A 72,089-nucleotide genomic window follows, 5' to 3' on the forward strand; every position below is an offset into this window, starting at 1 on the left:
AAACGACCGTATTCTTCCGAGTGGTAGCCAGGGTAAATTTTTGGTCGAGCGACTTGACTTGCCGCTCGAGCTCGGCCAGATGGTGAGCCTGGTCGACTGTTTTCTTCTGCTCGGCCGCCAACATATCTTGAGCCTTCTTAAGCTCCTTTTGCAGCTCGGAGTAAGACGGGCCTTGAGAGCCGGACAGACCGCACGCCGCCTTCAGTTGCCTTAACTCCTCATCCACCATGGCTAGGCGGTTGGAGACCGCAATCTCCTCCACCCATCTCTGAGGCAAAAGGAAAAATTGTTAAGGGCCGATCGGAAAAAATGCATGAAATACTTCAGAGAAAGCGAACTTACCCCCGTGGCCTCCTGCATGTGGCTATTGGCCAAGTTTCGGAGGGGGATCAACGCGATGCGCGCCCGAGCATCAGGCCACATCTCAGCTAGGGGCCCTTTCAAGGTAATGGTGTGCTCGGGTGCGGTCGGTCGGTCGGCCTCTGGCAGCAGCTCTTCAGTCGGGAGATGAAGAGTGACCCGGATCGTGCGGCCATGACCAGGGGTAGTCCGACCGGTAGTCGGAAGGGGATCGGAAGCCGGCGCAGAAATCTGCGAATGAATGGTCGAGCGGTGGACTGGGTGACGAGCAGGCGGAAGGGTGCTAACCAGAATTGCCTCAATTGGCGTAGCTGGCTCGTCCCATTCAGAAGGTGTCCGGTCGGACGAAATGGCTTCGACCTCTGGCGCCTTGCCTCGAGCGGTGGCAGTGGCTCGCTCGGACGGTTGGACCGCTGATGTAGCCGAGCGCAAGGGAGTCTCCACTCGGCGCCTCTTTTGTGGAGGCTGCTCCTCCTCCCGGGCGGAACCTTCCTCGGGGGTAGTTGGTTCTCGGGGGGGGGGGGGGGGGGGCTCCGCTGGCCATGTTTTGTTGAGAAGCTTGAGCGGTCGACTCAGCCTGAGTCCCGCTCTCTCCTTCATGGGATCCGACCGGCTGGATACCCAGCGCTTCCATCTCTCTGGCCGTCGTGGCTTCTAACGCTGCCGCCTTTCTCTTCAAAACGCCGGCCATGACCGAATCCATGACGATGTCTGCTGCAAAGGAAAGAAAAGAAATCAGTTAGCAATCAAAGCAAATGCCCAAGTAAAGTTCTTACCAAAGCCGGTCGGAAGAGGAGTCCGTATAGGACTCAGGCCGAAGATGTACATCACTCCTTCGTGAAGAAGCTTATTGATGTCAAGTCGCAGACCGGCTAGCATATTTGCAGCATGGAGGTAGTCCGGTCGGGTCTTGAATTTCTTCAGCTCGGGAGTGGGTGGCAAGTTGACCTGCCACTTGGTCAGGAAGTTGGCCTGATCGGGCATACGGATGTAGAAAAAATAATCCTTCCAATGTTTATTGGAAGTAGGAAGTTTGTTGAAGAAGACTAATCCGGGCCGAGCTTGGAACATGAAGGTGCCCGGCTCGGCTTGCTTGGGGTAATAGAAATAAAAGAAGACCTCCGGTCGGAGGGGGATGTTGTGAATCTTGAACAAAACTACAACACCGCAGAGGAGACGAAAGGTGTTGGGTACTAGACTGCCGAGCGGCACACCGAAAAAATTACAAACATCTATGATGAAAGGATGTACGGGGAAACGTAGACCGACGGTAAACTGGTCGCGGAAAACACAGAACGCTCCGCGCGGCGGCCTGTGCGGCCGAGCAGAAGGACCGGCTAAAAGAAGTTCAAAATCTTCAGGGATTTCGAAATTGTCGGTCAGAATATCAAAATCGCGCTGATCGAATCGGGATTGCATGGTGGTGTACCAAGGGCCGAGGGACTGTTCTTCGGGATGGGAAGAGCTAGCCATGGGTCGATCGGAAGGAGTCAAAAAGGAAAAAAGGCAGGAGAAAAACAGCGGCAAACGAAAAGAGGTTTCAAGGATTGGAACTAGGGAAAGAAATGCGGATGAGACACCGGAAATGAGGAAGAAAAGTTATAAAGCCTTACAGAGAGGAAAGGGATCAAGGAAGAGGCGCCGGAGAGCGTCGGAGAGCAGAAACGGTATCGCCGGAGCTCCAAAGAGCTGGGGGCAGGGGTTGAAATCGCGGAGGCAAATGAGAGAGAGAAGGAAACGAAGGATTTATAGGGTGGAGGCCGGGCGGCCTCCACCGTTGGATCCAGGTCACGGGAATCAAAGCGTGCACCGCGCCGTCCATTTCGAATCGCTTCGATCACATCACAGCACCATGCCACCGCCACTGTACGATGATGGCAGTGCGCCACGTGGCATTCGACCATTCGAAGCATTTAATGAACGCATGCTCAGCCTTAATGTCGAAGATTGGCGCAGAACGCGAGGGGATCCGGCGAATGCCATGGTTGATTCACTTTTAAGGCCATCTCTGCGGTAGGCCGATCGGAGGATACTAGCACGGAGGAGCCGCCCGGCTAGATTCGCAGTCCAGTCAGTCGGACAAATCGCCTCCTTCGACTAGACTTGAAGGGGAGGCAAGTGATCCGGTTGTAAGAACAGGGGACCCCCGTCCGGTGGGGTCAACGCCACGCGGAAGTCAAAGCGGCAGGTGTCCGGCCGGAGAGGGGTGGGTCCGACCGGCCGGCCGGTCGCCCGGTGTCTGGTGGATGGTTAAAGGCGCCCTGTCGAAAGCCAGGGTTCCGGCGCTCAGTGGACAAGATCGCAGGGCCGAACGGACTGCACGCTTGGCCGAAGCCATAAGGTAGCATACTGCTAATAGTCTCCACAAATCGCGTGATTGAGAATCTCCCCGAGTAAACCACCGTATGCGTCCGGCCGGATGTCGCGGAAGCTGGCCGGCCGGACTCCAGATCGGGAGCAAAGGGGAAAAGGACAAAGGATAAAGGACATCTTTTCCTGACAGCGGGTATGTTCCACATGTAGGCCATACTCCGAATCTTATGACAGGGGGTTCCGCTGTCCCATCGAGGACATGCTTGGACTGTAGCAGTATGGGTCAGGTAAGCTCACTGACAAGCCCTTACTGGGTATGGGCCATGGACACGTGTACACCTCGGTATGTGTACACTCGCTTCTCCGCTGCCCTATATAAAGGCCCTCATCCTTTGCCGGAGGTACGCGTTGAACACCTTTGGAGCCACTTTTTTCACTGCTTGCTTGCCTGACTTGAGCGTCGGAGGGTCGCCGCCGGGAACCCCTTCCCGGCCCGGCTTCTGTGCAGGTTCGCCGGAGGTTCGTGCAACCAGTCGAAGATCCACGTCAGCAGCCGGGGAGCGCCACGTGCCCAGCGTCCGTTGATTCAGCATTCGGACAGGATCAGATGCATTGGATGAAGAGTGAACAATTTGAATTGCTCATGCATTGGATTCATTGGATGAAGACAAATATTAATATCAATTAAGGCAATTGATATTAAGGCATAAGACAATTCATGAATCTTTAAAAGGGGGGGGGGGGTTTGGATTCATTTTGATGATGAGTTTTTGGTGTTCTTGCTCTTCTTCCTCATCCTCTTTTCACTTGGCCGAAACTTCCAAGAAGGGTTGCTAGCACAACCTTTGGTTGTTTCATTCTCCACTTTGTGAGTTTGTGAGACAAATGATGCTTGTTCGTGTGGATACCATAGAGGCACGACCACTTGATCGCGTTAAGATTTGTATCTAAAGAAACGTTGCTGTCGGGATTGCGAAAGGCACACACCAAAGGTATAACTTCATTTTATGAGAAACTTAGCATATAGTTTCTTTTCGCATGGATCTTCTGGAAAGGAACTAGATGTTTTACGCTGCACTTAAGCGTGTTTAGTGCCCTAGTTCCTTATAGTTTTAAAATTTGTTAGGAGTGAGCAATCAGTTTTAAATTAATCAAGTTTTGTCACACACAAAAGCACAAAAAAAAGCAGAAATCGAGCAATGTATACGAAATTGTTAAGAATACAATATGCAACTTTTGTTATACGAAATTCATTGGCAATGAAGTAGAATAACAAGATGATGAAAAACTACCCTAGTCAATTCCTCATATTTAACCTAACTCATTGTCAGCAAGCTGATGGAATTCATTAGCAATGAAGAACAATAACAAGTTGATAAAGAATCAACATGGTGGTATAGTACAGGGAATGAAAATTTACTGATAAATGTGCTTATGAAAAACATATTTAATCTAAATCCATAAAAAAATTGATCAAGAAAATCACATACACATGCATACACAAACATAATATATTCGCGGATTAGTGGTAAAGGTTAATCATTCATATGATTTGCTATTCGTGGAAACAAAGAATTTGTGATCCAAAATATAGTCATTGGTCAACAGATCTACACATAATGAGTAAATACAATGCTCAATTAAAAAAAAAAAAGGAAAAGGTTGGAAAATTAAAGTTAGATCAGATAAATCAAACATTTGGCTTTCTAGTTGAAATTCGAGAACAGACTTGGTAGAGACGATGAATACTTCAACAAATACTTCAACAAATACTTCACATAAATCGAGGAGTATATACAAGATCAGGTTAGAGTAAAGATACAAAGTGAAAATAAATAAGAATGAAGAGAAGTCACTATAAAGATGATTTTCATGTTGGGTTAGGTCGATTGGTTTAATTGTTTAAAGGCTAAAGCCTAATACAAGACTTTGATGCCCTAATTAGAAAATTAGGTAATTTATAAGAGAATTTGTTTGGTATATACCGAATATCGAAAAATATTAAATCTCATACTGATACCAAAAAGTTTGGTGCAATATAATATGTATCAAAATTTTTGGTATATCGTTAATATTGGTATGTTCGATATATGTCAATATGATATATGTAGTATACCAATTTTTTTTATATTTTCTCCACCCTTAACCTGATATTTTATAGGTTAAATGCCACAATACAATTTTTTTCCCCTAAATTTATAAATCAAGATAAATATATTTCTCTCTTGGAAAAATGTGAATAAAAACATGATTTGTGAGTTTTAGTCCCACATCAGAAGAGCGACATTAAGGCTGATATATAGTATAGGAGACAGTGTGAATTTAGGACCCGGATTGCACTAACCCAAAGGGTTCTTGTGTGAACGCTATTGCATGCAGCTGACTGGTCGGGGCACAATGTGTCCACGTGGATCAACTAGTATTTGCGACCATTTTCTTTCACATACTCCAGCACACATGGCATTGCCACATGCTTGGCTTGTTGGTCAAGTCAAGCTTGGCTTGTTGCATGTGCTTTGGCTTATTGCACAAGCCACACGCTCACATGCTTTGGCTTGTTACTCAAGCTTGGTGTGCAAGCCACTTGGATTGCTCATTGCTCAAGCTATCCTTTGCTTGCTCTGCAAGAATGACACTCCTATAAGAGGAGTTCATGATCAAGAAAAAAAGAAGAAATCTTTGCAAAAAAAAATGTTCGAGCAAAAGAGAAGAGAGATCCTTCCCCTCATTTCTTCCTCTTTCTTACTGCCATGTAATTCTTTACTTGATAGATACCAATGATAGCGTTCAAGAATATGCTCAGTTTTCCATAACAACCTATGCTAGGTTGTATTCATGATTTTGCCATTTTATCTTGGGAAACAAACATTTAACATGACCTCTTAGCACCGCTGGAGGGAACAGATCTATTTTAAGGAGACTGTCTCACTGTAGGACTCAACATATTTGTTCCTCAGGGGATGCAACTCATGAATCCCACTCTAGTTTTGGTCTTGAGCACTTGGCTTCTGACCTAAGCCTTCGACATCGGCTCCACTAACTTGGCTCTTGGAGAACCTGATGACTCGATTCTCAGAGCATTTGATGACTCGACAATTGACTCTACGAGCACTTGACGACTAGGTAATCGGCTGCCTTGGGCACTCAAAAAATTCACCAACTCATCATCAGCGTTTTTGATTCAACATCAACTTGGCTCGTGCAACCACCAGCGACATCCCGAAAGAGCTCAGATAAAGTTGGCAATCAACTTGCTAGGTTGACAGTTTGAGATTATCAACTCAAGTAATCTTGATCAATAAGTAATTACTATCCCTCTAGTAGATTGAGGATAGAAATCCAACAATCTTAAAACAGATTCTGTCACGCCCCAGAGGAGTCCCTGTTCGAAGAAATTTCGGCAGCATCTCCACTGTATGGGTGACAAACTGAAGCATTACTACATACAAAATATACCTCAGCCACACTCGGCTGAAATATATAAATACAACCACGCAGTTTAATAAGCCTACACGGCTGAACGTAAACACACAGCAGCGGAAGACATAAAACGATACGAACGTAAAACTAACAACGACACTAACAAAAATACCTGTCATCACATACTTGACCTAAAATTCACATCGACTTATTGAAAAACAAAATACACAAAATCAATATACCACCCCAAACGATAACAAAACCAAAACGAAAACTATCCTCGAGTGTGACGTAGGACCCAGGACTGGCAGCCGGCATCTCTCTACCTGTTACCTGGCGAAAGAAAACCATTTTGTGGGGTGGTGAGTATTGGAACTCAGCGGGTAAGGAAAGAGATAGTGCATGAACATAACATGTAAGTAGATAGTGTCAACAATATACAACCTCATAAGAAGAATAGCAGATACTATAATAGAACCAAAATAAATGCTCATACTTGAAACCATATCCTAGGCTAGGTATAGTAGGTCAGAACTGGTACTAATCTGCTACAGTACAGCTCATACTACAGAGGTAATAAGCAAGGTATATACAAATTTCTAATAACTAAACATCTATAATGAGAATATATCTCAACACAAGTAAACATATCAGCATATGTGAACAACAACAGTAAGCAAGCAATAACAGCATATATAAACAACAGCAGCCCAAGCAAAAATAATAACAGCGTATGCACGGATGGCCACTCCCGCCCACCTTTCCGCACCATGACCCCTGTATGGTCGAGAGGCCGGGTCAGTGACAGACTGTATACCACTCCAGCTACCACTCACACGAGTGGCCGAGGGGACAGTTGCATAGTAGCTAACTAGCTACATCTGCGACGGGGTCCCTGCTGCTCGTACTCCAGCTACCACTCACACGAGTGGCCGAGTGCGGCACGACAGGACAAGCGGCATCAACTCCAGCTACCACTCTCTCGAATGGCCGAGAGTGCGGCATGCATACAATGACATGATGCGAACAATGCAACAGTCATCATATATATATATAGACACAGAAACAGGTATGCTACATGAAGCCAGCATGCTCAATATCATACATAAATAAACAACAGTCAAAGCATACAAATATAGTATCTAGTATCTGCTACTAATCATGGACAACAACAAGAGACTGTATAGATATGGGAATGAATATCTCAAAGATCACGTAGAAGTATCAAGCGCAGGAAAAATAAGAGTGGAGTCAAGGTAAACAGTCCTTATCCAAAATAATTCATGCACTAAGGTCAAAGTACTAAAAGAAAACAAAGCAAGAAGTACCCGCCTTTATATGTAGATCGTGTCAAGCAGTCTCACGTCGAGGCGTTCGTCCCGAATCAACGTCCTGTAAATCACGTGGTGTACAATTTAGTTAATTTCATAAATAACAACTAGCTAAACCCAAACCCAACCTAATTAGGGAAAAACCCTAATCAAACTATGAACCTCGATTCATCCAAATCCCTCCAGATATCTTAGACTAGCATGCCAAAATAGAACCAACATTGAAATCATCTCACAATCTTCCAAATCTGTCCAGAATTCAAGGCTATCTTGAAGAACCAACACAACATAAAAATCAGGACTCAACTTACCCAATTCTATCAAAAAAAAAATACAAGATGATCAAAGAACACCAGAGCTCTTCACATTCCACCCAACAACACCATCACGTTTTCAAAGATAAAAATCAAATCTACAACTCCAGATCCGATTTGGTGTTCCAATAGCACCATGGGTATCAACACAACTACAGAAATCAAACCAACATCCCATAACAATTCAATGAACAAAACCACCTCGATTAAAACCAAAGACAGAAGCATCAATGAAGATAAATCAAAAATCTAACCCGCCTACCATTCCAAGCTCAAAAATATAATCAATCCTTTCAATCGCAATAACAACTCTCCAAACAAATCAGCACAGAACCTCACGGAATAAAACATAAACAACACTGAAAACCCAAATCCGTCAATAATCTAGAGGGCTCAAGGAAGAATAGAAATGGTCAAACCCAACTAAAACCCCAAATCTGTAGGAAATCCGAAATGAAAACAAGCAGTATCATAAGGAAGGGAAACACCATTCTTCCAAATCCAATGTTAGAACAATCAGTACACCAATCTGGCAGTTCAAGGAGAAAGTAAAAATCATCTCGGATCGGACCTCATTCTACCCACATCTTATCCCAAAATAACCGGAAATAGCAAGAAGAACATTCATCATTTTCTATACCTAAAATCACTAACATCTTCTATCCCGAAACACAATTCATCAAGGAGAATAGAACTATACCAAATCCAATCGTGAGCGCCCCAAATCCCACCGAAAAACTCCGAAAACAACACAAGGGAAAGTAGAATAACACAAAGAACTCGAATTAAAACTCATCTAGATGGTTTCACATCTTAGACAAGTATTTTAACTACCCTAGCTACAAAATCCTTTACCTCACAAATCTCCTACCGCATATAAGGAAGTACTTACCGGATTCATTGGGGCACATCGCGGAGAGAAGAGGCAACAAAGGCGACGATCCAGCAGTGGCAGCCAAACTAGGGCACGGTTCAAAGAGAACTGGGAGAAGAGAAGAGGGTAATGGTCGGTTTCCGCAATCTATGGTGCGGCGTGGCTTGTGAGAGGGAGGAGAGTCGCGGCTGGATGAGAAAGCTTGTCCGCTGGCGCCGGCTGTGGCAAAAGTGAGAGATCGCCGGCTGGTGCTCGCGTGAGAGGGCCGGTTATGTGGTGCTCTCTCGAGAGCCGACGGCTGCTTGGCGCTCGCAGAAAAGTGGAGATAGCCGGCTGTGTAGCTCGCGTGAGGGAAGAAGAGGTCGGCGGCCGCGTGGTGCTCGTGCGCGGGACAAGGAAGAGGCCGACTGAGCTCGGTGAAGGAGGTGAGTCGCGAGAGGGAGAGAGCTAGGGAAGAGGATCGGCGTTGCAAGAAGCTAGGGCACGGGGCAAATTTGAATTTATAACTTAGGGGCTTTCCAATTAAACCCTAGATCAGTTTCTCAATTAACTCCCACCTCCGGGTATTCCAAACATGCTTTAACTAACTTAACCGATCCACCCTCTTAAACTCGTCATATGGGCTCCGATTAAATCCAGAAAAATTTCTAAAAAATCCTAAAAATTCTGTTAAGATTATTTCTCAAATAATCTTATTTTTAATCATTATTTTGTTGTCGTATTTTACATTCTCCCCCACTAATAAAAATTTGGTCTCCAAATTAACTACTAACTCAGGAATCCTTATCTAAGGATAACAACCAAATAACACACCCATATACTAGTCCATCATAGTGTCATGACCAAATCCTTAACCGAAAAGGATGCTTCTGTGGGTTATGGACTCATCTTACTTCCACTGCGCCACTCTGATATTCTGCCTTCACTTGTTGACACACAGAGAATCAGACTTCAAAGTTCACAATATCATCCTCTGCATTTTCCCTTTCCGTAATTGCTATATATACAGGATGACTTAGTTCTATGAAAGAGTAATTCGGTCTCCTACTGATCAAGCTAATAAGAGTAAATTAGTCCTCCACTAACCAAACCAACGCGAGTACATCGACACTCTATACATCGGGTCCATAAAAATATCTAGGGCACTGTAAACCTAAATAGCAATATCAAGAGCTCCTCATGTCCGTACAACAAACATACCCAAACATAAGAACACTGGCATAAATTCTGTATTCTAACCTTCAACTAAAATTATCAACTCCATAAATATCAAGGCATTATACTCTTTAAGTTACTATCAACATCAAAGGCTAAATAATAGACCTTCAAGTCTAATATCCATAAATAGATCATCAAAAGACAACAGATCACCATATCCGATCTAACCAATAATTGACACCACAAATCATACATGGTATAAACACATGGTATAAACAACTAACCAAGTACTAATAAATATGTATGATAACAATTTACAAACATACCTCATATAGCTTGGAGATTCCTGTCGCTGCCTGGTCCCACAACTCGAGAGTCAAATCGAGGGATCAACTTATAAAGGGAAAACAAAACAATCGGGACACCGAAAATCATAAATCGAAACAAGATCAAAATTTCAGAATACAAAACACAGCATTTGACTCGAACCATGCTCTGATACCACTAAATTGGTATCAGATTAACTCGAAAAGTCATAAATCACAACAAGATCGAAATTCCAAAATCACACAACCCAACATCAAAAATCCAGATCACGAAACGACTACTATTATTGTCCCAGGAGGTCCTTCGAAATTAGAATTCTCCAGATATGTGTGTGTGACCCTGTCAACCCTCATACACCTACGCTACATATCAATTAAATACAACTATAGCCATGGTTTAATACAGCGTCTACAGTGGATACACACGTGGAAGCACAAAGTGGAAGACGTAAAACGACCATAACGACACTAACAAAAAATAACCATCATCACACAACCTAAAATTCACATCGACTTATTGAAAAACAAAATACACAAAATCAATATACCACCCCAAATGATAACAAAACCAAAACAAAAACTATCCTCGAGTGTGACATAGGACCCAGGACTGGCAGCCGACATCTCTCCAAGCATCCATGACTCATCTACCTGTTACCTGGCGAAAGAAAATCATTTTGTGGGGTGGTGAGTATTGGAACTCAACGGGTAAGGAAAGAGATAGTGCATGAACATAACATGTAAGTAGATAGTGTCAACAGTATACAACCTCATAAGAAGAATAGCAGATACTATAATAGAACCAAAATAAATGCTCATACCTGAAACCATATCCTAGGCTAGGTATAGTAGGTCAGAACTGGTACTAATCTGCTACAGTACTGCTCATACTACATAGGTAATATGCAAGGTATATACAAATTTCCAATGACTAAACATCTACAATGAGAATATATCTCAACACAAGTAAGCATATCAGCATATGTGAACAACAGCAGTAAGTAAGCAATAACAGCATTTATAAACAACAACAGCTAAAAAAAATATACATATGCTATCTTATAGAATTGTTGATGTCCAATCTCATCAATTCATCGACTACATAATATTTTAATATATACATAACTATACATGGAGAGATACCCACTAATTATAATCCAATCATAATCTCTCTCATGATATGTAGGGCATGATGGACTTGATTAATTGAGATAAGGTCAATATCATATATATATATATATATATATATATATATATATATATATATATATATATATATATATATATATATATATATATATATATATATATATATATATATATATATATAAGCAATAACAGAGTCTATATATAGTCACTATTCTCAGAATTGATCAGATAAAAACAATCAATGGAGTTAGGAAACAGATGGTCTCTTCAGGAGAAACAGCTGATCACGTAGAAGTATCAAGCGCAGGAAAAATAAGAGTGGAGTCAAGGTAAACAGTCCTTATCCAAAATAATTCATGCACTAAGGTCAAAGTACTAAAAGAAAACAAAGCAAGATGTACCCACATTTATATGTAGATCGTGTCAAGCAGTCTCACGTCGAGGCGTTCGTCCCGAATCAACGTCCTGTAAATCGCGTGGTGTACAATTTAGCTAATTTCATAAATAACAACTAGCTAAACCCAAACCCAACCTAATTAGGGAAAAATCCTAATCAAACTATGAACCTCGATTCATCCAAATCCCTCCAGATATCTTAGACTAGCATGCCAAAATAGAACCAACATTGAAATCATCTCACAATCTTCCAAATCTATCCAGAATTCAAGGCTATCTTGAAGAACCAACACAACATAAAAAAAGGACTCAACTTACCCAATTCTATCAAAAAAAAAAATACAAGATGATCAAAGAACACCAGAGCTCTTCACATTCCACCCAACAACACCATCACGTTTTCAAAGATAAAAATCAAATCTACAACTCCAGATCCGGTTTGGTGTTCCAATAGCACCATGGGTGTCAATACAACTACAGAAATCAAACCAACATCCCATAACAATTCAATGAACAGAACCACCTCGATTAAAACCAAAGACAGAAGCTTCAATGAAGATAAAATCAAAAATCTAACCCGCCTACCATTCCAAGCTCAAAAATATAATCAATCCTTTCAATCGTAATAACAACTCTCTGAACAAATCAACACAGAACCTCACGGAATAAAACATAAACAACACTGAAAACCCAAATCCGTCAATAATCTAGAGGGCTCAAGGAAGAATAGAAATAGTCAAACCCAACTAAAACCCCAAATCTGCAGGAAATCCGAAATGAAAACAAGCAGTATCATAAGGAAGGGAAACACCATTCTTCCAAATCCAATGTTAGAACAATCTGTACACCAATCTGGCAGTTCAAGGAGAAAGTAAAAATCATCTCGGATCGGACCTCATTCTACCCACATCTTGTCCCAAAACAACCGGAAATAGCAAGAAGAACATTCATCATTTTCTATACCTAAAATAACTAACATCTTCTATCCCGGAACACAATTCATCAAGGAGAACAGAACTATACCAAATCCAATCGTGAGCGCCCCAAATCCCACTGAAAAACTCCAGAAACAACACAAGGGAAAGCAGAATAACACAAAGAACTCGAATTAAAACTCATCCAGATGGTTTCACATCTTAGACAAGCATTTTAACTACCCTAGCTACAAAATCCTTTACCTCACAAATCTCCTACCGCATATAAGGAAGTACTTACCGGATTCGTTGGGGCACATCGCGGAGAGAAGAGGCAACAAAGGCGACGATCCGGCAGTGGCAGCCAAACTAGGGCACGGTTCAAAGAGAACTGGGAGAAGAGAAGAGGGTAATGGTCGGTTTCCGCAATCTATGGTGAGGCGCAGCTTGTGCGAGGGAGGAGAGTCGCGGCTGGATGAGAAAGCTTGTCCGCTGGCGTCGGCTGTGGCAAAAGTGAGAGATCGCCGGCTGGTGCTCGCGTGAGAGGGCCGGTTGTGTGGTGCTCTCTCAAGAGCCGACGGCTGCTAGGCGCTAGCAGAAAAGTGGAGATTGCCGGCCGTGTGGCTCGCGTGAGGGAAGAAGAGGTCGGCGGCCGCGTGGTGCTCGTGCGCGGGACAAGGAAGAGGCCGGCTGAGCTCGGTGAAGGAGGTGAGTCGTGAGAGGGAGAGGGCTAGGGAAGAGGATCGGCGTTGCAAGAAGCTAGGGCACGGGGCAAATTTGAATTTATAACTTAGGGGCTTTCCAATTAAACCCTAGATCAGTTTCTCAATTAACTCCCACCTCCGAGTATTCCAAACAGGCTTTAACTAACTTAACCAATCCACCCCTCTTAAATTCGTCATATGGGCTCCGATTAAATCCAGAAAATTTTCCAAAATTTTCTAAAAATTCCGTTAAGATTATTTCTCAAATAATCTTATTTTTAATCATTATTTTATTGTCGTATTTTACAGATTCATTCTATTGAGATGACGACAAACGATGTTAATATGCAATAGGCACAACATGTGCCGACCTCCTCTACCCTGATTGAAAATGTTCTATTCAATCATGGAGAAAAACCAAAGAAGTTCACTAAGTTAAACTTCAAGTGGTGGCAGCAGAAGATGATCTTCTAACTGACCATGCTAAACCAAGCATGGATCTTGACTGAGGAATCTGCCAAGTATGATGATAGCATAAATGATCTGAAAACCATCATTACAGTGGACACATGGAATTAGTTTGAGTTTCTATATCGAAACTACATCTTCAACAACCTTGCTGACTTATTGTACATTGTTTACAGTGCAAAGAAAATGACAAAGGAGGTGTGGGAGTCCATGGACAAGAAATATAAATTGGAGGATGTTGGGGCCAAACTTGTTGTTAGACTTCAAATTGAGAAAGACAACAAGAGTTTAGAGAGAAAATTGTTCTCTCAGGCTACTGTGAAAGCCAACATAGTCTAGTATAGTCAAAGCTGAAAATAGAAGAATTTCAAGTCTTACAAGATGACACCCAGAGGAGGCAGTTGTAATAAATAATTCTCTAGGAAGTGATACAACTGTGACTGAGACAATCACAAAGCTTCAGATTGCAAGAAGCTAAAGAAGAAAACACACGAGGCCAACATAAATGAGGAACTAGACATAGACCTCCGTGTCATGGTTTGTGAAGTGAACCTGATATGTTTAAATCTGCGTTAATGATGAATCAATACATGTGCCACCAGACATATCTGCTGTAACAAAGAGTTACTCCACAATGTTGAAAAAAAACAAATATGGAGACAAGCTGTTCATGGGGAATTATGCAACTCCCGACATAATGGTCCAAGAAAAAGTGATGCTGAAGATGACCTCAGGTAAGGAGCTCACTTTGAACTATGTGTTGTATGTTTCGGATATTCAAAAGAATCTAGTATTCGGATCGCTTTTGAGCAATCATAATTTCTGAATTATTTTTGAGTCAGACAGGGTTGTGCTGTCAAAATATGGAATGTTTCTAGGAATAACCTATGTACATGATGGGTTCTTTAAACTCAATATAAAGCTGAAAACTCTTCATGTATATGCTTGAGTCTTCTAGCGTACACAACAACAATAACAACCAAACCTTTTCCCACTAGGTGGGGTCGGCTGTTTGAATCCTTTTACGCCATTGAGCTCTATCTCCTATTATATCATCATCTATATTTTTTATCTTATTTTATTGTTGCTAACCAAGTCTTTTTTGGTCTTCCTCTTCCTCATTTGATATGCATGTTTATCATAGTTTCATATCGTTTAACCGGAGTATTTATTGGTCGTCTAAGTACATGTCCGTACCATCTTAAACGTGTCTCTCAGAGTTTATCCTCAATAGATGCAACTCCGACTTTCTCTCTAATACTCTCATTTCTTATTTTGTCCATCTTCGTATGCCCACACATCGACCTTAACATCCTCATCTCTGCAACTCTCATCTTCTGCTCATGTGCTCAAGTCATAGCCCAACATTCAGCTCCATATAACATAACAGATCTAACTGTGGTTTTATAGAATTTACCTTTAAGTTTAAGAGGTACTTTACGGTCACATAAAACACCCGACGCTCCCCTCCATTTCACCCATCCTGCTTGTATTCTATGTAAGACATCTCTCTCAATCCCTCCATCATTTTGTAAAAATGATCCTAAATATTTAAATCTCTCGGTTCCGGGCAACTCGTCTTCTCCTATCTTAACAATTGTTTAATTACTTCTAATATTGCTAAACTTAAATTCCATATATTCTGTCTTTAATCTACTAAGCTTAAAACCTTTCCCTTTTAGTGTTTCCCTCCAAGATTCTAGCTTAGCATTTACTCCTTCACGTGTCTCATCTACCCAAATAATATCATCTGCAAACAACATGCACGACGGTACTATGTCTTGAATGTGCGCAGTGAGTTCGTCCATAATTAGTGTAAAAAGATAGGGACTTAGGGTTGATCCTTGATGTAACCCTATCTTTATTGGAAATGCTTCAGTTACTCCGCCTGAAGTCTTTACTCTAGTCGTTACATCCTCATACATATCCTTAATTAGTTCAATATATGTTATGCTAACACTTAAAATTCTCATATATTTCTCTGAGACTCTAAATCATCGAATACCATGTAGATCTTGTTTTTGCTCCATATATTTTTAATTAATTGTCTAAGGAGATGTATAGCTTCTTATTGTCGACCTTCCGGGCATGAACCCAAATTGATTTTTTCATGGTCTCCTTCCTTAATCTTTTTTCTATTACTTTTTCAAAGTTTCATAGTATGACTCATTAGTTTAATAACCCTATAGTTGCATTTTATATGTCTGTTCTTATATAGGAACTAGAGTACTTATCCTCCATTGATCATGCATTCTTTTCTTTTTAATATCATGTTAAATAATTTTGTAAGCCATTCAATACCTTATTTTCCTAAGCACTTCTATACCCTATCTAATATCATCTCGTCAATGCTTTCATCAAGGCATCTCATTTAAAGTTTGTTTTACTTCAGTTTGAATTTTAATAAAATTAAAATTTCTATGCTCATTGACCTAATTAAATTAAGTTGTGGCCACCTAAACCTTCATTAAAAGTTGATGAAAATACCTCTTCCACCGCTCTTTTATTTCTCCATGATTTACTAATACCCTATTACATTCATCTTTAATACATTTTATTTGGCTAAGATCTCTTGTTTTCTTTTATCTCACTTTAGCTATTATAAATGTCTCTTTTCCCTTCTTTATATCCAATTTTGATATAACCGCTCAAAAGTTTCATTTTTGCTCCACTCACTACTTTCTTAGCTTCTTTCTTGGCTATTGTATATTTTTTTAAGTTTTCCTCGTTCTTATAAATATATAATTCCTTATAAGCTTTCGCTTTTCCTTCACTTTCTCTATTTCTCATTCCACCAAGATTCTTTACTTAGTGGTGCATGTCCCTTCGACTCACCGAGTACTCCCCTACTATTTTCAACTTTGATACCATCTTATCCCATGTTATATTCGAATCGTTTACCTAATGCTTGTATTTCTACCTTCTCCTTAAATATATTTTGTTTCCCATCCTTTAGCTTTCATCACTTAATTCTAGGAATTATATATTTTCTTTCTCTATCGACTATACTGAGAGTATATCCAACACTACTACTACTATTGCTAAGCTTCCGGATGAATCTTTACAAATCTTTCTATCCTTCTTCCTAACCATAAGAAAGTAAATTTGTGATTTATTATTTCCACTTTTGAATATGACCAAGTGTTCTTCTCTTTTCTTAAAAAACGTATCAGCTAATATAAGGTCATATGCTATCGCAAAATCTAATATAGTTTTCCCTTCCTCATTCCTCGTTCCAAACCCATAACTCTCATGTACTCTCTCATATTCCTCATTTTTCATTCCGACATGCCCATTTAGATCACCTCCTATTAAAATCATTTCATTTGGTGGAATATTTTGTAATATTTCACCTAAGTCCTCCTAAAACCTTGATTTGGTAGCTTCATCTAATCTTACTTGAGTCTTCTAGCGTATGGCATGATAAACTAAGATATGTTAACTACGATATTTTACACAGATTAATTAACATGCAAAGCATACCTACATTCACCATGATCCACAACATAAGTATGAGACTTGTGTTGAAGTAAAAATGATAATGTCATCCTTTTAACATGTTGAAAGAAGCATTGCACTACTCAGCCTAATTAATTCACAGTGGCATATGTGACCTTAAATGTATACCAACACGTTGTGAAAATAAGTATTTCATCACATCTGTAGATGATCACACAAAATACAATTATGTGTATTTTTTCTAAAGTAAAGATGAAACTATAGAGAAATTTATTTTATATAAGAATGAGGTTGAAAATCAATTTAAAAAGAAAATTTAGGTGGTTAGAAGTGATCGCGATAGTGATTATGTATCACCGTTTGTTAAGTTGTATGCTAAACAAAGGATCATACATGAAACAATAGTTCCTTATTCTCCTCAACAAAATGGTGTCATTGAGCGAAAGAATCGTACTATGAAAGAGATGATCAATGTTTTTCTATTTAGCTATGGATTGCCAGAGTAAATATGGGGGGAGTTGTGCTAATAACTAATTACCTTTTAAATAAGGTGCCTTGAAAGAAATAGAAAAAAAACCATATGAGTTGTGGGCTAGAAGATAATCATCGAATAAATATTTGTGAGTGTAGGGGTGTCTTATCAAAGTGTTGGTTCCTGATCCTAAGAGGATTAAGATAGGATGAAAGACTAATGATAGCATATTTCATGGATATGCTCATAATAATAGTGCCTATAAGTTCCTTGTGTTTGAATCTCAAATACCGAAGATACACAAGAGCTCAATTATTAAATCTAGAAATGCTTTTTTCTTCAAACATGTATTTCCATATAAGACTCAAGAGGAAGCGTGTTCATCAAAGTAGACATTGGAACCACAAGAAGAAGAAGAAGTTGATAAACCTTTTGAAGTTGAACTCAGACGAAGTAAACGAGCTTGGGTAGAAAAATCATTCGAAATCGATTTTATCACTTTCATGTTGGAAAGTGATCCTTAAAGCCATTCAAAAACAATAAGTTATTCCGAGGAACCTTAATGAAAGAGGCAATTGCATCTAAAATTAATTCTATCTTGCAAAACTACACTTGAAAACTTGTGGATATTCTTTCAGGAAGTAAACCACTCGATTGTAAGTGGATTTTCAAGAAGAAAATGAAATTAGATGGTATGATGGATAAAAAAACTAGATTGGTAATTGAAGTTACTAATAATGAGAAGGTTTTGATTACTTTGATATATATTCTTTGGTATCAAAAATAATTTTCATCAGAGTAGTGTTGGCTATCGTCGCTCTATGAAATTTGAAAATATATCAAAAGGATGTAAAGACCACTTTTCTAAATGGAGATTTATAAGAGAAAATCTACATAAAGTAACCTGAAGGATTTTCTGCGCTAAGATAGAAAATAAGGTTTATAAATTAATAAGTCATTATATAGCTTGAAACAAACTCTGAAACAATGACATAAAAAATTTGATACTGCTATGAAGAAATGTGAATTTAAGATCAATGAATGTGATAAATGTATCTATATGAAAGACACAGAAAATGACAATGTTATATTATATCTTTATGTAGATGATATACTTATCATTGGAAATAATGATAAGATAATCAACTTCACTAAAGTTATGTTGAACTCAAGATTTGATATGAAATACATAAAACTAGCTGATGTGATTCTAGAAATTAAAATTCTTAAAATAACAGAAAAACTTTCTTAGTCAGTCCCATTATATGATAAAGTTCTTGAGAAATTCAACAAGGGTGATACTGCGTTGGCATAGACTCTGATAGATATGAGTCAACATCTATCGAAAAATCAAGATAAGAGTATCTCTCAGATGAAGTACTCCAGGGTGATTAGAAGTCTGATATACTTAATAAGTTGTACACAATCAGACTTAATCTACGTAGTAAGTAAATTGAGTAGATACATGAGTAATCACGGTGTTGAGCACTGGAAATGGATAACAAGAGTATCATTACATGAGATATTGTACTGTGATCGAAGGATACAATGATGTGAATTGGATATCGGACATGAAAGATTCTAAGTCCACAAGTGGATATGTATTCACTTAGAAAAGTGTAGTCATTTCATGAAAATCTTCTAAGCAAATCATAATAACTAGATTCGTAATGGAATATGAGTTTGTTGCTCTTAACAAATGTAGAAAAGAGGCTAAATGGTTATAATAATTCTTAGAAAATATTCCTAGATGGCTGAAATCTATGCCTATAATTTACATATATTGTAATAATCAATTGATAATTAACTGGGCATATAATCATTTGTACAATGGTAAGTCTCAACATATACGTCGTACACACAACATCATTAGACAACTATTCTTAACGAGAATTATCACTATTGACTATGTGCAATCAAGGGATAATATAGCGGATTCGCTAATCAAAGGGTTAAATAAAGAGTTAATTGCAAGCTCATCGCGAGAATGATCTTAATGTTAATGCCGATACCGACTGTAGTTGCAAAGGAAAGCCAACCTATGATGATTGGAGATCCAAGAACTAAATTCAAAGGGACAACCTAACTGTACTGAAAGATAATCATTGTGGGGGAATAACCAGATGAATCAGTGACCAGATAAACGATAAGCATTCTTGATTCTAATGATGGTAGTGGAGTAATGAAAAATACTCTCGAGAGATCACCTATATGAAAAAGAAATGGAGCCGCTTCGAAGAGACATGAAGACACAATTCTTAGTGCTTCTCATAGAACCATAAGTATTCATGGTTAATGACGAGCACACTCATGAGACCTGAGCTATATCAGAGAGAGTCTTGGGTGAGATATTTCCATACTTACACAAATGGAAGAATAGTTCAAAGATATTACATCTACTGATCAGCCAGTGAGCAAATAAATTTTCATAAGGAAAAGCTCAAAGGGTAACACATACCTATCCTATACACAACTTAACTATCGAAGGTTGTCACCTATCTTGTTTCTATTTATGTGGGGGATTGTTGGAAAAATATGAATGAAAACACGATTTGTGGATTTTAGTCCCATATCGGAAGAGTGACATTAAAACTAATATATAGTACAGGCGGGGTGTAAATCTGGGGCCCGAATTACACTAATCCATAGAATTCTTGTGGGAACGCTATTACACATAATGAACCAATCGATGCACAATATATCCATGTAGATCAACCAGTGTTTGCTATCATTCTCTTTCACATGCTCGAGCACACAAGGCATTGCCACATGCTTGACTTGTTGCTCGAGCTACATGCTTGGCTTGTTGCACAAGCCACGCGCTTTGGCTTGTTGCACAAGCTCTCCTTTGCTTGCTCCGTAAGAATGCCACTTCTGTGAGGCGTTCATGGGCAAGAAAAAAAAAACAGAAGAAATCTTTGCAAGAAGAAAGTTCTAGCAAAAGAGAAGAGAGATCATTCTCTTTCTTTCTGCTATGATATTCTTCGCTCGGTAGTTACAATTGATAGCGTTCAGGTATATATTCAGTTCGTCATGACAATCTATGCTAGATTATGTTCATGATTTCATCATTTTATCCTGAGAAATAGACGTCTAACTTAATCTCTTAGCACCGTCGAAGGGGCCAATCTGTTTTAATGAGACTGCCTAACTGCAGAAATCGATGTATTTGTTCCTCGAGCAATGCAACTTACAAATCCCACTTTGGTTTTATTCCGGAGCGCTTGGTGTCGTCTTGAGCTTTCAACATCGGCTTCACCGACTTGGCTCTCAGAGCACTTGACGACTCAGCAAGCAATTCTCGGAGCACTTGGTGACTCGGTAACCGACTATCTCGGACACTCTGCAACTTCACTGACTCAGCATCAATGTTATCAATTCAACATCGACTCAGCTCGTGCAACCACCAGCGACGTCTTAAAAGAGCTTGGACAAAGTTGACGATTGACTTGCTAGGCCGACAATTTGAAATTATTAGCTCAAGTCATCTTGACAAATAAGTGATCTCTGTTCCTCCAGCAGATAGAGATCCAACATTTTATACTCAAAAGATAAATTTGCTCCTTGATTTCTTTTAATTTACAGTTATATAAGCCAAAGTCGCTAAATTATATAATGATCTGCCACTTCTAGCAGCCAAGTCATTCTTCCCATTCTCAACATTTAGGAGCAGCAAATGTAATGAGACAAAGCCTCGAAGGACGACTAGGTTTCTGCTCGAGTTTAGTGGCCATTGCGAGCTTGAGGGAATACAGGTTCATCCACTTTGATAACGAGGGCATTGCTATTCTGTTACGTTCGTTTGGATGAACAGTTTGTTCATGAGAATACTAACTTGATTGTTCTAACGTGAAAGGTAACTGTGTTTCAATACACATCTTGTGTTCGAACTGTATCGTATGAAGTTAATGGCGAAAGAAAGCTGAATTGTTCTGTCAGCAATGGGATTCATTGTCTAACCAACAGGTCCGGAGTTGTAGCAGACTGAGTAAAACGGATGATGATCGGAAGAAACTATAATTCTGGATCTCTACAGAGCGCGCATTCAGATTAATACGCAAGTTGATGTACTTTTCAGTAAAATATGAGTATCTTCGTGCAGAAATGTAACAATGTCAGTTAGTTCGTTCATGCAAAATTAAATTTTATCGAATCTGGTCCATGCTGCCAAGTTGATGTTTCTGAAGTGCCCTTCGCCAAGTTGCGACAGGAAAGAAACTGGCAATGGAGATGTGATGTCTCTTTGTCAACAGATGGATGCTTTCTGTCTCCATAAAATGGTAGGCCAAAACAAACATCATCGCGGAATCAAAAGAAAAGAACAGCTTACTGTCGAGCTGATATCATTTACCAAAAAATGTTTAGGAGAATTGATGTCTTTCTCAACTGGCCATTGCAAACTTGGAGAAACTAAACAAATTTAATATTATTTGTTCCGATTGTAAAATGTTTCAAGTCTAATAAACTGCTTTCGGCATCTGCCTTCCTCGTAGTATACAGTGAGGATGTCACGCCCCAGAGGAGTCTCTGTCCGAAGAAATTTCGGCAGCATCTCCCCTGTACGGCGGACAATATGAAACTTTCTACATATCACATATACTTCAGCCACAGGCGGCTGGAATGATAACAAAAATAAAAGACAAACACCACGCAGTTAATAAAGATATCCAGCCTCTGGCTGTCACAACCACGCAGTTAATAGGAATCTGACTCGAAATCCACCCTACTCCACTACACTCGTAAAACTCAAATCCATCGAACTCACCTCTTCTCGTCCAGCAGCATATAGTAGAATAAAAACCAAACCATCCAAAAGTCCATCAAACGGTAACAATCCGTATAATATCCATAAATAAAATTCAAAACAAAACTAACACATAGTCCGATGGATGAAAAACCAAAATAAAGCAAATAACAACCTAGTAGAGAACTAGCTCTACGTGCAGATGAGGGGCCATCAACCCGAAAATATCAACAATGGAGGCGGGTGAGTCCAACACTCAGCAGTACAACTGATATGCATAATAAAACAAACAATGATAACACTAATCGTGAGTCTCAGAGAGGAGGATAAATGCAAATCAAATGAAATCAAGATAACTGATCAAAGTATAAAGGTAACAAGTCGTCGGATCGAGTGAGTCATAATCCTGTATGCATATCAACGATCCAAACAAATGCAGAGATATAAGAATCACAAGCAATAAAAAATGCAATAAATGCATATAACCCCATACTCAAATCAATGCTCCTGCAACGACAGAGTAAACGGATGTCGCCGAGTACTCCCCTGACCCCAAATCATAAACGGGAGCTTAATGCTCATCTCCTACGACGGAGGATATCTCCGGCTACGCCGAGTCTCCCCGACCAACGGAGCTAAACAGAGTCCACCATCTGCTACCCTAAATGCCAACGGAGCTAAACAGGAACGATCACGGCTACTACGAAGTCACCGACCAACGGAGCTAAACGCCACACACCAAAGATATACAAATCCACGGGCAAGATATGTAATCGGATGAGCTCAACCAAAGTAGAGCCGATAATCGCACAGCATGCAAATGTGAGCTATTAAGCATGATAATACGATCCATATAAATAGATATTGTGACACACTAACAAAAAATTATAAAATCCTTCGGAACGATCTAATGGCTAGGGCATAAGATATTGTCATCATGATATCTGAAATTCAATTGAACTGCCAATTCAATTGATTTTATTGATAAAAACAATGTTGATGTAAGCAAAATCTAGATCATTTAGCTAAATATCATATACATATACTCTATTTCATATAGACATAAGTCAAAGTACCCGCCTCCAATAGGAAAATAAGATCAGTCCGGTCCAACTCTGACGTCGAGATGCTCGCCTCGTGTCAAAACCCTGAGTCACGAATAGAAATATATTTTATTTAGCTACAATCATATAAATAACTAAATAAAATCTCTTACACTAAATTAGGGCAAAACCCTAATCCATAAACCTCGACCAACTAGGGTTAGTTTCCTTAACCCTAATCATTTCTTATCGCCCCAATAACCCTATCCTTTTCATAGCTAGAATTAAATCTAGTTCAGATTCAAAATTACCTCCTCCACTTACCTAATTCTCAAGCCTCAACCGATGCCCTATATAAGGTAGTTGAATCCAAGCAATAACCCCTATTCACGCCTATATCAAAATAGAGCTTAAGAAATCATCACACTAATGATAACATAATTATCATATCAACACCTCACCTTCAATCACGCCAAGGCAATTTATCACGGAGAGGATTAGCACCTGAAATCGACACCCACAAAGACAAAATCCGGTAACAAACCCCAAAGGTCGGAATCAAAGAACGCAAGAAGGAGATCAAGAGTGGCCTCGTGCGAAGCTTGCCAGCAGACACGAAGGTGGCCAGAAAGAATCGCAGAGCGCCGAAGGAGGAGAAAGAGGTGAACGATGGGCAGAAGGACTGCCGATCGCTCCGCGCAAGGAGCGGGAGAGGAAACCAAACTGGAGCTAGGGCGCAGAGGAGGGCTCATGATCCAAGCTTAAGGAAGGGCACAGTCATCCGGACGTCAAGGAAAGCGAGAAAGAGAGGAATCAACTCTAGCTTTACCGGCCACGCTGTGTGACGCGACAGACGGGGTGTCTGCCGAGGCTAGGATCGACGAACCGTCACTGTCCCGCGCCGGCTTAGGCTCGCCATCGGCAGCAGCCTGCGGCTAAGGCCAGGCTAAGGCATGGAGCAAGAAAAGTGGAAGAGAGGAAGAAAAGGAAACCGCCTGGGGAAATAGGCGACCTCGGGAAAGAATAAGAGAAGAAGAAAAAAAAAAAGGAAAAGGAAAATAAACTTCCTTTAAAATAGTAGCCTAAACAAGCTTCCCGTCCCGCTTATCCCCTGCTAACTGTCTACACGAGTTCAAAATCCTGAAAATCCAAAATCCTGAAAATTCCTTTATTAATATTCGCTATTTTTATATTCTCCCCACTAATAAAAATTCGTCCATTTTCTACCATCGCAAGTACTAACAACAGATATAAAGTATAAATGCCGAATCAAATTAAATCGACCTCAAGTGAAAAGACGGGATATCGAGCTCTGATAAGATCCCGAGCTCCCAAGTAGCTTCCTCATCCGAACGATGCCGCCATCCGACTTTAACCAATGGATAGTCTTGTTCGAATCGACGCCTTTGGCCGAGAACTGCATCGAACCTCCTCAAGTAATGTCAGCCGAATCGAACCGAATATCTATCAAGACACGCGTGCCCGCACGATCTCATCGCAGATTATTACGTGAATACCGCGCGAACGCCCGCCAAGAATGCAATAAAGCAACCGATAAGCTATCGCCCAATTCTTTCCGAGATCCGAAAGGTCCAATGTATCGCGGAGCTAGCTTACCGAGGCCAAATCTCTTCACCCTTTCGTGGGTAGAAATACGGTCGCAAACGGAGAACTCTAAGGGTCTCCGACCGGCCAAGATAACACTTCGCGCCTTATGCCTCGACATCCTCTCGTCCGATAATACGGACCACTTCTTCACGCCGAGCTCTATCGTCTCAACAATCGGGTCTCTTGATTCTCTTCCCGATCGACGATCGAGCAACCATCGAATAAGAATACCTGCTCAGATGCCTCCTCCGCCTCAATGTCTAACACACAGAGAAACCCTGAATCAAGTCTATAACCACCACTCGGTAGCAAGTTAAAGTCCCTCTGGACTTCTGGCTAAGTGCATCGGCAACCACATTAGCTTTTCCCGGGTGATAGCTAATGGTACACTCATAATCCTTCAGGAACTCCATCCATCTCCTCTGTCGAAGATTAAGTTCCTTCCAAGTAAAACAGATATTTGAGATTCGATGATCAGTGAGAATCTCAAGGTAATATCATACAGGCAATGCTGCCAAATCTTCAGGGCAAAAATAATAGCAGCCAACTCCAGATCATGAACTGAGTATTTTCTTCTCAGGCTCTCTCAACTATCGAGAAGCATATAAAGCATATAAAAATACTCAACCGTGCTGCATCAGAACAGCACCCATACCCTGTAGAAACGCGTCGGTGTAGAGGACAAATCCGTCCTCTCCAGAAGGTAAAAACCAAAAATCGAAGCCGACAACAATCTCCGCTTCAGCTCCTAGAAGCTGATCTTGCAATCCTCAATCCAAGTAAACTTCACGCCTTCCATGGTCACACGTGAAAGTAGCATAGTTATGTGGAAGAAACCCTCGACGAAAAGTCTGTAATATCCTGCGAGTCACAAAAAGACTGCGGATCTCCTACACTGATTTCGGCTGCTCCCAACGGTAACAACCTCTATCTCCTGTGGAACCACGGTATACTTCTATTGGTGACCGTGTGGCTCAAACATCTCACATAAGACAATCCAAACCAGCACTACTGATAATCACATATAGATGTTCTCGTCGAATCATCTCTAGATCTATGCAAAGGTAGTGTACGTGACTCACCTCGGATCCGTAATAGATCGCAACATCGTCCACAACGATAATGGACACCTATCCAAACATCCTCGACATACCAGGATCATCGAGTCCCTGAAAACATCTAAGGCACTATAAGCCTACATGGCAAAAACCAATACACATAATGTCCGTATCACAGACATTCCTATCCATAAGATCTCCAATAATAAATCAAAAAAAAATCTGATCATCAATAACATAAATCACCAAAGAATAAATCCTCCAGGGTGAGAGCAACGCTCCATCACAGGAAACACCACATATGTGGGAGCAACGCTCTACCACAAGAAATCCTCAATATATGGGAGCAACTCTCCACCACAAATAATCAAATATGATTCTGCAATAAATATAGGAGCAATGTCTCACCAAGAATCCGGTGATACGCTGGAGCAACGCCCACCACAAAATAATATTTAAGCACCCTAAGGCACCTAACTATCCAACCAGAGGTCTGACAAGATCTCTACCACAATTCATCGTGGTTAGCCTAGGCTATAACAACCTAGTAACTAATCAAATCCATCATCAACTCTATCAAAGATCCTAGTGGGTCATCCACCGATAGGAAACTTAATTTACGGGTTAATCCAACAAACGACATAATGCATTACCCACATTCTGATTCAAGATAAGTAGAATCATCATACTCGCTACCAATAATACACCTAGTACACGCTCCCACAACATATGTACGATCAACAAAATCCTCCAATTTATACACCAAACACACTCATAACTCGTATATTCAAGATGATACATCCAACAATACATACCGAACACGTGCAAAATCAATGTAGGTAAAATCAACAATACACCACAAACAACACTCACGTTATATCTTCACCTACGCCAAGAGTATAACCAATATATACTCAATAAAAACATACTAAACGTATCTGAAATCAAACATATCGATACCACACGAACAATTACCACCACGTATATTGATATATCACAACTCGATCGACAAAATGCTCCATCAAACACCACCGATGTACTTATACTACAACCTGATTTAATCAACAAGTTATCTTAATAATACCTCCAGATACATCAACTACATATGATCCACAAGGAACCTTCAAACCATATCGTAATCATGGATATATATACTACTGCAGAATGCGAATACCACCAGACTCCTACAACCCAAAACATGAACACATAAATACGCATCGATACCCAATCAAAGAAACCAACCTTACGCACCAACACTCACGGGTTACAGATATCTAAACAAAATTCATGATACGATCAAGCATGAATACATCAATCAAAAGCAACCCAAAATAAAGCAACTTAATCATCCAGAATAACCCTGCTATAGGTTCAAAGGAACTAGTATCGACAAGAAAGATACACACACCATGGTATAACATTGCCAGTCAATGTTATACACTACCCAAGACTATATCAAATGGGAAAAATTTTATCATCATAAATCCAAATGTACTCTTCCAGTATACACTAGTAACAATTGTATCCCATAAGTGTTAAGCAATTAGCTCTACACTTCCTTACATCAGCGGGGTCACATCCCAAACACCCTCTAAGTTAACCCACCAGGTATATACAATCCACGGTCAAAATCTTCATAGAATAGGATACATCGATCCTTTATAACTTATCCAAGCCAATAATGATATATGGCTAAATCAGTCATTTTCACATCAGTACAAAACATGTACTCAAATGTGCTCTAGATACATAACTAAGCACAAATAACCTAAAGGTTCGAACCTCTAGAAATATAATATGGCAATCCTTTACTGATCAACCAACAAAACTAAATCATTCATCTACTAACTAATCAAGAATACCTTAATCCTCCACAAGCAACTAAGGTATATCCAACCACATAATATCATATGTATAAATGTGTACGACCCAAAGAAAAAGTCAAAATTTAAGAACATCACGACACTCTCATTTTCATCCTCAAAAACATCAGCTCACATAATATCAGATGAATAAGTCTCTACTCCCCATGAGGGCAAGTTAACATTCAAAACATCAAATCATTATTTATCCACATAGTCCAATATCAGAGGAAGTAAATATCAATTTTATCATCCTGTTAACTATCCATAACCAACCAGATTTATTTAAAATCTCATAGGTACACTCAACCGTAAACTCTCTAGCACCCGATCTATATCTGATCACCAACTATAATCATCAAACCTGTGAATTTCATAAATGACACTCACTATGTCACCATCAATGACTACCCAAATATAAATCATCAAATTAGTTATCCACTAATAGATCATCAAAACAAATATCTAGTATTAGATCATCAGACAACCACATAACATATTTACTCTCATAAACCATAAGAAATCAACATATCACAATATCTGATCTCACAAAATCCCTCAACCTCAAACCATTCTCAACAATGATCAAACATGGTAACTCCCCAATAAACAATTTTCATCGTATCGGGTACCCTAATATCCAAAAGATATGAGTATAAAAACTCAACTGACTAAGTCAACAGGAATAGGTAAGTGTCATCCACTACCCAACTAACAATAGCAGAGACTGGTATGTGCCTCCATCTCCTACTAGTAGTAACAGAAGATAAAACTACTGATGCTATGATAAGAAAATCACTAGAGATAATAATCCTTGATATCTATTAAGGTCAATCATGCTCAATGGATAACCCATCACATATAATATGTGCTACAACATCCAGACAAGTACTAAAGATAAAGTGCTAATACATGTCATAACTATCCAATTAAACATCATACCTATATGCCGTCTGGAGATGTTCCATCGCTGTCCAGCCCCCAACTTGACCTCAAAATTTCCGATCGAGAACAACACCGGAAATCCATATAAATCCGAAACGGAAATCCAAACCCAATCGTAATGGAAAAATCCATGTCACTCAAACAACTACCCAGTTTGACTCGCAAACTTGGGCTAATCCAAAAATCCGTAATACCCAAAAACAGGTATCCGATAAATCACCGTAACACCAAAAGCAGGTATCATAACCCGCACTGATACCAAATAAATTGTATCGGATAAATTTCAAAAAAATTCAACACACGGAAATCCAACAACTATCACCAACTTTGACGCTCCGATACCAAATAAATTGGTATCGTGTTATCCCAAATGTCTACAATACGAAATCAAAGAATCGTAAAACTTACGCTCCGATACCAAATAAATTGGTATCAGATAAATCAACGAAAATCCAAAACACATAGCAAGTATCGTAACCTGCTCGATATCACTAAATTGTCACGGCGGACAATACGAAACTTTCTACATATCACATATACTTCAGCCACAGGCGGCTGGAATGATAACAAAAATAAAAGACAAACACCACGCAGTTAATAAAGATATCCAGCCTCTGGCTGTCACAACCACGCAGTTAATAACAGTAATCAATAATAGTAGGACTCTGACTCGAAATCCACCCTACTCCACTACACTCGTAAAACTCAAATCCATCGAACTCACCTCTTCTGCCGTCCAGGCAGGCATATAGTAGAATAAAAACCAAACCATCCAAAAGTCCATCAAACGGTAACAATCCGTATAATATCCATAAATAAAATTCAAAACAAAACTAACACATAGTCTGATGGATGAAAAACCAAAATAAAGCAAATAACAACCTAGTAGAGAACTAGCTCTACGTGCAGATGGGGGGCCAGCGATCGAACTGCTCCGGACAGCCTCAACCTGAAAATATCAACAGTCTCCTGAATAGAGGAGGATAAATGCAACTGAAATGAAATCAAGATAACTGTACTGACCGGATCAAAGTATAAAGGTAACAAGTCATCGGGTAGTCATTAACCGTCAATCAACGATCCAAACAAATGCAGCATATAAGTGCAGAATCACAAGCAATAAAAAATGCAATAAATGATATGCCAACCCCATACTCAAATCAATGCCTGCTGCAAGAACGGATGCCGAGTACTCGTGACCCCAAATCATAAACGGGGAGCTCAACGCCTCATCTCGACACGACGGGGAGGATATCTCCACGGCTACCAGCGAGTAACGGAGCCAAACAGAGTCCACCATCTGCCGGCTGCTACCCTAAATGCTAACGGAGCCAAACAGAGCGGAACTGAGTAACGGAGCTAAACAGCAGAACCGCCACACACCAGCCAGATATACAAATCCATGGGTGATGTGTGCAGTACATGTAACTGGCGATGAGCTCAACCAAAGTAGAGCCGATAATCGCACAAGATGCAATCATGATGCATGATACTAAACATGGCAATCTCATGAATAACATGGCATGATCCATATAAATAGATACAAAGTGTGTACCACAAGAAGACGATCAAATAGAAGGTACACTAATCAAGAGGGTATCAAATAAACCCTAGATCCGAATATAACCGAGCATGTGGTTAGGTCACTACCTAAGGCATAGCATGCAGTGCATAATAAATAAACAAACAACATGTACTAATCATGTAGTGACCAACCAAATAAAATGGAAAACACAATTTTGCTATATGTTAAACACTTTATTATGCATATCAAAAGACATAAGTCAAAGTACCCGCCTCCGAAAAAAGAAAGATCGTCCAACTCGGACGTCGAGATGCTCGTCTCGTGTCAAAACCCTGAGTCACGAATAGAAATATATTTTATTTAGCTACAATCATATAAATAACTAAATAAAATCTCTTACACTAAATTAGGGCAAAACCCTAATCCATAAACCTCGACCAACTAGGGTTAGTTTCCTTAACCCTAATCATTTCTTATCGCCCCAATAACCCTATCCTTTTCATAGCTAGAATTAAATCTAGTTCGTATTCAAAATTACCTCCTCCACTTACCTAATTCTGAAGCCTCAACCGGTAACGTTGCTGCCGGAACAGAGGTAGTTGCTGGAATCCAAGCAATAACCTGCGATTCACTGTCTATATCAAAATAGAGCTTAAGAAATCATCACACTAATGATAACATAATTCTATATCAATCTGTGCACCTCACCTTCAATCACAGCCAAGGCAATTTACTGCCGGAGAGGATTAGCACCTGGAAATCAGACACTCCACAGCACAAAATCCTGGTAGAACAAACCCTCAGTGCTGGAATCAAAGGAATCAAGAAGAAGATCAAGACTAGGGCTCGGCAGAACCTGGTGGCCGGTGAAGTGGTTCGGCTGTGGTGACGGTGCAAGGTGACTAGAGCAGACGGCACGAAGGGAAAAGAGAACTCGACAATGTGGCTCGGCCTCGAGGGCAGAGGAAGGATGGCCGGCACTCTCCGTGCGACGGCGGCTCTCGGCTCTCAGCAATGGCAGAAGAGGAAACTCCTCAAATCAGGGAGCTAGGGCGCAGAGGAGGGCTCGCGATCCAAGCTAGGGCAGAGGCAATAGGTCATCTGCCGACGTTCAGGAGAAGCGAGGAAGAGAGGAATCAACTCTAGGGCTTCGGCTGGCAACGCCGCTGCCAGCGGTGGCGACCCGAGGAGATGGGTGTCGCGGGCTGAGGCTAGGGCACTGACGATTGGTACCGGTCCTGGTGGCCGGCGCTCGGCATCGCTGGCGGCAGTAGCGTCGGCAGTGCGGCTCGGCGCTAGGGCACAGGAGCAAGAAAAGTGGATCGGCTCCGAGTGAGAAGAGAGGAAGAAAAGGAAACCGCTCGGGGTCGGGGAAATAGGGCACGCACGGCTCGCGGGGAAAGAATAAGAGAAGTAGAAAAGAAAAAGAAAAAAAAAGGAAAAGGAAATAAAACTTTTCCTCATTAAAATAGGGTAGCCTAAACAGACTTTCCCCGGGTCCCGTTTTATCCCCGTTAACTTGTCCATACGAGCTCCGAAAAATTCCCGGAAAATTTCCAAAAATCCCGGAAAATTCCTTTATTAATATTCGCCTATTTTCGGTATTTTACAGAGGAGCAATACAAACACGGTGCTTTTTTACTTTCTTTGCGCTCATTGTTTGTCACTTGTTCCTCTCATCTTATGCACATACAAGAAGTCACCTTCTTTCACTCTGTTATTTTGGCTCTTCTGTTCTGTGGTTACAAACTTGAGGAGAGAGCAATAAGTAACAACCTGATAAAATACAAGCACAACAGCCGGAGAAGCTTTAGCTTTAACCTCTGGAAAGGAATCTTCTGAATCCAAACATTTGATCGAGAATTATCACGATGGCCATAGTGAGAGATGAGTCGAATTCTAGCTCCACGATCAGTCGGAAGACATCAAGGCCAAGGGCAATGCCTTGGGCAGATTCCTTTCTCTTGATCTCCGCCATCTGCTGTCTGTTGTGGTCATAGATGGCGCAGCATCGCTCTGAGTAAGAGCCCTCGATGTCATAGGTGAGGCATGCCTTGGCACCAGAAGTGCATGGAGTCACTCGTGCCATCCCCTTTGAGAGCCAGAGGTTCTTGTGCTTCTTGACGGCAAACTGAGGATTGGCGCTCTCATCACCATTGTAAATCAGCCAGTGATCTCCAAGACTCAGCTTCTGCATGGTATAATGATATCAGAAACCATAACTTATGACACTAGCACAACACACTTTTGTCAAAGATGCACAAATGCATGAGAAATGTTCCAAACTTGTACTTTGTGTCTTTGTCAAACCAATTCATAATCACACCATAGTTTTTAGTGTAAAAACAGATCCTTTGAACTACTCCAGAACACCTATCGCATGATCTTCTTTAAAGCCATCAGACTTCATAATATACATTAACAACAGCCGCACACACAGGCGAAAAAGCTCTCTGTAATTTTTTTTTTCAGAAACAATCTAAAATTCAGATAACAAAAGCAACGTAAGAACTTAAAATTTGTTGGGTTCTGCACAGCTTTAAAACAGGTCAAGTATCTATGAATTCAGAACATGCTGCGGCATAAAAACGATCCAACAGGAAATAAATAGAGCTCAAGAAACCACATGAACGCCAAAAAGGCTAAAAATTTAACAGATGGATATATTTTTTCATGGCAATTCCACTTAATCCCTCAAGTTCTGATTTCCGAACAGAAACCGATCGTGATAAAATCTAAATTGACCGACAGGAAATCCATTGCACTAAAACAAGATGCTCCCTTTTTTTTATAAAAAAAATACCTTTCTCCGGATGGTAAGCAGCGGCTTGCCGGCGGCGTCCATGAGAACGAACTCATTTCTACTCCCAGCCGAGTAGTTTTCGACTCGAAACACCAAATTTCCCTTGGCATCGAACACCGTGAACCCATTCCCGTTAAAGAGGAGCGACTTCCGCCACACTGTAAAGACCACGCCTGCCGGCTTCCTCCGCCGCCACACAGGAGATTCCGATTCATAACTGGGTGGAACCGCCGGAGAGGCGTTGGGGTGGACCTTCGTCATCGCCGCGCGTTTCGGGTCTTCGGTGGACGAAATCGTGCGCGATCGACAAGACTCTTGTTGAGAGAGAGAGGGTTCGCTCAGTGCGCCATTTATAAATGCACATCTGGACGAAATTGCCCCCGTAAGGCCGATGGTGATGACGGCGTCGGCACGTGCGAGGCGAGTGAGGATGGCGTCGGCGATAGTTTTGGGAGGATTTAACTATTTGTTAATCATGATTAATTAAGGGGGATTAGAATGATAACAAGGGAGGTTTGTGGCTCCGTGTTCGCCACGTGGCAGGAGGAAAGGGACTGTTGTTTGTCTTCTGTTTGCTTGTTCGGCCGAGAGTTGAATTAACAACAGTGGAGCTTGATCGGCGTTGATGTTGAAGCAACGATAAGTATGTTTTAACAAATAGATATTGCCTCTAATGATAATATATTTTATTTTGTCCGATAAAAATTTATAAACTATATATGATACATAGTTTTTGATCAAGATTTATATGTCCATGTAAATAAGAAAATATTAAGTTGTTGAAAATTGATTTTTATAGATTTGAATAAGGGTACGAGTAAATTAGTGTATTAATTTCTTTTAAGTAAATAAAAAAATTAATATTAAAAACTATTTTAAATGTAGGAAAAATGATAAAATTCATCATTTTTGTGTTAAGCTTGCGTACAAATGTAATTAGTGATTGGAGAATCTCTCAATATTAGATTAAGTGAGATCTATTAAGAATTAAAGGATTTTTACAAATAAAAATAAATGATGTGAAGCATTATTAATCAGACAATAAAAAAAGTTATCTTTACAAAATTTTTCACGGGTAGGGTTACCGTGGAGACCTAGGATTTCGATGGAGATATCTAGACCTGACCACGGTTCGGAACCGACGGTTCGACGGTTCGGAATCCCCTTAACCTTAACCGCCCAAGACTGTTACGGTTCACGGTTCAGAACCGTCAGTTCATCACGGTTCAAGATTAATATGTTAATAAAAATTAAAATTAAAATTAAACATTAAACATTAAAATTAGAAATTAAAATTTATTAAAAAAGACTTATTTAAGTTGCCTACGTATCCCTTTAGGGAATCAAAGCCACGTAGTTCTTTTACATTTTATCCTTTTACATTTTCATTCACTTCCATTTCTCCTGTCGTATTTGTTCCTTCAGTATCAAAATCTTCAACTTCGCTATCCGAAAGTTGCATTCCTTGGATTCTTTTCTCCGCTCGGTCCAATCGCCCAGAATGCTTGGGCTTCCAATGAGTCGAGACAAAGTTGATCGTCGTTCATCTAATATGTTGCCGCCGACACTGAACGTCTGCTCCACAACAACAATTGACACTGGACAAGCTAAAATTTCTTTTGCGATCACGAGAGAACGGAAAGCTTTGAGCCTTCGTGACCACCACTTTAAGATATCAAGTTTTCGCTATCCGCTTCATTAAAATCAAAAGAAGTCGTAATAATTCTCAAGTTCCTGTGTGGAACTTGAGGATCCTCTGGACGCTTTTGTCCGTTCTTTTAATAAGAGTTGTGCTTTTGTAAGTTTTAAATTACTACTAGTAGTTTGTTGAATTTCGAAATATTAATTTGTGTTCCATATTTTGCATAATATTGATTATAAATATCATATAAATAAATTCTAACATTATATATAATATTAATGGATCAAGGAAGAAGAATCTTTAATTGGAATTAAAGCATCATAATATAAAGTTAACATTTCTTGTAAAACTTCTAATTTAAATCTAGGATCTAAAGCAAATGCAATTAAATAAATTTCAGGAATTAAATAAAAATATTTTTCCCATTTAGTTTTCATAGCTAAGATGCAAGGAGATAAAGATTCATTATTAATATGTTCATTTAAAACTAATACTATATTAGAAAAATTTTCTAAAACTAATTGAGCAATAGGATAATAAACACGCGAAAGTTGTTCGGTTGCATCATTAAATACTTTTAAAATTTCATAAATACTACTACAAATATTCCATTGTTGTGAAAATAAATATATATTAGTATTAGTGTTTTGTGCAAAAAATGAACATAATAATTCTTTATATTGAAATGAATCTTGTAATAATTGGTATGTTGAATTCCAACGTGTTGGTACATCACGTGGAAATTTTTTAGGTCTCATTCTATTAATTTTACAAAACCTACCCCATTGTTTCATTATAGATGGATGAGACCATAAATAAGAAATTACAATTCTAATTGGTTTAATATAACTTTCTAAAATTTTTAAACCATCTTGAACACATAAATTTAAAACATGGCATACACAACGAATATGAAAAAATAAACCTCCAATAATAGGTTGACAAACAAATTTTAGATCATCTATACAAGCGGTATTAGAACTAGCATTATCTAATGATATTGAAAATATTTTATGAGTTAAACCATATTCTTCTAAAATTAAACATAATAATTGCGCGATATTATGAGCATTATGTGATTCATCAAAAACTCTATAAGCTAATAATCTTTTTTGGAGATTCCAAGAGTTATCGATCCAATGGCAAGTCACACCCATATACGAATGTGTTTGCCAATGATCACTCCAAATATCGGAACATAAAGAAATTTTATTATCTAATTTACTAAATTCATCAATTAAATTCTTTTTTCCTTGTTTTACTAATTTTTTAATTGTACGAGTAAGTGTAGTCCTAGGAACACGTTTAGCACATGGATTAAGAGATTCTTTACAAAAATCTTCAAATGTGCATTTAGATCCAAAACTAAAAGAAAGATGTTCTACGGAAACAAATTTAGCTAATGATTCTCTTAATTTATTATCCGAATATAAAAATAAACCGGAATCGGTACTACCGCTAGTTGAAGAAAATCTTGATAATTGTGTTTGAGAACGGTCGAGTCCATATTCCGTCGGGTGCTTCGTTTCTACATGTCGTTTCAACGACCCATAGCTGCCGCCGGCTTGGAATTTGTAGGAAGCATTGCAGTGCTTACATTTTGCACGCATTTCTCCCGACGGAAGAGTGACCTTCTCAAAATGTTTAGTAAAAATAGAAGACTTTAGAGGAGGAAGTTCCCGAACCTTAGAAGTAATTTCACTTGTGTGTCGGTGTCGGATTGTAAGCCGATCTCATCATCGTGGATTGAATGTTGGGGTCCTCCTCCCGCGGATTCATTATTTGCTTTCCTTCCGAGCTCGAGATGATGCACCTCCGCGGCCTCCTTCCATTGTAATTGAAACGAAAGCGAGAGATTAGAGAATACGAAAATGAGATTAAGAGTAGAGAAGATGTGTGAAAAATGATGAAATAAGCTCTCTATTTATAGAGTTTTGATAGTAACGACACTAAATCATAGCCATTGATCAAAAACGATCAAATGATCCTAACCGCTGAAAAAATACCTAAAAACCCTCCCAATGGCTACGAACCGCCGGTTAACCGGCGACGGGCCGGTTCCGGTTCGACCCGGCGAACCGGGTCAACGGGCAACCGGCCCGTTGACCCGGTTACGGGCCCGGGCCGGGTTCGGGCCAGACCCGGCCCGGGGTCGGGTCTAGAGATATCCCATGTAAGATCATCAACCGATCTTGCTTCTTGGGATACTGGACATGATTTTTATTAATAGTATGAATCCTGATAAGATGGCATACTGATTGCAAAGATGAAATTATGGCATATACTCTATACCATATGCTGGTGAAGGCAGTCAACATAGACAACTTTTTAAATAACAAATGCAATGCTTTTTGCAAACTCTACATCGAGTGGAAATAGACATTGTTAGCCCTAGCATCTTTGTTTTCGATTTCAAGTCATTGTTAGCCCTATAGCATCTTTGTTTTCGATTTCAAGTCAGCCACGGATCAGAAACATATACTGAGAGAAGGGTCATGAAATTTCTTTAACTACTTGGTATAAAGAACTGGAGAGATTTGTTGTGTTATGCAGCCATGACTTTGATAAGAAGTCCTTTTGGGTTTGGTGTTACAATATCCCGGTGGAATTCATGAACGTGATGCACCAGATTGGTTCCCCAACTTGAAGATATCGAAGAGATTGATTTAGAAGAGGGTGGCAATTTCATTGGCCAATTTACATGAACAAGAATTAATCTCAATATTACTACTCCTCTTATGAAGGGAGTCAGCGTTGGAGTTGGGGAGGGAATAGAACATGTCATGGTCCTTTTTTTTGTCTATGAACATCTCCTAGATTTTTTCTATGCATGTAGTCAGATTGGACACAATGTCAGAGTCAGTGAGGATTCCTTTACTGATGATTCCTTTAGTAAAATTAAAATTGTACTACCCTTCTCCTAAACTTAATCTTTACTATTCCTCCTTTTAATTACATTAAAAGTGGGATACGTTAAACATATAACTTAGAAGGTCTAAAAAGTCTAAGGGAAAAAAATAAGAAAATTTTTGGTAATTTTTTTTTTAAAAAAAATACATTTTGACTACTTCAAAAATTTCAAAAACCGTTAAAAAAAACTTTAAACAAATTTTAATGATTAAATCCTTTTTAAATAATTTTTTTTAACAAAAAATTTGAAATATTAGTTGAATGCTTCACAGTAAGTCAATTAAACATTCAATTGAGTAATTGACTTCCAGGATGTAGCGAGGCACTATGCTTTTTTGATTATTGGATCATCAACCACTTCTAGACAAAGTCTCTTAAAAAATTTAAACATTTATTATTCTTTCTGAAAAGCCCTAAGTTCAAAAAAATAGTTAACCTAAATATGATTTTGGAAACCAGTACAAGTTCATATCTATTAGCTTCATTAAAAATTTGGGAGGTATATAACTTCTGGGGACTTTTCTAATTTGTCCCTGGTGTTTTTTAATATACCAGTTTAGCCTTCTATATTTTCTAAATTTTGTTTTTTAAAAGTTATTCATTTTCAAACATGCATGTTCATTTTTCAAACTTTCGATTTGTATTTTTAATTTATTATTTTATAATTTAAAATTATCAAACAAATTTAAGGGGTATATATAAGCTAATTGTCTTTTCAAGTATATATTTTCTTTTTCTAATTTTACTAAATCTTTGGAAAGAATCTTAATAAATTTAAATGACTTTTCAGGAGATAAGACATGCACTTGACTTACCTCATATTCTGATGCTCCCCCTTCATCGTAGCTTTCCTCCGAAGATTCTCCCCCTTCATCGATGCTCATCTCGGAAGAGGTTTCTTTGTCTTTAGTTAGGTATTCGACTATTAGAGCTGTTCCGGTAAGTTCCTCAGTTTCAGATTCTTCTGATGACGATTCAGTGTTCATCAAGGAGTTGGATTCGGCTTCTTTCAATTCTTCGTGGAGCTTCAAGAACTTTTCCTAAAATTCTTTTGCACTTTGGTATTTGACGATTCTGTCGAAATCCTGAGTAGGCAGAATGTTGAGAAGGTGAAACGTAGCCTTACCATTAGACATGAAGTTGTTGCGCTGCTCTTTAGTCCATTGATACTCCTCAAGTTCTTTTCCTTCTTTGCATTTGGGCCTATCAAAACCATAATTAATTGTTAGCAAAATATTAAAATCAGTTTTAAAAAATACCTCCATTCGACGTCTTCAAAACGCAAATTCCCCCTCGAACTTCGGTGGATAGATGCTAGCTCCAACCATTTATTGTGTTTCATTCGACGATTAATTCTCCTGAAGTGAACTTGGCTCTGATACCACTTGTTAGGACCCTTGGCGGTCGTCTAGAGGGGGGGAGGGGGTGAATAGCCTTACAAAGAAAAACAACCTTCCTCGAACTTGACAGCTTTATCAAAATTAATACTTGCATAAAAATAATTATAAGAAACTAAAAAAAGAAGATGTACAAAGAAATTACTTGGTTACAACCGGGGAGGTTGTTAATCCAAGGAAGATGAAAAGCGCATTAAATTCTCCTTTAATCGGAGAAGCCTCTTTACAATAGTTGAAGTACTAAAAATACGAAGCTAGACAAAAAAAATTGTTTACAAGTGTTCTATTGTATTCTCAGTGTTGTGTCTAGGCTTTTGGGACCAGGGCTATATTTATACCCCTGGTCGGAGCACCTGGAAGAGTTCCAGGTTCCTAAAGGGGGATAAAACTTTATCCTCATTGCAACGGATCGCGTTTGATGCGATCCAGATAAAAATTCTGGCTCGAGCGCTCAGACCTAAGTTAACAATAAGTTAATTGTTTGGTCCGAGTTCTTGCTCCGGCTTTGCTCGCTTGGGTCCGGGTCTTCCGTTCCGGCTCTGGCTCCACTTAGGTGATCTCGGTCTTCTGGAATAGAGTTCACCCGAACCCAACTTTTAGCCTTTGAGCAATCTTGCTCTCTGATTTCTCGTCCCTCGGAAATTTCATGTGCCTTCTTCTTGTTCGCTTGTGTACTCTTTCGCAACACCTCGTCCCTCGGATGTACCAAGCCCATCCGCTCTCTCCCGTGCTATCCTTCTCGCTAGCTGCGTCTTTCGCTCGACTTCCTGTGCTCCTAAGTTCTTGCACACTTAGACACGGGGTTAAAAACCAACAGGACCTAACCTGACTTAGTTGATCATATCAAAACTACCTTGGGGTACTAATACTAACTTGTTTAGGTCTATCATGCATAGGTATCTTAGGGTTAATTTCAAAATTTAGCCTACTTCTATCATGATATCTAAAGCTAAAATTGTGCATGGGCATACTATGATTAGCAAAAGCATTTCTCCTAGCATATATGAGAAACTAACAATTTGAATTATATTTCAAATTAGGGTATATACCTCCCTTACCCTTGAAGATCCCCCTTGACTTGAGTTTCTCTTCTTCTCCCATTTCTTCAAAGGCTACAACTTCTTGAGATTTCCCTTCTTTGGGTATTTTGTGTGGTAGTGTCCCATTTCACCACATGTAAAACATCTAATATACTCCTTCTCCTTTGCTCCTTTCCAACAACTGATATTAGTGTCTAAAACACTTGAATGAGTTTAGGACTTACCTTCTTCTTACCCATTGGATACCTACTCTTGTAGTGTCCCTTCTCAGTGCACCCAAAGTAAATAATGTGGTTCTTTGACTTCACTTCGATGGGGGTGCTAGCAAGGTTGACTACTTCCAAGACCTCTTCTTCATCCATCTTGACTTCTTCTTAAACCTTTGAGGATGTAGATGATACTTTGTAAAATACGGCACCCAAATAATAATTAAATAATAAGTGTTATTGGAGAAATAACCTTATTGGATTTTTCAAAAATTTTTAGAAATTTTTCAGGATTTAAACGGAGTCCGTATAACTAATTTAAAGGAGATGAATTGATTGGACTAGGGGAAAGCTTGTTTGGAATACCCTTTTAGTGGGAGTTGATTGAAGAATTAACTTATAGTTTAATTAACTAAACAAAGTTTATAAGACATGCCCTAATCACATTCCTCTTCTATTCTCTGATCCTTCTCCTTCCCCTCTCGCGTCTCTACTCGACATCGCCGGCCGACACCCGTGCCACCTGACCGACGACGCCACAACCATCGCCGTTGCGAGGGTTCGACGGTGTCGACCCCCTTTCTTCACCACGGCTGACCTAATTGATGCCTTTACCTAAACATTCTCCACCCGAGCCTCATTTCCCTGATCCTTTCCTCGCGATCTCTCATTCCCCTCCGATCACTCACCTTGCACCATTACCGGAGATGCCAACCCACCGTCGATGGTCTACCCAAGTCCTTGGTATGATCCCGACACAGTGGACTCATGGTCGGTCATCGACAGGTTCCAGCTAAAGCACCCTAACCACCAGTCGATTGCAAATATCAGTTGTCAATCATCGCCTATCCTTCTTCATTGTGCAGCCACCACCAGACCTTATTCCGATCAGTGTTGTCGAATACTTTCAGATGCTGCCGATCCACTTCTCCGTGTGAGTTGCGAGGATGAGCTCCAATAGTGGCTTCACCGTCTCATACTCATCTGCTAACTGCCTTTGTTTTGGCCGTGAGCTTGACCTTGCTTCTACCGCCCAATTGGATTTCTAGTTGATAAGGAGCAGTTCCATCATATCATTGATGAGGTATATGCATCAGATCATTGCTCCTTTGTTGGTTTAGTTTCTTTTCAAGGTAGCCCTCTTTAATTCTTATGTTAGATTGTTCTGTTTAAGTGTGCTTGGATTGTAAATTCAATTGGGCATGTGAAATGTGAAGATTTTAGATCTGGATTGGGGACTTTGATTCAAGGTAAGCTATGTATGGAGTTTTGGTTATATTTCTATGATGGTTTGGTGGTTATGGATTTGTATCGGATTATGTTGGAGAATTGTTTTATCGAGACCTAAATATACTGTGGGGGCTAAGCGATGATCATGTTTTGATTTCGGTTTCCCTAATTAGTTTGGGTCTTGGATTTAGATAATTGTTGTATATGTGATTAACTAAATCGTATATCATGTGATTTGCAGGACGTTGATTCTAGACGAGCCTATCGATGTGGGATTATTTAGCACGATTGACATATAAAGGTGGGCACTTCCTGCTTTGTCTCTTTAGTACATTGATCTTAGTGCATGAGCTATATTTTCGGAAAATTCCTGTATTTATCTTGACTCCACTCGTATTTTTCCTGTGCTTGATACTTATCCACTCAATCTTTGAGAAACTCATTTCCATATCTATACAGTCTCTCGTTGCTATCTATGATATTTAGCGAATACTATATACCAGATACTAGATATTAGATATTGAATATATGGATACTAGATACCATGCTTACTTGCTTTAATGTTGTTATTTACACACCTTACTGAGCATGCTAACTTCATATATATATATGATGACTGTTGCATTTTACGTATCATGTCATTATATGCATGTTGGCGACCATGTCTCCCTTGTGATTGAGAGGGTCGTTGGCCAGAGCTGCACACTCGGCAACTCATGGGTAGTGGTAGCTGGAGTGTGTTGTTTGTCCTGTCGTGCTCCCACTCGCTTACTCATGGATAGTGATAACTGAAGTTGCGAGCAGCAGGGACCCTCATTGCAGACGTAGCTAGTTAGCTACTATGCAACTGTCCCCTCGGACACTCGAGAGTAGTGGTAGCTGGAGTGGTATACAGTCTGTCACTGACCCGGCCTCTCGACCATATAGGGGTCATGGTGCAGAGGGGTGGGCGGGAGTGACCATCCATGCATACGCTGTTATTATTATACCTGCTGATATTGTTGCTTACTTATGCTGTTGTTGCTAATTTATGCTGCTGATGCTTACTTATGCTGATATGTTTACATAGGTTGAGATATATACCTGTGGTATATGTTTAGACACTGGCTTACCTATTGTTAACATGTATATACCTTACATGAAACCTATGTAGTTATGAGCTGTACTGTAGCAGGTCTTTGCTACACCTGACCTTCTATTACTAACCTAGGATATTGTTTCAAGTATGGACACTTATTTTGATATCACTGTAGTATCTGCTATTTTTCCTACGAGACTGTATACCTTGTATCTCTAGTTCCTTATTATGTTCATGCACTATCTGTCTATTATCCGCTGAGTCCTGGCACTCATCACCCCATAAACTAGTTTATTTCATCAGGTAGCAGGTAAAGGATTTATGGAGTCGCCTGGAGATCTTGTCCGCCAGTCCCATGTCATATCGAGCTTCTCATTCCGTTAGTACTTCCATTTGCATTATTGGTTTCGTACTTGTTCTTGTATTTGTATCTTTTATATGGAGTTTAGTTTTGTGATATCTTGTACTTGAATTGATGTAGTTATCGTGTCAAGTCAGGCTGGCTCGCAGTTAGTTGTTTGGTGTGTTTTATGTTCCTTATTTTGTGATTTTCGTCGTGTTTATGTTACAGCCATGTGGGCTATCTATTAAACTGCGTGGTTGTGTTTACTTCCAGCCGTGTGAGCTGCTATTAAACTGTGTGGTTGTATTTTCATCCAGTCGTGTGGGCTGTTGTATATTGCTGATGAGTATGCTTGTGGATGTATGTATATATGCTTCAGATTATCACCGGTATAGGGGAGATGCTGTCGAAATTTTGTCGATAGGGACTCCTCTGGGAGCGTGACAATTTATTGGTATCAGAGTCACATGTTTACGAGGCCTATTTTCTGTGTTTTGGATTTTCGTGATTTGGTTTCTCGATGTGACTTTTTGAGTTTTGTGACCAAACAGCGGTAAGAATCTCCAAGCTATGGGAGGTATGTTGTATATTGTTATCATATACTTCTGTTGTTACTTGACTAGTTGTTAATACCATGAATGACTTGTGTTATGTCAGTCATTAGTTAGATCCATCAAACACTACTAGAGATTAGGAATTACAGTCTCATGGGATTTCTTTTACCATACCACCAGTATTATTAGTATCTATTATCACTAGTTTGGCAGTGTACTGTATCTGCTAAATATCATCTTGCTTCGGTTAGTAGAGAACCGATTTACTCTTATTCACTTGGGCAGTAGAGGATCGATTTAACCTAGTGGGTTCGGTTCGTAGAGGACCAATTTACTTTTGTTGTTTCGATTAGTAGAAGACCGATTTACCTTTGTTGACTTGATCAGTGGAAGACTGATCCATTCTTGTTGGTGTAGTTAGTAGAGTACTGAGTTACTTCTATTAGCTCGGTCAGTAGGAGACCGACTTACTATATTTCATGAAGATTCTGACCTTTGGGTTATTCGTGTTTGGTTAGATAACCTAGAAGACACATTTGAGTTCATGATTTGTACAGACGTAGAATTGACTGAGTTAGCCGCAAACCATTGTTGGCTAGACTAGTCTGTAGAGAATCGATGTATCCTATTCTATGGGTACTTTGACCATGGGCTGTCTGTACCTGGTTGGATAGCTTTAAAGGTACATTGAGATAGATGACCCCACTGGTTTGGAAAAGTGTAATGCTACCTGCTTAACACTTACGGGATATAACCATTACTTGGTTATATAACTTGGTGAGTACATTCAGATATATGACTTGTACTGGTAAAGAAAAGATGATGCTAGTTGTGTATCCTTTACGTGACCAGGCACCACGTGAAGGAAGATGCAGAAGACTACTTATGGGAGCAGAGCATTTTTTGTTGATGATTTTGAGATGCTCTAGAGAGATAGTATTTCTCTACCTCCTTCTGTACAGCTTGTTAGGAGTTTTGAACCTAAAAAGGAGGAATCGTGGTATAACGGTTTATAAGGCGATGGTTAGCCGACTCACCTAATGTTCTTTCATGGGAGATCTTGACTCATGGACCGATTGGATATGATTAGATATCCTCGATGATACCTAGAGATGTATGACCTGTAATTATGTGGAGAACATGGTGTTAGTTGATTAACACCTATGAAATTGAGCTGTTATTAAGTGAAAATATCTGACGATGATTTATGAGGAGTAAAGCATCGACTGACAGTTATGTCGGTTATCTATTTGTTAATAGTGCTCCTCTTCCCGTGGGTGCATTTTTCAGCAAAAGAGGTTACTAAACCTCAGGTGGAGCAATCATAGTCGGATGCGTTACAAGACAATGGTTAGTTGACTCAACTAACATTGTTTCCATAAGTAGCTCAAGATCTTAACCACATGATCATTTACTACATACAGGTCTTGAAGTCTATAATTCAGATCAGATATTCGATCTTTTATCGACAGTTATCGGAGGACATCTTACGGGTATGATTATGAGATTTGTGGTGATGTTCTCTGATGGGTAGACTCTTAGTCAGGAGGTTGAGTAACCCTTTGGACTTTAGATTGTCATTCCTTTACTGTGGATTTTTGAGTATTTGAAAGGAATAAGATTCGACATACTCTCTGGTTTTGAATAAGATTAGTAGAGTTTTCATACTCATATCTTATGTATTGACCATACTTCTACCATTTGGAGATTGACTTTTTTCCTAATCATCAGGACACCCTTGGATTTCAGTTGTGCTACACTTTTGATAGGATGGTGATATATTTCTACATCTTGATTGTAGCTCATGATGAGAGTGGATCAGTGGAAAATTAGATTGGTGAGTTCATGACTGGTCTGTCTCACAAAAGATATACGATAATGGATTTTCCCACTAGAGATAATTCCTGTAGTGGTACAACATGGACGTGCAATGTTGAACCATGGTGGATATGTATTTAAGTTTGTTGGCAGTGAGTGTTGAAAGATGGATGCCTTTGTGTAGGAGGCTATTAGGTTTGATTGATGATTGAGGATGATTTGATATTGATGGATATTGTGAGATCAGATATTGTGATATGTTGATTCCTGATGGTTTACTGGTGGATATCCTCTTACACAACATCTAAATGTTGTAATATCTGACTTTCAGATACTCTATTAGTGGATATGTGACTTGATGATCTATTATTTGATGCTTGATGTTGATAGTGATACGAGGAGTAGAATGTCTTGATATTTATGGAGTTGGTGATTTTAGTTGATAATCAGATTATAGACTTATTGCTAGTGATCTTACTTTTGAGTATGTCTGTTGTACAGATGCTGAGTCCTTGATATTGTCATTTAGGCTTACAGTGCCCTAGATATTTCCATGGACTCAATGAATTCGGTATTCTTAGGGTATTTGGATTAGTTGATATGGTCTTTAGTGACAATACTTGATTATGCCCGATCCAAGGTGGATCACAAACGCTATCTTCGCATAGTTCTAGAGATGCTTCGACGAGAACATTTCTAACCGTAGTTTAGCAAATGCGTATGATGGGCTATCTTCTGTGGTATTTTTGGGGACACATTGTTTCCAGCAAGAGCATATCAGTGGATCCACAGAAGATATAGGTTGTTATCAGTTGGGAGTAGTTGTAGTCTATACAAGAGATTTGTAGTTTTCTTGGTCTGACTGGATATTACCGGAGATTGGTTGAGAGTTTCTCTAGTATTGTTATGTCGTTGACTGCGCTGCCTAGGAAGGGTATGGAACTTTCCTGGATTGATGCTTAGGAGATCAGTTTCAAGAGTTGAAACAAAAGCTGATAACTGCACCCGTCTTAGTTTTACTTTCTAGTGTTGGAGGATTTGTACTCTACATAGATGTATCGTACCTAGAGGTTTGGTGCAGTTTTGATGTAGCATGGGGAGGAGTTACTGCAGGAAACACCTCGATATGGATTTGTGATACATTCGGGTGACACCCGATGTATAGAGACTTGAAACGTTCCGATAGGTCGAATGACATGAAGAAAGATATCGTGGATTTTGTGGTTTGATGTCTAGTATGTCAGTAAGTGGAAGCTGAATATCAGAGACTAGCAGGATTGTTATGGTAGATTCAGATACCAGAATGGAAATGGGAGCATGATATGATGGACTTTGTTATGAGGCTACCCTGGGACATGGAGAAGATATGATACGATTTGGGTAATTGTTGTTTGGTTGATTAATTTACTTCCTTTCGATCGATTCGTAGGACAAATTCTTTGAATTGATTAGTAGGGTTATACTGTAAAGAGATCACCGAACTTTATGGTATATCTATGAGTATTGTATCAGATTGAGATCCGTGATTCACCTCACGTTTCTGGTAGAGTTTGTAGTAGATTGTGAGTATGGAGCTTTGTTGTAGTAGGGGTTTTCAGCCTCAGACAGATGAACAGTCTAGTGCACTAAATTGATGATAGAGGATCTGCTGATAGAGTGCATTATGGATTTCGGATGTAGTTGATTTACCCACTGTTGGCTAGATAACGATGTAGAGTAGTGAAAGCATGGTGAGCTCATAACCCACAGATTCATCCCTTACGGTTGGAGATTTATTCATGATGCTTGGATGGAGTGGTATATGAGTATGTTACATGGTGGTTATCTTTGGATGAGGATCCCTAAGTGAGAAGTAAATTTGGGGACCAAATTTTTATTAGTGAGGGAGAATGTAAAATACGACACCCAAATAATAATTAAATAATAAGTGTTATGGGAGAAATAACTGATAGATCGAATGAGTGCGATAAAGGAGGGGGGGGGGGTGAATATCGCGCCTTTTTTAAAACTTCTCTTTTATTTTTAAATCAGAGTCGTGCACAGTGGAAAGTAAATAGACAAGTTTGTTTACTTCTTTCGGAGTCTAGGTCGACTCCTACTCGAAGGCCCGCGATCCTTGATCGCACCGATGAGCAATCCACTATAACCCTTCTTCCCGAAATCCTCGGAAAGAAGCAGAATGTACAAGTGAGCAAGATAGTAACACCCTACTATCTTACTAATGAAATAATACAATGCAAGCTTAAGAAATGATATACCGACAAGAAAGTAGAAATAGTAGCTCGGTCGTTACTTCCGGACGGAGTAACTTGTAGAGAACTTGTAGCACGTGTAGCTTGTGCAGAGAGAGCCTTTTGAATGATCAGTAAGGGTTGTTCCAGCCTCAAACCTCGAGCCTCTTTTTATAGGTGTAATGCACGTTCGGTTGATCGATCCCTCTGTTTAGTCGACCGAACCAGCTCCCTTCCTTCTTGACTGGAGTCTGACGCTAGATCGAGCTTCTGGCATTAACTGCTCATGGTTCGGTCGACCGATCCCATTTTCTGGTCGACCGAACAGGCTCCTTCCCTGTTCATCGAGATTTGTCGTGATCTTCATTTACTGCTCCATTAATATTGATTGGTTCGGTCAACTGATCCATAGGTTCGATCTGTTGGTTAGTCCTAAGAAAATCGTACCGGTTCTATTGTACAAAAATTTTTATACAAGTGTCGAACCTTTCCTTAAATAACCTATTGTGTTCTTTAGAAGTTAAATTAGGAATCACAGACGGAACTTAACATCATTGATTCCAAATTTAACTTATTTGTTCTTAATGGTTTAGATTTGAATCGCAAGCGGAACTTAACACTATTGATTCAAATCTACCTAAGTTATTAATTCCATAAATATTAATTTCCAAAATTGGCTTTCAGGACTGCATGACGAGGCACATGTCCTTCTTGGATATGGGAGCAACCACCACCGCCTAGGTAAAGCCTTTTAAGGAAAGCTAATATTTATTTCCTTAAATAACTCTAGGTTAACCAAAAAGAACAATCGAATCACAAATTCGAAAAAGAAGAAAACACAAACTCAAAAAAAAACTATTTCGAAAACTCTAGAATCATATGCCTCTTGTGTTTGGTATTTCCATAAATAACTATACAAAGAAAACTAGTATGATGCGGAAAACAATTACTAGTTATACCTTTCTTTGTAAGCAAAATAACCTCTTGATCTTCTACCGTATTCCTCTTCTAACCTCGGACGTTGTGTGGGCAACGATCTTTCGAGATGAGAACCACCAAGCACCTTCTTCTTCCTTCTAGGTTTCGGCCACCAAAATCTCTTCCAAGGATGAAGAGGTTCGGCCACCACCAAGCTCCAAGGGATGCTAGAAATATCGTCTCCTTTTCTCTCCTTCTTCTCCAAGCAAGATCTGGCCACCACAAGGACTCCAAGAAAAAGATGTGGTTCGACCACAAAGTGGAGAGAAGAGAAAAGAGAAAGAGATGTTGGCCGGCCACACCAAGGAAGAGAGGGAGAGAAAAAGAAATAGAGTCGTTCACCATGAAGGCACCTCTACCCCCTCTTTTATAATCCTTGGTCTTGGCAAATAAGGAAATTTTCATAAAAACTTCCTTAATTCTTTTGCCATGAAAAAGAAAATTTAATTAATTCAAAATCAATTTTATTTTCTCAATTCATATGGCCGGCCACACTAAAAATCTCCAAGCAAATAAAATTTTAAATAAAAATTAAAACTTCCTTATTTGCTTCCGGAAATTTATAAAAATTTCTCCAATAATTTTTATGCCTTCATGATTGGTTAGTAAAAAGGAAATTTTATAAATTAAAATCTTTCTTTTAAACATGTGGATAAAAAGAAAGTTATCTCTAAAAAATTAAAATCTCTTTCAATCTACAAATAAGGAAAGATATCAAATCTTTTCTTAATCTCTTGTAGAAACTTATAAAAGAGATATTTAATTTTTAAACTTTCTTTTAAATCATGAACATGGTTAAAAAGGAAAGTTTTCTCAAAAATAAAATCTCATTTCAATCTACAAATAAGGAAAAATTTCAAATCTTTTCTTAATCTTTTGTAGAAAGCTATAAAAGGAAAATTTTAAATTTTAAACTCTCTTTTAAAACTATGATATCCACATGAGAAATAATTTTAATAAACATCCTTTATTAATATGATGTGGCCGTCCACCTAAGCTTGGGCTCCAAGCTATTGGCCGACCACCTTAAGGCTCAACCTTTAGGCTTGGCCGACCCTAAGCTTGAGCTTCAAGCTTAGCTTGGCCGGCCCCTATAGGTTGGGTAAGAAGGTGAGTATCTGGTGGGTATAAATCTCTATATACAAGAGGCTACGATAGGGACCGAGAGGAGGAATTGGTTTTGGTCTCCCGATGAAATTAAGCATCCCGTGTTCGCCCCGAATACATAACTTAATTTCATCAATAATAATTCATTCCACTAAAGAACTATTATTGAACTACCGCACGAATCCCAAATTACATTTTTGGGCTCCTTCTTATTATGAGTGTGTTAGTCTCCCTGTGTTTAAGATGTCGAATGCCCACTAATTAAGTGAGTTACTAACAACTCATTTAATTAATATCTTAGTCCAAGAGTAGTACCACTCAACCTTATCGTCATGTCGGATTAAGTCCACCTGCAGGGTTTAACATGACAATCCTTATGAGCTCCTCTTAGGGACATTATCAACCTAGATCACTAGGACACAGTTTTCTTCTATAATCAACAACACACACTATAAGTGATATCATTTTCCAACTTATCGGGCTTATTGATTTATCGAACTAAATCTCACCCATTGATAAATTAAAGAAATAAATATCAAATATATGTGCTTGTTATTATATTAGGATTAAGAGCACACACTTCCATAATAACTGAGGTCTTTATTCCTTTATAAAGTCAGTATAAAAAGAAACGACCTCTAATGGTCCTACTCAATACACTCTAAGTGTACTAGTGTAATTATATATTTAAGATAAACTAATACCTAATTACACTACGAGCTTCCAATGGTTTGTTCTTTTCCATCTTGGTCGTGAGCTACTGTTTATAATTTATAAAGAACCGATAACACGATCTTCTGTGTGTGACACCACACATTATGTTATCTACAATATAAATTAATTGAACATCTACATTTGGTATATATAAATGTAGACACTTGACCAATGTGATTCTTATAAATGTTTATATCAAAAGCTAGGCTTTTAGTATACATCCTAACAATCTTCCACTTATACTAAAAGACTATGCTGCCATAAATGCAGCCATACATCTGATTCCCAACCCTTCAACATGCCCATAAAAAACTCTTGCCTTAAGGACCTTAGTGAAAGGATCTATAGGTCATCACCTGATGCAATCTAGGCAGCAACAACTTCTCCTCGTTTATACGATTTCTCGTATTGGTTGGTACTTGCGCTCTATTGTGTTTACTTGCCTTATGGACTCATGGTTTCTTCGAGTTTGCTACTACACCACTATTATTACAATAAACTGTAATAATCTTTGGACAAACCAGAAATCATATCTAAGTCCATATTGAGGTTACTGAGTCATTCAGCTTCTATGACTGCCTCAGAGGCTGCCACTTACTTAGCTTCTATGGTTGAGTCCGAAAAAAACACTTTTGTTTATCACTCTTCCATAGTTATGACTTTACCTCCTAAAGTAAACACAAAACCCCGAGGTCGACTTACTATTGTCCCTATCTGATTGGAGGTTAAAATCCGTGCAACCCACAGGGACCAAATTATCTGCCTTGTAAGCTAGCATATAATCTCTAGTGCCTCTAAGGTACTTCAATATATGCTTTACCGCAGACAAATGTCCTTGTCCAGAGCTACTTTGATATCTGCTAACCATGCCCATGATAAAACAGATATCCAGTCTTGTACATAGCATTGCATACATTAGACTTCCTACAGCCGAAGCATAAGGAACTGCCTTCATGTCCTTTATTTCCTTTGATGTCTTCTGAGACATCTCTTTAGATAAAGCTACTTCATGCCTAAAAGGTAAGAAACCTTTCTTGGAGTTCTGCATGCTAAAACGAGCTAAGATTGTTTCGATTTATGAAGCTTGGGATAAGTAAAATATATTCTTTTCTTGCGATCCCTTTGATCCCAAGAATATATGCATTCTCCCAAGTCCTTCATACCAAATTGTTTGGACAACCATACCCTTACTTCCGACAACACTTTGATATTGTTTCCAACTACCAAAAATGTCATCTACGTATAATACAAGAAATACCACCACGCTTCCATCACACTACTTGTATACACAAGACTCATCTGGACACTGAATAAATCCATAGGTCTGGATTACTTCATTAGACCAGATGTCCAAGACCTTGAAGCTATGCTTCAGTCCATAGACTGATTGAGCTTGCACACAAGATGTTCTTTGCCTTTTGCAATAAACCTTACTGGTTGCTTTATATGGATATTTCCTTCAAGACTTCCATTAAGGAAAACTGTCTTGTCATCCATTTGCCAAATCTCATAGTCCATATGAGCAGTAATAGATAAAAGAATCCGGATAGACTAAAACATGACTACCGGTAAAAGGTTTCCCTTTTCAACAAGCCTTGCTTTGGAAGTTTCCACCTTCCAATCTATCCCTCTTTTCCTATTGTAGACCTATTTACACCAAATAGCTTTTACACCATTTGGTGGTTCTATAAGCTCCCAGATTTTATTAGAATACATATATTCTAATTCTGTATTCATTACTCTTTACAAAGATGTTGTATCTTTATCTTGGAGTGCTTCGTCATATGTCTGGGAATCAGGTTCATGTTCACCAGGGATCAGGTCCAAAAACTCTCCCAAAACATGAATCTCTTAGGTTGCTTAACAACCCTCCCACTATGACGAGACACTTTCTGTAATTGTGTATCATTTGTGATACGTGTTGGAGTTTCTTGTGATATTTCATCTTGTACAGTTGGTACTAGATTAGACATGTCCTTTATTATTTCCTTAAGAACAAATTTACTTATGGGCTCGTGGTTTATTACATAGTCCTTTTCTAAAAATCGGTCATTGATGCTAACAATGACCTTCTGATTTTTAAGACTATAAACCTACTTTCATTTCTCTAGGATAACCTACAAACAAGTGAATTCCTATCCAACTTATCATTGTCTCTCTTCAGCATATGTGCTGGACTACCCGAATCCGAATATGCTTCAAAATAGGCTTACGCCTATTCAGCAATTCTATATGAGTAGAGAGTTCTGAATTTGGAAGGTACTATGTTCACTTCCGTTTCCAGAATATATCCTTAAAATGAATTTGGTAATTTTTTGAATAACTCATCATCAATCTACTCATTTCCTTAAGAGTCTTATACCTTCTACTACACCATTCTGTTGGGGTGTACCAGGTGTAGTTAGTTGGGATTAAATCTCGACTTCTGATAAGTGACTCCTAAACTATCCTAAGAGGTACTTGCCACTACGATCTCACCGTAGTGTCTTGATACTTTTACTTTTGACGTTTTACTACATCAGCCTTCACTACAACAAAAACCCTCATAGACATCGGTTTTCCACCGGTGTCTATTACATTTTCGACCGATGTCTATGAAGCCGATGTAAAAGGTCTGTCATTTTAGACATCGGGTTAAAACCGGTGTAGTATCACTTAACGACATCGGTATTCGATTCGGTTATTAACCAGTGTAGTATCACTTAATGACACCGTTTCATCAACGGTGTAAAATCGATGTAATATTATATGTTAATAACACCAGTTTTGGCAGTGATCTACGACCGATGTAAAATTAGTTAATAACATCGATTTTGCAACGGTGGAAAACCGATGTAATATATGTATTTTTTAATAGCACAAATTTGATTTCCAAAACAATGAAAAACCGATAGTAACCAAAAAAATACACAAATATTCACAAATTACACAAATATTCTTCATTCAACAGTATCCATAAAATACACAAATATTCACAAATTACATAAATAATCTTCTTACAACAGTATCCATAAAATACACAAACATTCTTTTTACATCAAAAGCTAATAGATATCAGAATCAAGGTAGAACATTCTTTTAACAACATATCAAGGTAGAACCGCACTTCAAATGTAATCTAGCATGCATTCAGCCCACTCGAACCGCACTTCATCAATTTCAACTCTGGAGTACTTGAGATTTGTAAACTGTTAAAACACATAAATAATATATTAGTAAACCAAGACCAAAAGTCATAGTTGAAAAAGCAGTAAGGGCACTAGGTAACAAGATGACTAACTGAAATGCTTAAAAAAAGAAACATTCATCAATTATCACATAAATATAAGGGATTAATTTGTAACAACAATTCAACAAAATGAACTACCTCCCTAAACTAAGGGATTGGTGTGCATTGAGATCAAGAAAGGTGAAACAAACAACTGTATATATCCACTAAAGAACTTGAGCTTTTCTGACTTGTAATTCTCTCCCCTAAACAATCCAAAACTCTTGTACATATAAAAAGTGACAAAGAATAAATTTCCTTTAGAACCAACAGAACTATGAGATCAACTTGATAATCAAATTACTAATATTGTGGTCAATATATAACTGTATATAATTTCAAGACCTATAATATATGGATGAGGATGCTCAATAATACATCAAGTAAAACAAGAAATAAGTAAAGAAGTAAATTCACCATATATCATCATTGCTTATTGTATATTGTTTATAATGTGCATGTGTAGATCATATCATAAAAGAATGAAGTGGTAATTAATCACATAGAAATTACTTGAAATAGGGAAACAAGAGAGGATATGTATTCTTGTCCCACTGTCTTTAGTGCATGCAACTGATCAATGTAATCTTTGAACGGTAAGGTCTCTTAAAAAAAAATCAAGAAAATCCCAAAACACTTTTTGTTGGATTCATAAACCCTAAGTGCAACAACTAGAGCAACGAATATGATACTGAAGTAGTGTTGGAAAATGCAATAAATTTTCTTTAGGGCTTATATGCAAAATGGAAGATATTGTATTATTACCATTACTGGAAGTGAATCCTTGTAGTCAACTCCAAAATTTTCAATTATATCTTTCATATATCGCATGATATAAAAACCACATTACTCCGCATCCGGTTGTTGAGGAGCCTATGTTAGAAAAGAAATATTGGAATAACTCCTTCGAGGATAGTGAAACAGTTGCTAATCAAAAGGACATACCTTGACAACTACCCATGTTGGTTGTTTTTTCCCTTTCCTTCCCGCCTCCACATTATACATTTTCAAGGCCCTTCATGCATATAATCAGTGGGAATTGTATTGCCACATCAAAATACATCCATGTTTCAACAAAGGTAAGAAAAGAAGCCAAAAAACTTACATGTTGACAACATATTTCCAATACTATCACCTATTTCCTGGCATCTATTAATTTCTGCCCCCTTGATTTTCCTCAAAGGACTGTGTAGGAATCCCATGACCAGCATGAGGAGACAAAGACATGTTCTGCATATGATCCTTAAACAGTCTACACTCAATCCTGATTGGAGAATAAAAGAAGGAAAACATATAAAACACAGTTTACGTTTTAAAGAATTCATAAGATGGTGATGTCTTAAAGTTTGATTGGTGCATTAGCAAGTTGGATAAAATGTTTTAAAGTCTACAAACAGATAAGCTAGAAACCTGGTCTAATCACTGTAGGATCAATAAATTAGAAGCAGCTTGACATCTACATTTGGCAAAGTCAAGAAGGCAATAACCACTGAAAAAAGAGATTAAATTAATTGAGAATCTTAACTTATAAACAACCACATAGGACCACACTATATTGTAGGAGAGAGACTCACCTGCTGCCATAATATTTTTCCTTAATGGAGTCCATGCTGTAGTTCATTCAGAGGGGAAGAAGCCCTTCATAGCAAGAAAAAGACATGAAGGATTAATAGGTTGCCCTGTTTTTAGTATAGCTTTCTTCAAACAAAATGAAAGCATAATAGCACACTAGCTCCAAATTGGAAAAGAAAAAGAAATATTTGTTTACACAGAGCCCATGAGAGCACTGGGATCTATTGGGATCTAACGCAGTTGAGCAAATAGAACAGAACAAAAAAATATGCAGTGAAATGATAGAATTTTCTAAGTGAAGCTAGCCTAATTTAGGAACTGACAGCGACCAAATAAATGATTTTGATGCAGAAAAGAAAGACAATATGCCAAAACATGTATTAGTGAAAGATTAATGTTGCCGACGAGAAAAAAGAAGTCTTTAGATGAAGTCTCGGAAGGATTCATATAAATGATTGTTGCTGAAAGGAGGAATCTTCTGGTAACCATAAGAGAGATTATAGCACAAGATTTGTTTCACTCTGCAAAATCACTGTGATTAGCCACACAAATACAGTCGAAATCTAGAGAAAGCATCAGCTCGAACAACAACAAACCCTAAGCTTACACTGGACACCTCCAGAAGAGAAGAAACAGATCGAGAGGTGGGAACTTGTGGTCGACACGAAAATGAGAGATCGAGAGGTGGACACCTCCAGAAGAGAAGAAATCAAACCCTATTCACCGACAGTAGCGAACAACACAATCTGCTCTCCTTCTTCCTCGTTGGGCAATATCAAAGTTAGTCAAATTTGTGAAAATAGTTCTTCACTTGAAAAATGGTAAATCTATATAGTTAGCGTCACATAACACAGGGGCAGTATACAAGTACTACCAATCTACCATTAAGTATAAAAATTGTAATATGAAATCCAAATCAACTGAACTGGTTAAGAATGTTAGAAATACAAGCTTAACCTTTTTTATCCCAATCAAATTAAGCCTATCATCATTGCCAATTGTAAGGATAGCCTCCACAACCATGTTTGCAAAAAACTCCTTCTCACCACCAATTAACTTTGAAGAACGTGTAGTAGCTGCACATTTAGCCAGCAAGGATTTCTTCTCTTCAAGACTTTTTCCCTCTATGCTTACGGCAAGATCTTTAATTTTGTTGATGGCCTAGAAAATATGACATGTGATCTTTTTCCCTCTTTTTATGACATGTGATTTTCAGCAGTTTCTAAAATACATTTTTAGTATGATAGGAAAGATGATCTTTAATTTTGTTGATGGCCTAGAAATATCTCAAACATTTCTTGTATGAACAATTAGTTTTCTACACACTACAGACTATTACAAAGAGCACTGTGATATATAATGCAAGTAAATATTCAACATCTTCATGTTAATCCCTAAAATTTTTACCTACTTTTTCAAAATGCCTTGCAGAAATTTAAGATGATCAAAAGGCCCTTAGAGTTTGAAAACAAAAGTATCATTTGGTCTACTTAACTACAGAAGAAATATACATGCTGTAGAAGTCCTAGAATATCACCATCAGAAAGAAAAAATCACACTTGGTGGACATAAAACCTCAAACATATCTAGCAAACTACCTCTTGCAGTTCCCTCTTGACATTTTCCAGCCCACCAATATCATCCCAGCTGACATTTGGTACTTCAACAACCTGATCAAAACCCAACAAACTATCATAATATCTCAAGGTAGAAATAGAAGTGGTTTTTAGGCCATTCATCAACATATGACAGTAAACACAAGTTACCAACCAGACACATGAGGCTATAGAATTTCTTGAGTTGAAAAAGGTAAGTTTAATTTAGAAAGAACATCAATGTCAAATTTCTCATTTTCAATTCTTGCAGCAACAATTTATTTTAAAAATTCATGTAGATAATCATATTTAGAAAGAAAAAAACTATCTGAAAATGATTATGGAGAATCTCCCAACTTAAACAAACTTGTGAAACATAAGCAGCTTCAAGATTCTCACAAGGGCTATCTTCCTGCTGACTTCTAAGAATTTCATTGCCATCACAATGTCCATTTTGTGCCTTGATAGGGAGGTTAAGCAGGTTCATATACAACTTCTTTGACAAAGAGCTTTGTGAATGTTTTGAAGCACCCAACGATCCTATAATGTTGTGTGTTCCATAAGCTTAAAACAGCATATAATATAGGTTTCATCAAGAAAAAATCTTAGTGACCTATCTACATCCCATTGCATATTTCACTAGAGAAAAATTAGCTTATAACAATGAAAGGACTAAACAGAAATATGCTGATACAAAATTACTACTAATAAAATATATCTAAGCGTCAGACTTTTTGCATTGACAACCGAGCAGATTTGAGGAAAGTAATTACAGAATAGATCAGGCAATGCGCGAGAAAAAAAAATCATAAAATGAGTTGATCTTCTAAGAAATGGATCAAGAATTATAATTTTGGCTAACAGCAGAGCATACCAGCTTCTTTGAGACTCTTGACCATCAGCTTGTCAAAGAACGTCATCCGCTCCGTGTACTTAGCATAAATTGCATTAAACGTGCACCATGGAGCATCGCCACCCTCTTCCGACTCCCTCCACCCGCTCGAGCTGCTCCCTCCCCCCTCTTCCTCTTCTGGATATCCTTCTTCAGGTATGAGCACCATGAAGCTGTTCTTCCTCAGCTCCTTCAGACGCCGCTTCACCTCATTGGTGACGAAATCGTCATCATCTTCATCCTCTACCGCCTTCACAACATGATCAGAAGCATACGCTTTCGGCATTGTGCCCAATACCTCGTCATTTGGCTTTTCCAGGTCTAGATTCATCAGATCTCGATCCTGATTCAAGTCTTTCTTCACTTAAACTTACCGATGCCTTGAAAGCTTCTTATCTTGAGGAACTCCATTGAAACGAACACGAAAGAGAAACAGATGGTAGCGAACTCGCTTCTGAAGACAAAAGCCAAAAACCCAAGAATATCGATCCTACCTTTTTTTTCCTCCCATACGAAACCAATGCGTCAAATTTACACTGACCTGACACGTATGTTCGTGATTCAAAGCTATAAACGACAAGATCCGCTCGAGGAGGAAAGGGAAGAAGAAACAGAGTGGGAGGTCGGAGATCCGCTTCCAGGGAACCTCCTTGAGGAGCCTACGGTGCTAGGAATCGCTTCCAGGGAACCTCCTTGAGGAGCCTGCTCCCTCGCCTTCACAACACGCGCAAGCTCCATAAGCGCAGAATGCGCATCGAAAAACATTGGTCTGGAGAAAAAGCCCCAATTTTGGGAGAGAAAAAAAACAGTAATTAGGAGGAGCACGAGACCTGTTTCTTGTTGTGCTCGTCGACGGCGAAGCGAGCGAGCTCCTGGATCTCGGTGCTGTTCTCTCTTCCTTCGGATTCCCTCACATTGCCGACCAACCGTGCCAGGGTGGTCGTGGGCGTCCTCTCACTGTTAGGATCTCGTCAATTTATGCTGTGGTTTTACTTAGGACCGAAGTAGGTGGTTTTGATCCTGATCGGGAGAGACAGGTGCGTCGATCTAGAAGGAGAAGAGGGAGATGAGGCTGAGAGATGGCCGGAGGAAAGTGGTGGTACGTCGCGACGATATAGGTTTAGGGCTAAGTATGGGAGGACGACGCAATATAGGTTTAGTTTGGAGGGAAGAGTGAAGTGTTGTAAATTTTGGCTAAGTATGGGTGGAAAAATTAAATTATTTTATTTTATCATAGACACCGGGTTTAAAAATCACTGTTAAAATCGGTGTCTATTAACGAAAAAAAGGCGCTTATAGACATCGCCTAAAAAACCAATGTCTATGAGCGAAAATCTGCCCTCATAGACACCGGATTTTGGAAAAACCGGTGTAAAATACTGAAAGACATCGGTTTTTGCTTAAAACCGTTGTTGTTCCACTGATGTCTATGAGAGTTTTTCTTGTAGTGCTTGTACTCTTTGAACTAATCAAAGTACTTAGACTTACAACACATCAAGTAAATGTATCCTTATCTTAAATAATCGTCTATGAAATATTCAAAACAACCTCTTGTCTGGATAGTCAAAGGTCTACACAAATAAGAATGAACCAATTCCAACATATCTTTGGCTCCATACCCCTTTGACCTTAAAAGCTTCTTGGTTATTTTTCCTTCCAAATAAGATTCACAGGTTGGAAAGATTTCCACTACCAATGGACCCAAGAGTTCATTGGTTATAACCTAGCCTTAGACGCCAAAAATATGATTGGTTCATTTCTGAAGATTGCTATCTCTTAAAGTTAGAAGATGTGTTATAATTTCCATTTATTGCATCGTGGGAGTTATTGGATTATAAATTGTCTACCAACATACCAGAACAGATCACTTTCCTCTTTATCTTGATAACAACTTTGTTATTAAAAGAGGTAGAATATCAAGTTCTTTGAATAGTTTAGAAACTGAAAACTAGTTCTTTCTAAACTTGATATGTAAAGACAATTTCTCAAAAAGCCATATTTTATTCCTATCAGAGGATAAACATCTCCCACTGCAATAGCTAGTACTTTTACAGCAGTGCCCATGTGGACGGTGATTTATATAGTTGTCGGATTTTCTGGAACCCCTGCAATGAATTGCAGACATAATCAGTGGTTCCTGTATCTACACACCAGGTACCGGTAGATAATACCACTAAATATGTTTCAACAACTAATAAAATACACCGTTATTGTTCTCAGTTCTGAGAGGACAGTCTACCTTAATGTCCAAGTTTTCCAATCATTACAATTGAGACAACTAAGTCTATTCTATAGTATAACAACTAGGGGATTGACTAACATCCTAAGAATCACAAAAATAGTTGGTCAAGACCAACATCTCAAAATCCCCGTGAATTTTGTATGCCACGTTAGTGTGGACGTATACAAATTCTAAAAAGAGATTTCATCCATTAATTTTATTATCTTGTCAACCTATGACAAATAAAATTAATAGTTGGTCTGTCTTTGATCAAATATTTGGTCAAGACTCTAAATTTAAAGTAATATTGATTCCTCAAACAATACTATTTAAATTTACCAACACCTCAAAACACCATGAGTTTTGCTTGTCACGTTAGTGTGGATGTATACAAAATCAACATTTGTAAGAGGAGGGTTTTACCCATTGACTATCTTGTCAATATAACTTTTTGACAAATAAAATTACCTCAAACACCATGAATCTTGTATGCCACGTTAGTGTGGACGTATACAAATTCAAACATTTGTAAGAGGGGTTTATTAATTTTATTATCTTGCCAATCTAGTTTTATGACAAATCAATAGTTGGTTTCCCTTTGGTCACACAAGTGATAGTAGTGACTCCGTTGGGGAGGATACTATTAAATGTGTCTAAGTGTATACCATTACTTGATACTAAGTCCATTAAATAGAATTGTGCCCCTTCAGTTGGAGAAGATCACACACATCCTAAATAACTTCCTATAACCATTCATTAAGGAAGTTTGATCTAGTGATCCGCAAACAAACTCATCCGTTATGGAGGGAGGCACTCAGAGCCAACACGCAAGCTTGTTGCATCACTTACAAACCAATAATGGAGACCGTGGGATTAATATACTAATCCCTCTCCCACTTAGTTATTTAAGGTGAGGAATTTTAACCTATGTTAGCATATAACACATGCATACACACACATCATAGTAAATAAAAGCAATAAACATGGAAATTAATTTTCCAACTATTATGGCATTTTCATCACTATCCTCCGTGTGCCCCAACCCTAGTTGCTGCCATCTTTAGCCACTGCCATCGGGTCAAGTTGTCGCATCTATCTTGCGTCTTATTCCGCTGCGCCTCTGGTCCTCCGATAGCACCACGCCTCGCAAGGATACGATCTGCGACAAATATAGAATTTTACATACATCGATCCTATATTCCATAAAGGAATGTACATATGTTCTAGATCGAACAAAAAATGTAAAATCCTAATAACTAATACAGCTCCTGCTGTATTTAATTTTACAATCATGCACACACAATTAAATGCCCTTGACATGTCCAAGGGTCCAATCACACACAATAAAAATATGCCATAATAGTTGGAGCCTGCAACCACAAAGTTAGCACATCCTACTATTATCCTTCCTAAATTATGTATGACATGTGCATAACCTAATTTGAAAACCAAACACACAGAGGCAAACCCTAGCTCTGGTTAGTCCTAAGAAAATCGTACCGGTTCCACTGTACAAAAATTTTTGTACAAGTGTCGAACCTTTCCTTAAATAACCTATTGTGTTCTTTAGAAGTTAAATTAGGAATCGCAGATGGAACTTAATATCATTGATTCCAAATTTAACTTATCTGTTCTTAATGGTTTAGATTTGAATCGCAAGCGGAACTTAACATTATTGATTCAAATCTACCTAAGTTATTAATTCCATAAATATTAATTTCCAAAATTGGCTTACAGGACTGCATGGCGAGACACATGACCTTTTTGGATATGGGAGCAACCACCACCGCCTAGGCAAAGCCTTTTAAGGAAAGCTAATATTTATTTCCTTAAATAACTCTAGGTTAACAAAAAAGAACAATCGAATTACAAATTCGAAAAAGAAGAAAACACAAACTCAAAAAAAAAACTATTTTGAAAACTCTAGAATCATATGCCTCTTGTGTTTGATATTTCCATAAATAACTATACAAAGAAAACTAGTATGATGCGGAAAACAATTACTAGTTATACCTTTCTTTGTAAGCAAAATAATCTCTTGATCTTCTACCGTATTCCTCTTCTAACCTCGAACGTTGTGTGGGCAACGATCTTCCGAGATGAGAACCACCAAGCACCTTCTTCTTCCTTCTAGGTTTTGGCCACCAAAATCTCTTCCAAGGATAAAGAGGTTCGGCCACCACCAAGCTCCAAGGGATTCTAGAAATATTGTCTCCTTTTCTCTCCTTCTTCTCCAAGCAAGATCCGGCCACCACAAGGACTCCAAGAAAAAGATGTGGTTCGGCCATAAAGTGGAGAGAAGAGAAAAGAGAAAGATATGTTGGCCGACCACACCAAGGAAGAGAGGGAGAGAAAAAGAAATAGAGTCGTTCACCATGAAGGCACCTCTACCTCCTCTTTTATAATCCTTGGTCTTGGCAAATAAGGAAATTTTAATAAAAACTTCCTTAATTCTTTTGCCATGAAAAAGAAAATTTAATTAATTCAAAATCAATTTTATTTTCTCAATTCATATGGCCGGCCACACTAAAAATCTCCAAGCAAATAAAATTTTAAATACAAATTAAAACTTCCTTATTTGCTTCTGGAAATTTATAAAAATTTCTCCAATAATTTTTATCCCTTCATGATTGGTTAGTAAAAAGGAAATTTTATAAATTAAAATCTTTCTTTTAAACATGTGGATAAAAAGAAAGTTATCTCTAAAAAAATTAAAATCTCTTTCAATCTACAAATAATGAAAGATATCAAATCTTTTCTTAATCTCTTGTAGAAACTTATAAAAGAGATATTTAATTTTTAAACTTTCTTTTAAATCATGAACATGGTTAAAAAGGAAAGTTTTCTCAAAAATAAAATCTCCTTTCAATCTACAAATAAGGAAAGATTTCAAATCTTTTCTTAATCTTTTGTAGAAAGCTATAAAAGGAAAATTTTAAATTTTAAACTCTCTTTTTAAACCATGATATCCACATAAGAAATAATTTTAATAAAAATCCTTAATTAATATGATGTGGCCGGCCACCTAAGCTTGGGCTCCAAGCTATTGGCCGACCACCAACTTGGCTCATCCACTTGAGCTTCAAGCTTAGCTTGGCCGGCCCCTATAGGTTGGGTAAGAAGGTGGGTATGTGGTGGGTATAAATCTCTATATACAAGAGGTTACGATAGGGACCGAGAGGAGGAATTGGTTTTGGTCTCTCGATGAAATTAAGCATCCCATGTTCACCCCGAACACATAACTTAATTTCATCAATAATAATTCATTCCACTAAAGAACTATTATTGAACTACCGCACGAATCCCAAATTATATTTTTGGGCTCCTTCTTATTATGAGTGTGTTAGTCTCCCTGTGTTTAAGATGTCGAATGCCCACTAATTAAGTGAGTTACTGACAACTCATTTAATTAATATCTTAGTCCAAGAGTAGTACCACTCAACCTTATCGTCATGTCGGACTAAGTCCACCTGCAGGGTTTAACATGACAATCCTTATGAGCTCCTCTTTGGGACATTATCAACCTAGATCACTAGGACACAGTTTTCTTCTATAATCAACAACACACACTATAAGTGATATCATTTCCCAACTTATCGGGCTTATTGATTTATCGAACTAAATCTCACCCATTGATAAATTAAAGAAATAAATATCAAATATATGTGCTTGTTATTATATTAGGATTAAGAGCACACACTTCCATAATAACTGAGGTCTTTGTTCCTTTATAAAGTCAGTATAAAAAGAAACGACCTCTAATGATCCTACTCAATACACTCTAAGTGTACTAGTGTAATTATATAGTTAAGATAAACTAATACCTAATTACACTATGACCTTCCAATGGTTTGTTCCTTTCCATCTTGGTCGTGAGCTACTGTTTATAATTTATAAAGAACTGATAACACGATCTTCTATGTGTGACACCACACACTATGTTATCTGTAATATAAATTAATTGAATATCTACATTTGGTATATATAAATGTAGACACTTGACCAATGTGATTCTTATAAATGTTTATACCAAAAGCTAGACTTTTAGTATACATCCTAACACGATCAGGTCTTTTCCTTTTGCTTTTGATCTGTGCTGATGAACTGGCCTATGCTGAGTCATCATGGTTCGGTCGACCGATCTTACTATTCGGTTGACCGATCAAACTTTGATCGGGCTCTGATTTGTTCTCGTCTGATCTACCCACTGGCTTGATTTCTTCTTGTTCGGTTGATCGATCCTCTGGTTCGGTCGACTGATCTAGCCGGACCTACAACACAGTGTTAGACATAAAAGAATCCTGCAAAATAGATGTTAGCACAGTAATAATATTATAATGCATGAGTAATATAGAAGACAGTAGAACTGTCTTGATCTCAACTTGGAAATCTTCCCGATTTCTTCAGTTGGATCAGCGACCTAAGGTTGTCCCCTTCGGGAACTCGACCTCACTATCACTCCTCCACTTGTTTACCTTAACCTACCTGCCAAACTTAGATCCTCTAGATCTAGTTTGGACTTTTCACTTAGCTTTGATCGGCTCGCCAGGACTTTTTCCTTGATCTTCGGTCCTCCAGATCTCTCGATCGCACCGCCAAGCGTCGGGTCCCCTCGACCCACTTGGACTTGCACCTGGGTTCTACGATCTGTTAATATTTCTCCTGCCTAGCCTCCAACTAGGTTTTTTCAGTTGAGTAAATAGCCTGCACACTTAGTCAACTTGTTAGATCACAACAAGACTTAACTTGAACCTTTGACAACATCAAAACTTTGGTTTGATTCTGGTGCAACTTGCACCAATAATCTCTCTCTTTTTGATATTTGACAATCAAGGTTCAAAGTTAAGTTTAAATATGCCAAAATTAAGTAAACAAGCAATTTAACTTTTAACTCTCCCCCTGAGTTAAACAACTCCCCCTGAATTCACTATCTCTCCCCCTTTGACACACATCAAAAATAAGGGATAACTATAAAGCCAAATAAAAAAGGAAACCTTAGAGTGCAAAAAGGAAAGTTAACAATCTAACTTAATTTTGAACTTTTAAATTTCAAAAGTTTTTGAAATATAACATTTTTGAACATATGTATAAAAGTTTGAAACGATTTGAGTTTTGAAAGAATAATAGAGGTTTGAAAACATGAAGACTCATTTTAGAGTTAAAAATTTTCACCAAGTTAATAATATTTGAAAATTTACATCAAGTTAATAATATTTGAAAATTTTTGAAGGTAGGAAGCTTAAAAATAAAACAAGAAAATATCTACTAAGTTGAAACATTTGAAATATTTCGAAGAAGTTTTCAAAAAATGATTTTGAAAAAACATAGTAAGATATAGGAAGATGAATTTTTGAAATATTTCGGAAAAGTTTTCAAAAATGATTTTCAAAATGAATTTTAAAATGGAAAAGTTTTGAAAACTTGTAAAATAGCTCAAAGCTCCCCCTAAAATTGATGACAACCTAAAAGTCCAAGCAAGGGTAGAAAGATTAAGGAAAAAAATGTCCTTATGATGAAATGTCCAACCGTTATACAAGGCTAACTACCACAAGATAGTAAAAATATCAGCCAAGTTAGATTTAGATTTGTTGGTGCAATCATGCCCTGGAAGTTTCAATGTGTTGACAATTATTTAAGTTTAGGTTAATACGTTGGATCTAACATACAGTGTGAGTTTGCAGGAGAAGTTCTTGCAGGTCGGAAGACCGGATGCAAGGCAAGAGAAGTCCAAGAAGGTCGAGGACCAGATTCTTGGCAAAAGAATCCTTGCAGGTCAGAAGACCGGATGCAAGGTGAGAGAAGTCCAAGAAGGTCGAGGAACGGATTCTTGGCAAGAGAAGTCCCTACAGGTCATAAAGCTGGATGCATGATCCCTCGCGTATCAGAAATCGATTGGAAAATCGATTTAGACACGGCTGTGAGGCAGAATGCCTCTGGATCGATCAGTCGATCGATTGGATTTCCCCAATCGATCGGCTGATCGATCCAGAAGCATTCTGTGCTTTGTACAGAAGTTCCTGGATCGATCGCTCGATCGATTGGATTGCCCCAATCAATCGGCTGATCGATCCAGAAGCACTCTGTGCTTTGCGCAGAATCTTCCCAATCGATCAGCCGATCGATTGGCTTCCTTCCAATCGATCATGGAGGATGTGATTTAATCAATACAACACATTCCCAATTCCCTTCTAAGAAACTTCGGGAAGAGGTTTAGTGAAGATATCGACTAAGTTTGATTTTGATCCAACATAATTTAAAATGATATCACCTCGAGTGACATGATCACGAATAAAATGATGTTTAACCTCTATGTGTTTCGTTCTTGAATGATGAACGGGATTTTTGGTCAAGTTGATTGTACTCACATTATCACAAAGAACTTGAACATTGTTATAAGTAAGTTTATAGTCCTCTAGAGTATGAGTCATCCACAATAATTGTGATATGTTATTGTACGTCTTATGGATGGTTGTAATAGAGTCCTTATGTGAACTCTATTTTATTTTTGGATATATGATATGCTACTTGTTCTCCCTTTTCTTTTGTTTCTATAATTCACATGGTTATATTTTGTTGATATCTGTGTGGTTTAGGGGGAGTAATCCTTGGGTTTATTGTGTTAGCTTAGTACACATTTTGAGGGGGAGTTCTGTTTTTTTTTTTATATTTGACAAAGGGGGAGATATATGATGAAATTCATGCTAAATAATATATTTTGAAGTTCATGCTAAATAAAATTTAAATTGAAACTTAAGCTTACTGTGTATGCTCATACTTACTGCTTATGTTTAACTCAGATCATTTTCAGTGTTGTTGCAATCATTATTTATTTTTGTACTATTATGGTATATTGAAAATTGGCCTAAACTTAAATAGATTGTCAAACATAAAAAATGGGGAGATTGTTGGTGCAATCATGCCCTGGAAGTTTCAATGTTTGACAATTATTTAAGTTTAGGTTAATACGTTGGATCTAACATACAGTGTGAGTTTGCAGGAGAAGTTCTTGTAGGTCGGAAGACTGGATGCAAGGCAAGAGAAGTCCAAGAAGGTCAAGGACCGGATTCTTGGCAAAAGAATCCTTGCAGGTCAGAAGACCGGATGCAAGGTGAGAGAAGTCCAAGAAGGTCGAGGACCGGATTCTTGGAAAGAGAAGTCCCTGCAGGTCATAAAGCTGGATGCATGATCCCTCGCGTATCAGAAATCGATTGAAAAATTGATTTAGACACGGCTGTAAGGCAGAATGCCTCTGGATTGATCAGTCGATCGATTGGAAGGAAGCCAATCGATCGGCTGATCGATTGGGAAGATTCTGCGTAAAGCACAGAGTGCTTCTGGATCGATCAACCGATCGATTGGGGCAATCCAATCGATCGAGCGATCGATCCAGGAAGCTTCTGTACGAAGCACAGAATGCTTCTGGATCGATCAGCCGATAGATTGGGGAAATCCAATCGATCGAGTGATCGATCCAGGAAGCCTCTGTGCGAAGCACAGATTTCCCCTGGATCGATCAGCCGATCGATTCACAGAGCTGCGATTTCACAAGTAGAAGTCTGAATCGATTCATGAATTCCACCGATCGATTCAAACTCAAGTGAAGCAATCTAAGCCATTGATCGTGATGCGATGGTTTCCAACGGATACTTATGAATCGATCCAAATATGACTCTGATCGATTCACGGCGATGGCTACGTGTGAAACGACTAGTTTTCTCAACGTTTAAAGGCACGAAAAAAAAGAAAAGAGATAAGAAATAGAAAGAAATACTGTTCCATTGCTCGCCAAGGTCTCAACTCTCTCAAGTGCTCAAGATCTTCAAAAGGTGCTCAAGTTCAGAATCTCCCTCTCGCTACTTTCTCAAATCTCACTCAGCGAAGAAGAAGCCTTTCTAAAGCCTGTAATCTTTCTTTTCTTCTTCATTGTGGTGAGTGTGATCCTTTACTTTGGAGAGGGAGAGTTATAACCGTGTAAGGTTTCTCTACCTTCGGTGTAATTCTGAGAAGGAGGGTTTTGATAATGGAAGAGTGTGAGTGGTGTGGATCCTTGGATTAGTCACCTCCTTGGGGAGGTGGATACCAAGTAAATATCCGAGTTAGCATTGTCTTCGAGTTTCCGCTGCGCAAAATCAAGTTGATCAAGAAAACGAAGTGAGTCATTCACCCCCCCCCCCTACCGATCCTAACAATATTCAATATAGTTAAATTCAATATCCCCTTTGGAAACATGATCTCTAATGAAATGATGTTTTACTTCTATATGTTTAGTTCTAGAGTGATATACTGAATTTTTAGTTAGATTTATAGAGCTAATATTATTAATGTAGGTTTTTACATTTTTATAATTTAAATTAAAGTCTTTTAAGGTATGAAACATTCATAACAATTGGGCTACGCATTCACCCATTGCTATATATTTGGCTTCGATGGTCGATAATGCAACACATTGTTGCTTATGACTAAACCAACTAACTAAAGATGAACCTAGCAATTGACATCCTCCACTGGTACTCTTTCTATCCAATTTACACCCGATATAATCAGAATCAGAATACCCGACCAGGTCAAATTACGAAGTTCTAGGATACCAAATTCCTACATTAATGGTTCCTTTTAAATATTTAATAATTCGTTTAACCAAGGATAAATGGGACTCTTTCGCACAAGTTTGATATCGGGCGCACATACTGACTGCAAATAAAATATCGGGTCTGCTTGCAGTTAGGTAAAGTAAACTTCCTATCATGCTTCTATAAACCTTTAAGTCAACAGATTTTCCATTTTCATCACTATTAAGATTAATGTTACTTGCCATAGGTGTTTTAAGTTCTTTTGAGTTTTCCATGCCAAATTTTTTAATAAGGTCTTTTGTGTACTTAGTTTGATGTACATAGTTACCATCTTTAGTTTGTATAATTTGAAGCCCTAAAAAATAGTTTAATTCATCAACCAAACTCATTTCAAATTCATTTTCCATTAAAGTTACAAATTCCTTTAATAATTTTGAGTTGGTTGAACCAAATACAATATCATCAACATAGACTTGAGCTATAAAAATGTCGGAATCAAAGGTTTTAATAAAAAGTGTAGGATCAATTTGTCCTTCTTTAAACCCTTTTGATTTTAGAAAACTAGACAGTCTTTCGTACCAAGCCCTAAGTGCTTGTTTTAGTCCATATAATGCATTTTTTTAGCTTAAAGACATAGTTAGGGTTTTCTAGATCCTCAAATCTGGGTGGTTGACTTACGTAGACTTCTTCCTTAATATATCCATTTAGAAAAACCTATTTAACATCCATTTGGTATAACTTGAAACCTTTAAATGCTGCATAGGCTAGCAACATTCTTATTGATTCAAGTCTTGCTACCGGGGCATAAGTTTCGTCGTAATCTAGTCCTTCAACTTGACTAAACCCTTTCGCTACCAAACAAACTTTATTCCTTAAGATATGCCCTTGATCATCTAATTTGTTCCTAAACACCCATTTTGTGTCAATAACTGTCTTATCTTTTGGTGGAGGTACCAAATCCCAAACCTGATTTCGTTCAAACTGATTTAACTCTTCTTGCATCGCAATTACCCAGTCAGGTTCTGACAATGCATCGTTTATGTTTTTAGGTTCAATTTTGGATATTAGTGCTATTTGACTTAAGTTTCTAAAAGCATATCTTGTTTGAACCCTTAGTTCAGGATTTTCTATGATTTGGTTAATCGGATGGTTAGGATTGGATTTTAATATTCGTGGATTAGAATTTTCAAGTGGGTTGATTTGTACTAGTCTTTCTTCTTCTTCTTGATCAACTAAACCATTTTGATTAATGGAAATTTTATTGTTTTCATTAAAGGTTACATTAGTAGTTTCCTTAATTTTTTGTGTAGACTTATTATAAACCCTATAGACTCTACTTGTAGATGAATAGCCTAGAAAGATGCCTTGTTGAGTTTTTGAGATAAATTTACCTAAGTAATCTTTAACGTTAAATATATGCACATTACAACCAAATACTCTTAAATACTTTATGTTAGGAATTTTATTAAAATAAATTTCATAAGATGTTTTATTTTGATATTTATTAAGTGTAATTCTATTTAGAATATAACAAGTTGTATTAACAGCTTCAGTCCAAAAATAGTTAGATAAATTATATTCATTTAACATTATTCTTGCAGCTTCTTGTAAAGTTCTATTTTTACGTTCTACTAGGTCATTTTGTTGTGGAGTTTTTGGACATGAAAACCCATGGTGATAACCTTTTTCTAAGCAAAAACTATTAAAATTTTGATTTTAAAATTCTCCTCCATTATCACTTCTTATTTTCTTAATTTTAATTTTTTTTTCATTTTCTATTTGTTTACAAAATTTTTTAAATGTTTCAAAGGTTTCATGTTTATTAGATAAGAATTTAACCCAAGTATATCTATAATAGTCATCAATAATTACTAGGCAGTAAAGACTTCCATTTAAAGATTTTATTCCATGAGAATCAAATAAATCTAAATGTAATAGGTCAAGTATTCTATTTGTTCTATCTTGATTAGTAAGTTTATGAGTTGATTTAATTTGTTTGCCTTGTTGACAAGAATTACAAAATTTAGTTTTAGGATTACCTAATTTTGGTAAGCCCTTGATTAAACCATTTTTGTTTAAGTTTGATAAATTTCTAAAGTGGGTGTGAGCTAATCTCCTATGCCATAACCAAGTTTCATCATGATTCGTTAGAAAACATTTGGGTAATGTTTTAGGTAGATGAATTGAATATATCTTTTTATCTCTAAAACCTTTGAGTAATATATTGGTAGAATCATTGTAACTTACTAAGCATTCAGAAGATAGAAATTTTACTTTAAATCCTGAATCACATAGTTGGCTTATACTAAGAAAATTATAACGAAAATGTTCAACAAGTAAAACTTTTTTGATTGATATGTTAGATCGTAATTGAATTTCACCTGTTCCGATTACCTTTAGTTTGTCATTGTTTCCAAAGGCAACTGACCCTAAGTTTTTGAATTCGATGTTTGTAAATTTATGCTGATCCCCAGTCATGTGTCTGGAGCAGCCACTATCCAAGATCCATTTATCCATAGCTTTGGATTCCTATAAAAATGTAGGAGTTAAGCCAAAGTTTGGTTAAAGGATAAATTTAGGTTTTGTTAGTATTGTTCGTGGTTTTAATTAAGTTTTTAAATAATTAAGTTTTTAAAATAATTTTAATTAAGTTTTAAAGTAATTTTAATTAAGTTTAAAAATAATTTTAATTAAAATTTAAAGTAATTTTAATTAAGTTTTAAAATAATTGTAATTAAGTTTTCGTTGAATTTCGACCGGTTGTCAGGTCCCGTTGACCCAACCAGAGTTCCTGCTAGATATCAAGCCCCGCGGACCTATTTTGACTTCCCAGCAGCTATCAAGCCCGCAGACCTAGCTGGATTTCAGCCTAGTGTCTGGTCTCTCAGACCAGTCAACTCCTGCATACTTGGTAGAAAATGTTAAACAAATATCACATCTAACTTTAACCTATTTGTTATACATCAAAACTAGATTATTAGTGCAACTTGCACCAACACTCTCTCCTCCGTGACTTACCTTACTTACCATGCAGAATCGCTTGACTCTCACATGGTCCACTTGGTCTTTCTGTCAGTTGTCAGATCTGCAGACCCAACTAGACTTCGGCCAATTATCAGGTCCTGTGGACCCAGTCGAACTTCTCGCCAAATATCAGGTCCTGTGGACCCAGTCGAACTTCTCGCCAAATATCAGGTCACTCGTTGACTTATTTGGACTTCTACACTAGCTATCAAGTCTTTCAAAACTAGCTAGATTTCAACCTGGTTTCAGACTAGTCAAGTTTTGCACACTTGGTAGAAAGATTAGATCACACAACACATAACTTTAATTTATTTGTCATTCATCAAAACTTAGATTTGACCATTGATGTCAACTGCACTAATAGGAACAACAGGAAAGAGCTAAGACACAACATGAGTTAGTGCGATAAGCTTTTGTGTGATTACCAGGAGTCCAAGCCCACTATCTCGAACC

General features: G+C 38.3%; 1 protein-coding gene and 1 long non-coding RNA gene across 3 annotated transcripts; both read right to left on the reverse strand.

Annotated features, from left to right (window-relative positions):
- Positions 1 to 23,455: 23,455 nt before the first annotated feature.
- On the reverse strand, positions 23,456 to 31,859 carry LOC122035382. 2 transcript variants are annotated; one of them, XR_006126965.1, is made up of 4 exons: positions 31,300 to 31,859; positions 31,152 to 31,227; positions 30,995 to 31,064; positions 23,456 to 23,550 (listed from the first exon to the last, which is right to left on the reverse strand). It is a non-coding gene; the product is annotated as an uncharacterized LOC122035382 (long non-coding RNA). The 2 variants fall into 2 exon arrangements; XR_006126966.1 differs by lacking the exon at positions 23,456 to 23,550 and adding an exon at positions 30,735 to 30,775 and having other exon boundaries at positions 31,300 to 31,858.
- Positions 31,860 to 31,976: 117 nt separating this feature from the next.
- Positions 31,977 to 58,107, reverse strand: LOC122033985. Its single transcript, XM_042593124.1, has 5 exons — positions 57,804 to 58,107; positions 57,255 to 57,469; positions 56,933 to 57,004; positions 33,247 to 33,708; positions 31,977 to 32,634 (listed from the first exon to the last, which is right to left on the reverse strand). The coding sequence occupies exons 1-5, from the start codon at positions 58,105 to 58,107 to the stop codon at positions 32,260 to 32,262; spliced, it is 1,428 nt and encodes a 475-aa protein (XP_042449058.1). The 3' UTR covers positions 31,977 to 32,259.
- Between the last annotated feature and the right edge of the window lie 13,982 nt (positions 58,108 to 72,089).

This window comes from Zingiber officinale, chromosome 11B, assembly GCF_018446385.1.
Source record: "Zingiber officinale cultivar Zhangliang chromosome 11B, Zo_v1.1, whole genome shotgun sequence".
NCBI lineage: Eukaryota > Viridiplantae > Streptophyta > Magnoliopsida > Zingiberales > Zingiberaceae > Zingiber > Zingiber officinale.

What these genes read in the sequence shown, in the direction of transcription:
- LOC122033985 (XM_042593124.1), bottom strand. Translation starts at nt 58,107, where the DNA reads ATGCCGAAAGCGTATGCTTCTGATCATGTTGTGAAGGCGGTAGAGGAT. An exon ending in TCCATAATCATTTTCAGATA is followed by an intron (nt 57,005 to 57,254) that starts GTTTTTTTCTTT and finishes GGTTTTGATCAG; the next exon opens with GTTGTTGAAGTACCAAATGT. An exon ending in TGCTTACCATCCGGAGAAAG is followed by an intron (nt 32,635 to 33,246) that starts GTATTTTTTTTA and finishes TATACCATGCAG; the next exon opens with AAGCTGAGTCTTGGAGATCA.